The sequence below is a fragment of the Arachis ipaensis genome, chromosome B7, assembly GCF_059453495.1.
Source record: "Arachis ipaensis isolate K30076 ecotype BB chromosome B7, ASM5945349v1, whole genome shotgun sequence".
In the NCBI taxonomy this organism is placed as follows: domain Eukaryota; kingdom Viridiplantae; phylum Streptophyta; class Magnoliopsida; order Fabales; family Fabaceae; genus Arachis; species Arachis ipaensis.
The window spans coordinates 129,628,506-129,700,594 of record NC_142442.1 but is presented as its reverse complement, the minus strand read 5'-3'; the positions used below and the strand labels follow the sequence as shown (position 1 = coordinate 129,700,594).

Sequence of the window (72,089 nt, the reverse complement as noted above, 5' to 3'; positions counted from 1 at the left end):
ATATTTTTAATATATATATGTATAATTTTTTTTAAATATATTAATATATTAATATTTTAATAATTTTAATTATTGATTTTAATTATATATATTATATATTTTTATAATTAAAATTAATAATTAAAAATTACTAAAATACTAGCATATTAATACACTTGAAAATTTTCATATATGTATATATTAAAATGACACATGAAGTGAATAGAAAATAACATCAATTCTTATTCTTACAGTCTTGTGAAGTCAGAAGTGGGCAATTAGCCGACATAATAATTAATTAGTTACTTGAGTGGCTGCATAGATAACTCCATGGAGAGTAGCGACTACAGAAGCCGACATAATTAATAATATTTATTTAAAATTTAGATAATACGTATTTTAAAATAGTATATATTATTTAAATTTATATATTTACTAAAATAATTTTTTCAATTAATGATTTTAATACATGTCTTTAAAACCCATACTAATTATAATAAATTCATTTAGATATTAATTATGATAGTTAGATATTCCAGTTTTTTTTATGTGTTTCTGGCCGACAATTGATAGAACCATGACGTAGACAGCCAACATATACAACTTATAATTAATAATTAATTTAAGCTTTTCTTCCACCAAGATTATTGAAAATTATGTTGATGAGTGACCCAAAGCACAAAATAAATATTATTATTCATATTAGGGTAATAAACATAAAATTGATATGTTTTTAAAACCTCAATGATTTTTTTTATAATACTATTATATGGATTCACTTATTCTAGGGTATTATTTATTTGAATATTTATAAGTCCTTGTAGACTGATAAACGTAGTTAATAATATATGAAAGAAGTTTAATACTTACATAGTTACATTAGAGTAAGATTAAATTCATTAAAACAATAAATAATTTATTTTAATAAAAAAATTTAAAAATCTCTTTTTTATCATGAATAATGTTAAGAACACTGTAATTTAAAATTATTTTATTTAATTTAATATATATTAATAATTTTATACATGTAATATTGTTGTTATATATTTATATTATTAGTTATTATATTTAAAATTATTTATTTATTTTAATAATAATTAAAAAGTATAAAATAAAAAATTTTTAAATTATTTTAATTGTATTTTAAATATTTTTTTATTAGTTACTAGCAGAGTGGGACGGTTTGACTCGTTGCAAATCGCAATAGTAGTTAAGTGTAGCTAAATTGTAGAGTGACTCATTACATTATTTTTTTTCCCGCAAAAAAAAATTTGTGTTATCGGTAATTAATAATATATTTTTTTTAAAGATAAAGTATATATTTTGTTCTTAATGTTTATTTTTTTTAAGTGCTCTTAACATTTAATTTCATTCAATTTTGTTTCTGATATTTTCGATTTATATCAAAATTATTCCTGAAAATTTTTAATTTTACACCTAACATTTTATTTGGATTTAATGTTCATGAATAATTTTGATACAAATCGAAAATATTAAGGACAAAACTAAATACAACAGGGTATTTTAAAAAAAAATCGTAAGTGTTAGAGTAAAAAAAAGTGTATTTTATCCTTTTTGTTTTTATGAGTAATTTAAGAATATTAGCGAGGACAAATTATCACACGTTTGTATAATAAGTAATAAGAATAATGTTAGGAAAAACTAATTTAGATTGGTCTAATTGTTAACTCATCACTAACCTATTTAAGTAAGTGTTGAATGTTGGAATTTTGTATTGTGAATGTTCTTAAATCATAAATCTTTAATTTTAAACTTTAAATTATAAATCTTAAAACAAAACTTACTAACTAAAAATTAATTCTTTATACTTTCTCCGCTTATCTCCTGTGGCTGATGGAGAAGAAACCACAAGCATAATAATTTATTTGATCATTAGTTTTAATACACATATAATATTTTTATAAACTGGTTAATCTGGAAAATACATACAGTTGAAAAGTAATTTAATCGAAAAGCGGCGATTTAGAGAAATTAAGAAGGAGAAAAATCCAATGAAATGTGTGGATGAAGGAACTTTATTTATTGCGACGGTCCTAGTTAGCACATTATGGGGTTCAAATATTAACACACATCATTCATTTACTTCTTTACGACAAATATGACAAGCATATGCCTTCCATCCTATAATTTCTTCTTTTTTTTGATGCTACGGTCACGTTTAATTTATGGAGCACCATGGGCATACATCTATATTTAATGGGCTCCTAGCCGTCTACTATATCTATTAAGAAAAATCATCAATAATGTATATATAGGGTTTGGATGATAATTAATAAGACGTGGTAATGTTTTATAGTTTAATTAATTTTAACGTAAAATCAATATAGAAAAACACATATACAAATATCTAATCATAAGTCATCGTATAATCTATCATATTAAAAGCAATCACACAATTAAACAATGAAGCAAGCATATGCTTTTAGGTAAATTAAAGTTTTAATTATTCTGTTAGTTCTTGTAGTTTTGCAAAATTTTTAATTAAATTTTTATATATATTTTTTTTTAATTTGATTCATGCACTAAATTTTTTTTCAATTAGGTTCCTTTTCACAGTAATTAGTTTAATTGAATAGGGATTCAATTAAAAAAATTAGTACAGAAATTCAAATACAAAAAAAATAGGGACCCAATTAAAAAAAATTGGTGCAAAGACTCAATTAAAAGAAAAAAAAATATAAAAACCTAATTAAAAATTTTGCAAAACTAAAAGACCAACAGAATAATTAAACATAAATTAAATTATCAAAACGTATTTTTGAATGGATAGAGTTGTAGGTAGTAAAAATATGGGCAAGGGATATCCAAGTCTTAAAGAAACAACTCTACATAAATGGTCACTAGAAGAAGAGTCAAATGAAATTGAACCACAATTCATTCAACATAAAATTTTTTGAGAAGTGTTAGGGAGACAGTAACTTTTGTGATTTGTAGCTATCAAATAGTCATCAATGATGATTTTAATGATGTGAGATTGATTTGAGATTTCATCCAATGACTCTTTTTTTTTTTTTGCTGGTTACATACTGGCCAGAATTTAATAAAATTGCTACCACTTAGACTTTTTCAAAATTCTTTATTTAACTTTGACATTTCGTTATTCTTCTTATATATAGTTGTTTCCTTTCTTATCACGGGTAGTAGAACATTTGAATCAAATGAATATAGCTAATATACACGATTATGATTTAAAATGGAATATAATACATACCACTTTGACCCATAAATAAAGTTGATTCGATAGATTGAGATATTGAAAACAAATAAAGGACTAGCAAATCCATTCGTATCTATATCGATACCTCAAACGCACAAAAAGTGATGCTACAATTGGGATTATTATCACAATGTTAATAGACTTGTGTAGATAACATTTTAAAAATATTTAATAATTAAATCGAATATTTTTGTGATTACAAATATCTATGAACAATGCACATCATGCATGCAAAATAAAATCTAGAAATGGGATATTTTTTTGCTTTCCTTTGATAGAGCTGGAAGAAGGATGAACATGGGCATGCATGCTTAAATGGGGCTCACATTATTATGTAACACAATATCCAAAAGTACCACGGCTAACGGCTTAGGATGATTAACATTGGTGAAAAGTGAGTGTGAGAGAAGGGAAAGGGTTGGGTTGTGTTGTGTTGTGTTGGATTAGACAAGTTTCCACAAAACAAGCTGGTATGGTGGCTAAGGGTGGGGCACTTCTTCTATGTTTTATGGCTTTGTATTTATACAAAAATATTATTTATATATTAAAATTAATTACTAAAATTAGTTATTAATATATTTGTATATAAATACATGTGTAATTTAATTTATTTTTAATGTGTATTTATATTCTAACATATATTTTATACTAATAATTGACTTTAATAACTGATTTTAGTATACACGTAATATTACTCGTATGTATATTAGTACTTACTTTCCAACTCGTTTCTCTATGCAAATTTAGTTTAATTAGAATGGGTTCCCACCGCCCCACTAGCATCTTTTATGGTGCATGCATAATAATAGTAATCATATTATATAATAGCTACCCTAAAAATATAAATGTATAAAATAGTTTTGTTATATGTGATGGCATTTCCATTCAATTTCCTTATTTCACCCTTCTTAATTCATTTTGTTCCTCTCCTTTCATTATCGTTTTCCTTTTAACATATTAGCCTCTTCATTCACGTGTATATATTATCCAACCATAATAAAAGGAAAAAGGGTATGACTTTTTACTACAAATTAAAGTTGATGGGATTTGGATTTCAACATCTTATAGAATTGACTTGCATATATGAAGAAGAATAAAATAAAATAAAAGGAATGAGAATGAAGCCATGTTTCTCCATCTGTCATCTTGATTTGTAGTGACAACTATGAAAATGTGCCATGTTTTTATCTGATTGTATTTAATATAAAATGACGAGGAAATCTAAATAAGGAAGATGCGATAGATACTTCTTTTTAATATTACAAGAGCCATTATTAATTCTGAAAGGATTTTTTTCCCTATAAAAATAATTAAGTACATTCATAATAGTTAAATTAGTCGTTGAAAAATAAATATTTTTTAAACTTGTTTGTGAATTTTTTTTCAATTAAATTGGTCCATCAAAAATTACAAATTAATCATATTTGTCTTTCAGTCACTCCATTAACAATTTCTGTCAACAATTGATAATGTAAAAGGTTAATTGACAACATATAAGATACCTAACATATTTAATTGGACATTAACTAAATATGTTTATGAAAATGTATTAATTTAGTCTATTTTTCAATTACATAAATCTTATTCCTAATATGACAAGCGACTAAATTAAATTAATAGATTTTCATAAACATATTTGATTAGTGTCCAATTGGACATATTAGATGTCATGTATACTATCAGTTAACATTCCACATCATCAATTGTTAATGAAAATTGTTATTGAAATAATTGAATGACAAATATGATTAATTCGTAATCTTTGAAAGACTAATTTGATTAATAAAATCTTTCAAAGACGAATTTAAAGAACTTCTCATCTTTTAGAAATAAATTTGACTATTAATAATATTTTTTAAGAATGAGATTTTAATATTTTTAATAAGAATAAATTACCATTTGTACCCATGAAAGATACAGACGCTGACAAATATACTCATATAAAAAAGAAACGACGATTATTGTAATCACGAAAGATGACCTCCGTGTGCCAAAAGTACCCGGACGTTGGTTACACATTTGCTTCGTTAGTATCCAAACCTACGTGACAATAAAAACCTCTCAAACCTATCTACGTGTATTGTTACTTTGACATGTGAGTGTTTCAGAGCCAGGTAATACAAAAATTCAAACCCTAGCATCCCTTTCTTCTCCAATCATCCTTTTCTTCTCCAATTTGAACTGTGTCCTAGAAATTGATAACATTATATTTTGCTTTGGTCCTAAAATACAAACCATGATAAAGGACAACCCTTTAACCCCGACAGATGTCTCTACGTAAATTTAACTTTGCTACAAGTAATGCAAGTTGCAGCAATGCTTCGAGTTCAAAAAAGAAGAAGAAGAAAAAGAAGATTGATGAGAGATGCTTTTGTGGGATGGAGGTTGCATTGATAGAGTCCTGCATGATGACGAACACAAATAGATAGTTCATCCAATGTCCTCTCTGAAAGGTAATGGATATGGGTTTATTTTTTTGTGAAGGTTTTTCCCTTTTTTTTTTTAATTTTAATTGACACTGGAGTGAGTACATATGTTGATGTTTCAGGCAAGAGACTGCAAATATTTTGTGTGGGTGGATGATATCGAAGAAGATTGGAAGGGTCTGACAAAATTATTAGTTAAAAGAAATATGGAGCGTTCTCATGCGAGACATGAAGATGGGTTAACAATTACTGCGATTGGAGGGGAGAATTATGAGGTTTTATCGATGATGATAAGGAAGATGGAAAAAGTTAAGACTGAAGTTAAGAGGAGTAGATTGTTGCTTGCAACCATGGCCTTGGGGTGATGTTTTGTGTAGCTTGTAACTTGTATTTAATTATCAAAATATAGGAAGGGTGTATTTTGAGATCGTTGTTGTCTATGAAAATGGTTTCTTATTCTTCGAATGAATAGAGATTGAAAACTATACAGAAGATCATGTGATTATAAATGTTCGACATAAATAGCCATAAATGATTTGTCATTTGATAGGTTGAACTATAAATGATTTTTATATATGACAAAATAGTTCTTTTATCAATTATCTAAATAAGAATTTTCATACACTTCTTAACCATATCATTGTAATTCAACAACACTGATTCCACTGCTAAACAAGAATAGCAATCTCAATGGTAAAATCCAAATATAAACCATAAACGTTGTATTTTCATAAAGAAACATAAAACTAAAGATAAGACTTTAGCTCCTTTGTCTAGTAAATCAAAATACCAAAAGGTAATCATAAGAATATAGTATCTCTTGATTACATGAAAATACCAAAAAAAAGTAAACAAATTTCTAATGTAGCCAAAACAAGACATCAATCTGCAACATAGTTTTCATCAAGTAAACATTTACAGAACTGGGTTGAGTTACTGCTCCCACTTGATACAGCATTATTTGGCCTGCTAGATGCTGATAACCTAGCTACACCTGTTCTTCCAACAACCTGAAATCTGCCTCTACCTCTAACACTTGTTCCTCTACCTCTAGCGTTTGTTTCTCTGCCTGTAACAGTTGCTATTGTACTGGGTGTAGGCATAAACTACATGAAACAGGTGGTAGTCTCAACACTAGCACCTTGCATTGTTTGGGGTGTAACTGTTGGTCAAGTTTCAGAGTTGTTTGTAGAAGAAATTGTAGATGAAGGCCTGACAGAGGGCTGAGGTGTTACATTGGAAGGTGCACTTGGAGGAGATCTCTTAACATTTCTCCTTTTGTTGGGCTTTTTGGTTGTTGGAGGGTTCGGTGGAGGTTGTGGTTGTGGTTGAGGATTTGGGGGATTTGGTTGAGGTTCCTGGATGTAGAAACAACAAATTAAGCGTTAAAAAAATGACAATTAAACCATAACAACTGAAATACGCATCAAATGATTGGGCACTTACCAATTCAGCCTGTGGTGTTGCTGAACCACTTCCTTCACCAATGGCTGCTACTTCAGGATCTTCAACTTCAGGTCTTCTGCTCTGGTAAGCCAGGACAGCACAGACATGCCTACAAGGGAGACCAGGTAACTGCCATACTCTACAGCTGCATGTTTCTTTGCCCACAATTAGAACACTAAAATCATGTACACAATTAGAACACTAAAATTCAGCAGCATAAGTGGATAATTATGCAACCAAACCAAACTTGTTTACAATCATATAAAATTCAGTAGTTTAAGTCAGTAACTATGCAGTTCAACCATTCAGCAGCATAATTAACTAACTAAACGAATTCAAACCATAAGTAGAAAAAAAATCAGCCTGTTAAGTCACTATCTATGGGAATAAATCAATTATGCACATATTTAGATAATAAAATTCAGCAGCATAAGAGGATAATTAACTAAGCAAACCAAACCTGTACACAATCATATAATAAAATCCAGCATTTTAAGTCACTTACATGCAATTCAATCAATCCAGAACATTAAGTCAATAAAAATTGAAGTAAAACAATTTTGTACACATTAGTGTACTAAAATTCAGAACATTAAAGGCTATTCTTATGCATATTATATAACTCAAAAAACATCAATAAAACTCAAGTAGAAGTGATAAAAATCTTCTACATATATAACATGAAGTTAAACCCGTTTGCTTTGAAATCTCTAATATCCTCTTCCAGTATCTCTAAGAACCATTTTCAACTGTTTTTATTCTCAGATTCCACAATTGTATAGGCAATGTGGTATATGTGGTTATTAGCGTCCTGCCCTATGGTTGTAAGCAACTGACCCCATAATACCCTCTAAAAAAAATTCTATCTAACTCTATCAATGGTCTGCATCCTGAACTGAATCTCTTTTCGCAGGCGTGAAAACATACATAAATCCGAAGAAATAGAGGGTTTGAATTAGGTTGTGGATTCGTGTGGATTTTCATTGTAGACCCTGGGTTAGTTTTGAATATCTCGTTTGCATAGTCACGAAGTCTTGCATATTGAGCAATCTTAGAATCCTCAATCCTCTCCTTTGCTTTGACCATGGATTTGTAAAATTTTTTTCTCATTGATCAACACATCATACTCAGCTCTAAAGAATTGATCAGCGTCCCTCACTATCAAACTTGGTTGCAGCCTTATTCTCTCTTCCAATTCATTAAAAACTCATTTTTCATCAGCTGACTTACAATGATTGTCTCTGCTGTAGGTGTGTTCATTAACAAAAGTCTTCACATGATAACTCAGAGGAAATGACATTTTAGCACAGTATATTTGCCAGGAGCAATCCTCATCATAGCATATTGCCTTGCTTCTGGTTGTGTCACAACAAGAAAAGAATATGCTTCTTCCAAGGTTGATGTTAAACTTTCGGATTGCCTTTTTGAATTGATTAAGTGTTTCAAACTCCATCTCCAACTCTAATCGAACTTGCTTAACAGGAGCATCAGCATTGCTCTGAGGAAAAACTAGAGGCTGATTTGCATCTTCATCACTTGCTATGCTCTTCAGTTCTTCTGACTCATAGCAATGATATCCAGTATTTTCATTAGAGTAGTCCTCCTCATCAACAGGGATATAATAGGATGGAGGCTTCTCAGGATCAGGGTTGGGTATGAATGATTGTCTAGTGGGGAGATGCCTCTTTGTTGATCTTCTCTTGTTCACTTTAGGCCTTACCTCAACCTGTTCATTTGGATTGTATTGATTATTTTGGAGAGTACTATTTGTATCAGATAGTGAAATTAGGTCTGATTCAGGGTTTGATTGTGAGAGTGGGTTCCTATATAGTTGCGGAATGTATTGGGTTAATTGTTCAACTGCTTGGCCTTTGGTCTCACTGGATCCTGATGTAAAAACTTGTGTTAAAGATGATGAATTAGTATTATGCCTTGGCTACTGGTCATGCTCATTGGGGTGCTGTGAAGGTTGGGACTGATTGGATGGTGGCTCATCTGACTGCACAGGTGTTGAGGGAGGCTGAGATATCTGCTTTGATGATTGGGTTGGTTGAATTGGTTGTTGAGGTCTTTTTGGGCCACATTGCAACTGTCCTCATCCTGGGACTGAACTTTAATATTCTTACTTGCTCCATGGGCCTACTCCCTATTCTAGGCCTGCTCCCTATTCTGGGCCTGACCCCTGCTATGGGCCTCCATTAGAGCTTGTACATGACCCACTATTTTAGCATCATCATCATCCTCAACAACTACAAGTCTTCTTTTTGGAGTCTTATTTGGAGTTGGAATCTTCTTAGCACGGGTCTTTAACATTATCTTTGTAGGAGTGATGTTCTCTGTATATAACTCAATTCTGTTACCATTTTTTATAGTTGCCTCATATATTTTAACTATGTCCATATTAGCTCTTAACATTTTCACCCCATTATCAAGCTCTTTACCCAGTTCTAGCCAATGAAAATCAGTGACGGACGTATATCCAATGTTCTTCAGCAAATCACTAATAAAAAATTCATTCAGGGTATCCACATTAATCTTCTCAATCTCTGTTACTTCTCCACCAACATACAACACCTTTTCACATCGACCTCTCTCAAACCTTCCTCTATGATTAATAGAAAGAGTTATATGGATAGTGGTCATTCCTGCAAGAAAGACGATAAAAGATCATTCCATGTAACTACATCAATTCAAATGTAAGAAGATAAATGTTGAAGCTGCAGATGAAAAATTGAATTTTCAAGAAAGGTTAAGCAAAGATAAATTCCAAGATAAGCAAAGGTAAATTCAATTTGACAGGTTCACATGTATAAAAAAAAGATAACAAAAATAAAAAAGTAAACAAGAAAAATACATCTTCTTGCAATGGACAAGACCCACAATTCAATCCCTCTCTTATAGGAAATTTGTTCTGTTCTTAGACACCAACATTAACAATCAATCTTTGTGCAACGGCATGCATATATATAAGAGAAATCCACTTATTAATAATAATAATAATAACCTAAAGAGACAAACAGTGGTGTTTCAATCGCAAACGGATAATAGCATAAGAGATTTCTTTAAAATTGATAATGGCATACCTCTATTCTCTGTGAAGCAAAGACGGCGAAATGTTTTTCATGATGCTTTACTCTGTATAATCGTTTTGATTAGATGGGGAAATTATTTGTCACGGAATGGAGGTGCTTCAACCGTCTTCTCCGACTTTGGATGGTGGTGGCGGCGACAATTGAGCTCTGCTAGAGCACACAGTGGTGTGAAGAGCTTTTTTATCCAATTTCTATACCAAAAAAATGTTAAAGTACACATAGAACCTGTTCGGAGGGATTTTGTTGCTACGTAGATTCGGATACTAACGGACCAATTGTATAACGAACGTTTGGGTATTTTTAGCACACAGAGGTCATTTTTCGTGATTTCAATCGTCGTTTCTTTTTTATATAGGTACATTTGTCAGCGTCTATATATTTTATGAGTATAAATAGTAATTTATTCTTATAATGATATTAATGCAAGAAAAAAGATTAAAAAAAAAAAAACTGTTTACTATCTGTATAAGTGTTTCCTTATTGTTTTGCCATCAGAGTTCAGAACTCCTGTTTTTTGTTTTATTTTATTGATAAACAATTATTTCATAGCTTCATGCTCACTTTTACACTACGAAAATATCATCCAAACTTGAATATATACACATATACAGACCGATTTGATTTTACGTGTAATTAACAATTGTGCACTTTGTCCTTTTTTATTTTACTTTAATTATTTATTTATTTATTTGAACAGGGCTCACTTTGTCCCCTTCAACTAAAGTCAGAAGACAAGCATGCAGCAAACAGAAAATGAGGAGAAAATAAAATGAAAAGGAGTTGATGATAAGGATGAAGAAACAAAAAGACAAAACATGATGAAGAATTGAACGGGCCATGACATTTGAAATCAATGTATCTTTTTGTTTGTAGCGTTTTGTGTTATATGGGCTTTTGTAGGCCTAACTATTGAAAACTTTTAGCATGGCGTGTTGCTTTGTACTGTTGTGGACCAAGTACAATCTAAATCCAGTTGTAACATGGACCCTGAAAATGAACTAAACTATGAAAGGGATTCCTGAAAAATCCAACAAGTGTAGAAAAGGTAAAAGCGAAAAAGATAAAAAGGGTGATCCACAAAGGCAGCTTTGGATCGGGATATTGAACCCGACGTGAATCGAACACGCAACCTTCTGATCTGGAGTCAGACGCGCTACCATTGCGCCACGGATCCTCTGCTGCTCATGGTTTTTTTATTTATTTTTATATTGTATTTTTTAGAAAATCCCAATTGTTTTTGGTTAACTTTGATTCGCCAGCTCTTGTTTCATTGTTGACCCAGCTCTTGTTTTCTATATTATAAATACTTAACGATTGGGTCTTGTTTCCTTGGGCTCTGGCCCCATAGCATACCAAAAAACACCCCTTACGATTGGGTTTTTTTTTTTTATCAAATGAATTTCTTTGTAGCCGAAAGTTATAAAGAAAACATTAAAATAATTTACCAAAAAAAAAACATTAAAATAAAACAAAATACGAATACAAAATATATATATATATACAAAGAGAAAAACCATGTCATTTCTTCCCGATGAAGTACGTTAAACTGTTTACTTTGATCAATGCCAGTCCCCCAAAAGAAAGAAGTTTGATAAACGCTTTGAACAAGAAAAAAGATAAAAAAATATGTTAATATTTTTTAACCAGCAAAACTTAACAAAATTGATAGCTAGGCTAGATCCTTAATCATTGGATTGGGGATTTGAAGCCCTGGCGGTATGTACAGAAAGGATTTCACAGCCAAACAAAATTTGTTACTCCTTTTTTTTTTTTTTTTTTTTTTTTAAAGAATTTGAATCAAATGAACTTTGAATAATTTAGAAAAACAATAATTCAAAATGAACTTATTTAATTTTATATTATAATTTTATATGTATAATATTCATAATTATATACTTATTGTATTTAATATTATATATTTATTCCAACAGTAATTAATGAACGTAAACAAATTAAAGCTAGAAAAAACAAGTTATGATGGTCTATGGTTCCTAAAATAGTTTAGGAAAATTTTTGTTATAATAAGATTTTGTTGTTGTTTTAAAGAAGCTTAGTTGGATGATTTGGCATAAACTTTAGAATAGCATGATAGCATGTCAATACATGAAGGAGAAAATTAAATAAGAAAATGATAAATAAAATAAAATAAAAAAGAAAAATTTACAAGAAAGTATTGTATGTTATGTTGACACCTAGTTTATCGATTAGGAAAGTTTTCACATGTTCCATTGCACTTTATTAAAACACTGCTATACTAGGGGTGTTCAAAACCGATCCAGACCGAACTAAACCGACCAACCGACCCGAAAAAATAAAAAACCGAATAAACCGAAAATAAAAAAAACCGAAAAAACATGTTCTGTTGTTTTTGTTGCGGTTCGGTTCGGTTTTCGGTTCTGATATTGAAAACCCCAACCGAACCGAAAAGATAAAAAACCCTAAAAAAAACCAAGCCCATCCCCCACCCCACCCCCAAATGCACGTAACCTAGCCTACCCCAGCAATCCCCAAGCCCTACCCCCAAACAAAGAACGTAACCTAGCCGCTCTGTCCCTAGGTCTCAGCACAGCCTCGCTCTCTGCACCTCTCAGCACCGGCGAGGGTCTGTTCCTCCCACCACCTCGCCGCGCCGCCGACCTTCCTCGCAGTGTCGCCCTTCCACTCCACCCTTACCCCCTTACCCCCACACCCCACCCCCAAACGAACGTGACCTAACCTAACCCCCTTACCCCCACACCCTACCCCCAAACGAAATCTAGCCAGTAGCCACTCTCTTCTCACACTCTCGCTTTCTGCACTCTCGAGGCCTGCGGCGAACCCACCTAGCGCCGGCGAGACCGTTCCACCCACCACCTTGCAGCGCTACCGAACTCTCCCCCTTAACGCCTCCGAACTTTCCTCCCACTGCTCCCAGGACCTCCTCGCGGACAGAGCACAACGAAGCCCCAACCCCAGCCAACAGTGAGCAGCCCAGCACCACCCTCGCACCCAGCAGTAGCACAGCACCACCCACTCACCCAGCACAGCACCACGCCACCATCCAGCAGTGTTTCTGGCCACCCACAACTTAGCACCTCCCACCCAGCCACCGATTCAAGTCAGATATGGAGCCGGAGCCACCAAGTCAGGTATATAATTTGACTAATTTCTGTTTTGAATTACTGAAAGTGCTTCTGTTTGTATTGTTGGTAGCTTGGTATTGTTGGAAAAATAATATAAACTAATTTTGGTTATTATTAGTTTTTTTGGAAGAATAATATAAAATAAAAAGAAATTTTTGAAGTGATTTAGTATGAAATCATATTTGAAATCAGATAAACTGGTTTTGGATCTTGATAGGAAGATATTGAAATTAGATTTGAAGCAGATTTGAAGAATTAAATTTGCAGCAGATTTGAAATCAGTGTATTGTTGCTGAGTGCTGGTTGAATTACTTTTGATGAATTACTTTATTGTTGGTATTATTGCTGGTTGCTGGTTTTGTTGCTGGTTTTGTTGCTTATTGTTGCTGCCTTGCTGGTTTTTAATTTATTTGTTATTGTGTTTTTGCTGGCTTTTAATTTATTTGTTGTTGTTGACAAGTATGGAGCTTTCAGGATCTTTATCTCCTTTAGTATGAAATCAGATTTGAAATCAGATAAACTGGTTTTGGATCTTGATAGGAAGATATTGAAATTAGATTTGAAGCAGATTTGAAGAATTAAATTTGGAGCAGATTTGAAATCAGTGTATTGTTGCTGATTGCTGGTTGAATTACTTTTGATGAATTACTTTGTTGTTGGTATTATTGCTGGTTGCTGGTTTTGTTGCTGATTGTTGCTGGTTTTTAATTTATTTGTTGTTGTGTTTTTGTTGATTTTTAATTTATTTGTTGTTGTTGACAAGTATGGAGCTTTCAGGATCTTTATCTCCTTTTGTTGCCAATATGACAGCTTTGACTAATATGTAAGTGCTTAACTCTGAATCTCAGTTCATTGACTCTGATATTTACAAGTTCTAATTGGAAAACCATTGCTTTTTTGTAGCTGGCTTGGGAATAACAGTTTGTCAGGGCACATTCCTGACTTAGGTTCACTAACACTGTTAGAAATATTGTAAGTAATTCATTTTGTATGCAATTCCATGATCTAAATGTTTGAAATCAAAGAACTTTGATGTATTCATGCCATGAAGCTCACTATTTGGATATTATTATTGTATATAAAGGCACTTGGAAGACAATCAATTCGACGGAGAGATTCCTTCATCCCTAGGGAACATAAGCACTTTGCATAAAGTGTAAACTCTGCCTCTTTATACAAGAGAATTAAACTGGTTTTTTGTGCTGTTTCTTGAATCCTGAGTAGATATTTAAGTCAGCCCTGTACATCTACGTTGTTTACATGAGTGTGGCCCAAAAATAGTACAATTTATTTGAATTTCTTTTGCCGATAAATTTAATTAGATCAAGACTTTGTTACCTAATGTGTATTTGTGTTTGTCGATTTCAATTTTATGACTTTGTGACATAGCTTGGCAGTATTTTTTTTGAATTGATTGAAAAACCGAACAAATCAAACTAAACCAAACCGATTTTAATTAGTTTGGTTTGGTTCGGATGGTCTTGAGAAAAAAACCGAACCAAACCGAACCGCAGTTTAATTAAACGATTGGATCGGATGGTTTTTCTCTCAAAAACCGAACCAAACCGCACTGCGAACACCTCTATGCTATACCTTGTCTATTAAGTATTAAGCGTTTGATTTTTTAATAAAATAAACATAAGGTTCAGATTGACAAGGTAGTTTCTCATATGGAAGTCTTTTTATGTAGAACACTGTGGAGACTAGACGTGTCGCTCTCTTCACACAGCAATCCAGGTTTTAATATCAGCCTTGTCCTCTTGTGGTTTGATGGTTAGCGTGGAAGCTAGCCAGCTGTTATTATGGGAGCCGATCAATGGACAAGCCATGGCGGAGGTAGGTGTGGTTCTGGGTTCATTTGAATGTGTTTGGCACATGTGAATTTCTTATGACAAAAATTTTTAAAATGATTGTGACGATACGTTAAAAAATAAATACTGATTACTATGATACGTTAACAAATAAATACGTATTGATTTAATATATATATTGTTTAATGATAAATTAACATGTGGACTATATCATCCGCAGAAATAATTTATTGTGGTAAAAATATGTTCGGGACCTGAGCGATCTCGGGTGCTCGACGGGTCGGGGGGCAACGAGAGGATGAGCGGGTGAGGCCTTGGACTAACTTGGAGCGGGTGTAGAGGTGCGGGTTGAAAAGCTGGCGGCGCCGGAGGCGATGTGGACCGGGGGGGCCACCTGCAAGGACACTCTGATGATCAAGTTAGCGTCCGTACGAGGTGATAGCCAAATTAGGTAAGATGTTATGTACCTCGGGAGAAGAGCTGACATCTTTCCTTATATACTGTGCTGGATGGGCCTATAGGTGACCTATCCCACTGGCCAGGGAGCTTCCATGAGCTGTCCTGGTCCACGTGGGGGGGGCGAGCAGGTCGTTCCGGTTTTTCGGGTCGGGACTTCAGGTGCTGGCCCGAGGGTACCGACCCGACCGGTCGTTGGGCGCGCTCTGGGTCGGGTGTTGGGAACTGACTCGTCGGGTTTTCCCTGTTGTGAGGGACAGGTCCAGCTTGGGTCGGAGGTGGCGCTCTGACCCGTCGACCGGTTAGGCTGGACTCGTGGCGGTCCGTAACAGTGCCCCCAACGTGCCAGCCTTGAGGTTTGAAGCTCGTGGCTGGGCGCGTTTGTCCTACTCGCCGAGTCGAGACATGTTCCTCTTCTCGGGAGCTCGTTGATGGCATTCGTGTTCCTCATGCGTGTCTGGTTCGTTTCTTCGCTGGTGCTGTCTCTTTGGCTTCCACGCTGGGCATTAAATGCCCATCATCTCATGATTTGAAATTCGCGTGAAATGGTGATTGTGCCCCTGCCTTTGGCGCTCCTCCTCGACGGTTACGCTTTTCGCCCTCTTTTTATTTTTATAACTTCCTTATTACTCCATTCTTCTTTTCTTCTTCTTCTATTGTCTCATACTGCTGTTGCTTCCATTCTCTTTTCTGCTTTCGCTGCTGCTTCGATCTTCTCCCTATTTTTTGTCGCTGTTTCAACCTTCGGACTATTTCTTCGACTTTCCCTAGTACGTTGTGTTTATGGTTTCCCTTGCTTGCTTTCCCTTTGTGCATTTCTCCTTATGCATGCCTGGGTTCTTGCTTGTTTTAGTTCTGTTTTCTTTTAGAAGGGGCGCCACTGGGTATTTTCTTAGTTTTTGCCTAGGTTCTGGGTTAGTATAAGGGTGCATAGAGGGTGGTTCAGGGAGTTTGTAGCTTGCTTTTCTAATTTTTTGGGTTCCTGACCTCCCGTGCTGACTGAGTGGTGCCCTCACTGTAGGTATGGCCGAGCGTTCTGTGATTCCAAACATGGCTCAGCGGCCACTAGCCGACTTCGTCGATCACTACACCTGGGTTACTTCCGACGTGAAGGATACCCCATCCGGGGTTACACGAGAGAGCCTCCAAGAACTTCGCTAGGCTGGACTCTTGTGTGGAGGGGGTCCCGAGGAGGCGTTCTATCAGGTCTACGTTCCTGCTGACCGGAAAAGCGTATGCCATAAAAACTTGGCGTCTCCTCGTGTGGTCGACTAGTTATGAGTTTACAGACCCATGTTTACTACTCTGGGAGTTCGTCTACAGTTTTCCCCTTTGTGATGGGTTTGTTAAATCGGTGCGATGTTGCTCCGTCGCAGCTGCACCCGAATAGCTGGGCCGCTATTCGCTGCTTTGAGATGGTCTGTGAGTATCTGGAGATCCCGACCTCCGTGAATGTCTTCCTCTATCTCTTCCTCCTTACCAACCCTTCTCGGGAGGGGAAGACGAAAAAGGGGTATATATCCTTCAGAGCTCAGTAAGGTCGTAAGATCTTCGGCCTCTTCGAGGACTCCTTTCATGGTTACAAGTCGACTTTCTTTAAAGTCAGACCGGTTGAGGGCCATCAACCTTTTTGGCTGACTGCCAAAGGAGAGAGATGAATCCCGACCTATTGGAGCTTTGGTGCGGGGTCTGATTACTTAATCAAAATATCCTATGATTGGTTGAGCTCGGAAGAGCGTAATATTGCCGACATCTTGTTGGCCATTTTTGGCGAGAAAAATCTTAATCCTCATATGGTTATGGGGGATTGGGAGACCGGTCGGTTGTATGTTGGTGAGTTTCTTTGTTTTCTTGTATTTTGCTTAATGTTTCAGTTTTTCGCTTGCTCACATTTTGTTTTTGTTGTGTAGTTTCCATGGCTGGTGGGAAGACTACTATGGCTGATCTGATGAACCTCATTCAAGGAAATGATGAGGTACGGACCGCCACGAGTCTAGCCCAACCGGTCGACGGGTCGGAGCTCCACCTCCGACCCAAGCCGGACCCGTCCCTCACAACATGGAAAACCCGACGGGTCGGTTCCTAACACCCGACCCAAAGCGCGCCCGACTCGCCAACTGGGCGGCCCAAGTCACCATGCCCAACGACCGGTCGGGTCGGTACCCTCGGGGCAGCACCCGAAGCCCTGACCCGGAAAATCAGAACGACCTGCTCCCCCCCACGTGGACCAGGACAGCTCATGGAAGCTCCCTGGCCAGTGGGCTAGGTCACCTATGGGCCCATCCAGCACAGTATATAAGGGAAGAGGTCAGCTCTTCCCCCGAAGTACGTAACATTTTACCTAATTTGGCTATCACCTCGTACGGACGCTGACTTGATCGTCGGAGTGTCCTTGCAGGTGGCCACCCCCCCCGGTCCACATCACCTCCGGCGCCGCCAGCTTTTCAACCCGCATCTCTACACCCGCTCCAAGTTAGTCTAAGGCCTCACCCGCTCATCCTCTCGTTGCCCCCCAACCTGTCGAGCACCCGATATCACTCAGGTCCCGAACAAAATATATTATATATTCTTTAATATTAATATATCCTTTAAATTAATTATAAAAATACTCAAATATTCTCTTAAATAAATTTATAAAAAACATTAAAATTTTTATCTTAAGTTAATATCCTAATTTCTGGTTTCATGAGCCCACGTGTCACAACCTCCGCTCATGTTAGCTACGTGAATTCTCTTTTTCAATGCCCGTGTTTTATCGGTTTGATTTTAAATTAATCCATCCAACCAATTCATCATTTTGACTGTTGACAATTCCATTATTTTTGCTGCTGACATTTATTGGCGACGTCACTCTATTTCTTAGTTTTTGTCCATGTTTTTGCTCTCATGGTAGCCATTAGTAAGCGTCGAAGAAATTATACAATTTATTTGTAAGCAAACTAATAAGCACAGTTAAAATAATATACTAACGTATAATGTATATCCATTAATTAATCCATTAATCTATTAACGTAAATGTATATGTGTATCTGTTGTGTATTTGCATAATATATATTATATATATACACTATTACATGTCTATTACATATTATATTATTATCTATTACATATCTTTATATGTTTATAACTTTATATCTTTATTTATCATCTATTATCTTTTAATGTATTAATTTGTCTACCCGTACTGTATATATATATGTCTTTATGTTTTTTTTTATTGTTTATTAATCTATTATTTTCTATTGTCTATTAATATATTACTTTTTTATTTATCTATTCTTTATTATTTATTCATTTGTTTATGCATTTAAGGAGAGTCACACTCACGGTGTAGGAACATCACACCAACTAAAGAAATCATTCTTTCGTTTACAAAGCATTTCCCAACGTTCTTTCATCTACATTGGCCGTTAACCTTTATTGATTTTTCCTCCCTCGTGGCTAGCATAGAACCTTACCACCGATTTGGAATGTCCCGAGCAACCGTCGAAGAGGTTGATCATGACTTCCGCGGTGGACATAGCTGGGATGAAGTCAACTTGAACATCTCAGCCCTGCCAACGGACCTGATTTTGCAGATATTTCTTTGTTCCAATGGAAAAACCATAGGAAGAGGGAGGTGTATGTCGCGTGATTGGTACAATAGATTGAACCGGGCGGATAATATGGTGACTCATTTCAAATCGGAGGGGGGAAGGCGGCGGTTCTTCATCTGGACAACCCCCTGAAAGAGGCTGACTGTGGGTGACTTTGTATGTTCGTCTTTGAAACTCGTGTTGCCGTTCCGGTTGCTTCTCCTCTTGCCTGGACGTGGTTTTCCATGGTGGGTATAGACACCGGCAAGGTATGTGCAACATACTCAATAGATGGTCGTTCGAGTTTATTGATCACTTGGGACCCATTCGGTTCCTGGAGGTCTGTTATTCCTGATCCAGGGTCTGACGGTTACCACTTCAACCACCACGATGAATGGTCTGCTTGTACCTTTCTCAGCATGGTGGGTTGTGATGATTATAAGATTCTCAGCCTCACGAAGCGTCACCTGGCAACTGCTGGATACGACATGCAGATGTATCTTTTGAGTGCGGGTCAGTGGAGTCCCACTGCGGGGACCCCGCCAATGATTGATAGACTGAGCAGTGGGTATGTCGTGGCCAACAGCTGTGTTTTTTGGGTCAATAGTGAAGGTAGATTTAGTGAGAAACTAGTCTCTGTGGTTCGGTACGCAACGATGGAGTAGGCGTGGGATGAGATAGAAATAGGCGCAGGCGCATGTGTGGATCATCCTACGTTGATTGGCCACCATGATTATGTGGATTTTGTTACCTATGAGCGGTCCCCTTTAAGGTTCGGAGTACATGTGATGACCATCAACCTTGGACAAGTTGGCAGAATGGCATGGGGTCGGTATCTCTTTATTGGCGATCCTAACCTGACCGATACACCATGTGTTAAGTTTGGTCGCGACCTTCTCAGGATCAGCCATGTTATCCGTGATTTCGACGGGCTTGAGTCGTCGCTTGATGCGGTCGCATCGGAGGCCCAGTTACACTCTGTTGGTTTGACTGACTGAGTTGTCAAGTTCGTTGGACGCGTGAGATGGCCTGGAGTTGTTTCGATCAAGGGGTGCATGGGGTTTTATCTAGAAGTCTGAGGATTGCTGAATAACGTGTTGTTGTTTCTGGTTGTGTTTTGCGCTTTACTTTGTTAAGATTTCTGTACGCACTATCTAAACAACTTAGTGATTTTCCATTTGTAATATTTAATTGTGGCCCCCGATTTGATTGCATCCTGTCCCCGGGGGCCGATGAGTTCGCTATGATTCTGATCTCCAACTCCATGTCTTTTGATCTATGAATGTTTAATGTTTTATTTATATTTTATAAATGCCATTGTATATTACATCGTTATTAGTTAATGTATTGTGTAGTGTATATTAGTGAGGCCGGATCTGGATTTCGTGGTAATGCAAAATGGCTGGTTTGGCCAGGCATCTTGTGTTGCGGTTACCGTTTTCCTCTCTTCGCAACTTATCATATTTTAGTCGCAGCCGGGCAATGTTGCTTTGGGCTATCCTTTTGTTTTGGCCATTTCAATACAAAGAATTAATTGAATCATCATTTTATTTTCAAACATTGCCGGCCTTTTCTCCTGACATGGGCCCAATCTGTTCTCTTTGTAACTGTAGATTGGGTGAGCATTGGCCCACTGTTATGTTGTGACCCTATCCTCCTGCATCCACCCTGCATTCCCCTTCAAACCCTTGAAGCAGCCGTCACTCACTCCACTCAGACAGGCACAACAAGGTGTGTCTATGATCGTTTCGCCGATCCTTCTTTTAGCCGTTCTTGTGGATTTTTCTCCTCACCATCGCCGACACATTTTCTTTTTCATATTACCTCAGTAATTCCTTATTCATCTATGCTTTTGTTTTTTACTTTTTGGTTGTTTATCACAATGATTTCACAAATAAAACCTCCCCACATGGTTATCATGCTATGATCACTTTGTGTTGTGCCATAATATGCGTCCGCCAACCTCATGCATGTAAAATTGGTTTGCATCAACTTTTCCAGGATGATCCCATTCGTTGAATCTGAGTAATTTCTTTGACCTCAGGTGTCCACACCCTTGACTTTTGCGCTACTGTGGTCTGCTGCAGCTCTGGCTTTTGTGCGGCAAGGTACATTTCAGGAATTTTGAGGATATACGGTTTGATGGCAGTGTTTTGGTTGACTTTGGACTCCTCCCTGCGCAGGTAATTTGTCATTTGTTCTTTTTGGTTATAATAGTAATAGTAATAGCTAGTAATAATACCTTCAAATAATAGTCATCCTCAATCTTGCCATATATTTGTTGTTAATACTATTTATATCCAGAATACATTCTATTGTATTCTCGATCTATTCCCTGCTAATCTGATTTTGAGTGACTAACTTTCGCTATTAAGGATTACTGATGATCTTTACATTGGTAAACAAGCTTTTAAATTTTATCAAGCCATGCCTTTTAATATGCTGCTATCCCCCCCCAATCTAACCTTGGCTATCTAACTTTTGCTATTCAAGTGTAGTGATTATCTTTACTCTGATAAACAACCGATTAGATGCAATCAAGAAACGCCTTTAATAGTGCGCCCCTAATTTTTGTTTGCCAAATTAATTCTTGTGGTATCTAGTGCCATGCCTATCTGTTAGACCAGCATTTATATTGCACATACATATACGCTTTTGAAATCTTCCGCCGTGTTGTGCCAGTTTCCTTTTTGCCTGGTACTCATGTATCCCTCCATCTACCGTGTATCCCCCGGACTTGCCGATTCAGATTTTCTTACCCTCTATTTCATGATTGTTGGTGGATCAATGCAATTAATTTTTTTACCTGTTTTCCATTCTTTCTCATTCGTCCTGTTCAACCCATTTGAGTCTCTGCTGACAAGACATTTTCCTACCTGGAGTAATTGAACTTCAAATTCTATCCTTGCTTCAACATTTACTGTCAATTTCATTTAATGGTACTCTATCTTGTTTCAGTCATACTTAACTCTGGAGTAATTAAACTAAGTCATTATCACCGCTATTATTAGACTTCACCCTACTTGTTTGCTGACTGATCTCATCCAATGAGTTGCATTTATTGAATACCTGTCTATTATTCATTTTCATCGGTCTTTCTTCGAGAGGCGAGAACTTTTTATTATTCAATTTTTTTTCACTTTCGTTCAGGACCGCGTATAAGGTGCATCGTATAGTCTCCGTAATTAATTCTGAACCACCTAGATGAATTCTATTTTGCTTTTCTTATAAATTTGACCTCTCTTTTTTGGGTTATATCATTTTCATTATACTATATATTATATATATTACATTCTCGTCATTACCATGGTTATTAATCGTTGTATTACATGATAAATATTCGAACTGGGTTATCTACTAAGCCGTCTGATCATCACATAAGCTGATATTCTGTGTATTCTGCTTTACGGGGCCCAAATTTTATTAATGACCATCGCTTGGTTTCTTGGATCCTTGAACAGCATCTGCTTAATTTTTTTGCTTGGTCACTAGGTCAAATTCTAAATAACTTTGCATTGTCATTTTAGTCGGTTAATAGGTCATACTATCAATTACTTCAGTTTTTAATTTAAGTTACACAATACACAATTGATAATAATACAAATAATCAGAGTGTTCACATTTCTATTAGTCGCGTCACTTGGGAAGTATTTTTGTTATTACATGTTCAATATTTATTCATGTCAATCCTTTAGACTATCTAATTCAGTGTCTTCTTTGGTATTCGGGCCAGGGTGGCCCAGATAATATACCTGACCATGGCTTCGGTTCCTGTATGCTATAACAATAACAATAACTATGACACCATCTGCTCAATTGGTTTCTTCAGTGGTTAGATAATATAATTGTCATTATTATTGTATTATTCAATTATTGTTTTAAAATCTTTAATTTTATCTCTCACTTTTTGACAATTACAAAACATTAGTTATTTTTATTAATATTATAACATTGATATCTTTACAGGTACCGCTTACTTTTTATTGTAAATATGTCAATTTAGGCTATCTAAACCAATATCTTCTTTGGTATCCGGGACAGGGTGGCCCAAATAATATACCTCACTATGGCCTCGGTTCCCTGTATGCTATAACAATAAAAATAACAATAACTATGAGCCCATTTTCTCAATTGTTTTCTTTAGTAGTTAGATAATATAATTGTTATTATTATTGTATTCTTCATTTATTGTTTTTTATTTTTTATTTTATCTCTCACTCTTTGATGAATTACAACAACAATTATTATCATTATTAATAATATAACATTAATATCTTTATAGGCACTGCTTACTCTTTATTATAAATAAATATAAATCTAAATCTGTGAATAGGTCATTCATAACCACACCCATACCCATAAGCATCACACACACAGACACACACACACACACACATATAAAATCTCGATCTACCCTACATCAGTAACTCAACGCACCACATTCCACACCTTCCCCCACCATTCCCCACCATTTCGCTGTTTCCCCGGACTTTGGTTTTTTATTAGCCATGCGGTCGCTATCTGTAATATTTCAAAAGTTTATTTACGGCCTGGTGGACCATGGGTGAGTGATCAAGATGTATCTTGCTTTTTATTTATGTTCAGACACACATACCTATATGTTCTTTTTGTAGCGTTTTCTGTTGACACACGAACCCAATATGGGAGGTTCTTTTTGTGAAGTATATGCCTTTGGCCATCTACTGACTCAAGCGAAAATGGTGATCCCAACCCTGATTTTTATAGACTTCTCTTCCTTACATTGGATCCCGTGGTCGTACGTCTTCTTCTGCCTCAAAACCATCACTTATTCATATATTCTAATTCTAATATGAAAATAGTCATCTGAAGCCTCATCTTTTATGGCATGCACACCTCCATCCTTTTTTCCTTTTGGCTTAATGGCCGCATGTCATATTTTTCCCAGTTCTTTTAATTCATGTCATACATTTATATTCAAATTTATCTATGTATATAGCACGTTATATACAGGATATATATTGTGTCCATATACATAACTGAAAAGTTTTGGATAATAGAAATATATTTATTTATATATTTATATATTTAAATATGGAGATACTGCCAGAAACCGAAAAGGTCTTCATGCACGTACGTATACTTAGCTATTTTGATTTTCTTATTATGCCAAGGTTTGTGTTTGACATCTACAAATACGTGTATATATATATATATATATATATAAAGTTTTTTTAAGTTTGTCTCTGCTCTCTCTATATGTTTTTCAGAGACGAGTTCCAGTCTCCGGTCCATTTTATCGCGCTTTTCATTATGAACTCGGTGATTTCATGATGTTTAAGGACAACCATGGGAATGAGTTTCACGTCATGTTAGACAAGGTTGGTAACAATGCTTTTTTTTCGAGGGATTTCGTTCCATGGTTGCCGCGTACAACATAAGGCATGGGGCTTGGTTGCGCGCCTACTATGAAGGTGATGGCACTCTATGCATCTCTATAAGGAACCTTGACGGATTCCGCATTGTGTATCCAAGACCACATTCTCGAAGCAACTTCACTGCTCCTACACTCAGTAGTGTTAATCCTCACCGTACAGGCGTTCTTTCTCGTGATGTCTTCCACACCGGCGACGTTATACCTCCATTTTCCATAGAATACACTCCTCCCACCTCTCCTGTTCGTAGCAACGCCTTCGGCAGTCCACAAAACTCAACCAACAGCCTGGGTTGTCCTGTCTATTTTGCCTCGACTACTTCACAAGCGAGTCTGGTGGGCCAGGTTGACCTCGATTTGCAGAGGCGATCTCTTAGTCTGCCCGTTGCATGAGGTAACGACCAAAGTTTTTAATATTAACGAATGGTGTTGTGGTTTTCTCTCTCCCACAAATGTTTTTTTTTTACTAATGGGTGCAATGGGTAGCTAAGCATTAGAAGTTTCTGATGATGTTTTTAGCTGCAGATACTGTCAGCTTCTCTGAGTGGATTCGTCGTTAGATTTGTTTTCGATATTGTCTTGCTACCAAGGATCCTCCTACTCATGCCTAATCCAAGTTTCATGTTTAAATTCAACTCTTCGCTGTTTCTTCATTTGTGCTTTGTCATGTCGTGGATCGTGTTTTGTTTCTTTTCTTTTGTTAATTTATCCCTAGACTTGTGGTCCAGTGCATTTTAAAGCTTTGTAGTTTGAGTCAGGCTTATGGATAACTATGCTGTGTGTTTTATAATTTCTTATTATATTATATATATATATATATATATATATATATATATATATATATATATATATCTTATGTATCTAATATATATTATATTATTTATAATTATCATACAGTGTACTATATAAATTAGTATCGTATTAGTTTCATGCGCCCCAACTTTGCCTCGACCATCTCGATGATGATAATCATAAATTTATATGCGTGGATAAGAATATTAATATACATCATTGTAGAAATATATTTAATCATGCGAATAATGTGCGCTCCTGATTTCATCATATATTCAGCTTACGTCGCTTGAGGATACATTGATTGATATTCATTGATAATTGATATTGATATTGATAATTGATAAATGATAATTTATAATTTATAACTTAGATTACAACGAGGCTAATAAATAAAAAAAATCAACATACCTACATTCTATACTATTCTATTATTATTATATTATAATATCATAATATATATCATATTCTTTATTCTTTATAATTATTATATACTTTTTTATAATATACTATTCTAATATATACTATTCTTTATTTTCTATATACTACATATACGTATACATATATATATATATATATATATATATATATATATATATACTTTATTCCTAAATAACTATCACTACAAGATTAATATTGATTTGATGGAGTATTTTAGTGGAGGTTTTTAAAAACCTCCAAAATACATTTTATTTATGGCACTTTAAAAAACCTCCACTCATAATTAATTAAAATTCAAAATAAAAAAAAACGTCGTTTTCTCTTTTTTCTCAAAATGAAAGGTGCAGAGTCAGCTGAGAGAGAATGAAACCCTAAGTTTTCCACGCCATTTTTGCCGCCGTTCTCGCTGCAGTTTTCGGTGCCGGTGCCGTTACCACTGCCGTGCCCGTTGCAACAGAGAGCTTCTGGATCGAGCCACCCCTTCTATCAACGCGTTTTCGGATCTATTCTCTCTGTCTGTCGTTGCTGCCACTTTGCCATCGCAGTTTCTACCGCCGTTGCTGCCACAGGTTCTGCCGTCGATGCCACCGTAGTTGCCGTGGTACAATGCATTTCCAGATCTATTCACTCCCAAGCTTCTTCTTCAACGCCGCTTTCTCTCACTCCAATTTCTCCTTTGAATTGACGTCGGTACTTCTTTTTCTTCTTCTTCTCTTTTAATTTGCTGATATTTCTTCTTTGTTAACAATAAATTTCTTCTCTGTCTTGTCTCCTCAGTTCTGTTGCAACTTTCTTACTGTATCCCCTCTTGTTCTGTATTTTTTTTTATTGTTTTTCATTTGTGTTGATAAGGAGTCTTGGAAACAAGGCAAGGAAGACATGATAATTGTTCATTGAAGCTGTTTTGTTTCATGACAATAGTTAATGGATTTTTTTGTGTTAGGAGTGATTATTAGTGTTGTTGACTTCTATAGATTAATAATGGTGATGTTGACATGTGTGTTGTCTTTTAAATTATGCAAATTCAGTGTTGTTACTAGTTGAGGCTAGATTATTCTTTACAATCACTTTTAAATTAATGGTGAATTGACAAGGTGTTGAAAAACAGGGATTTATTTAACACATTCAAATGGTATCACTTGAAAAAAGGCTAGTTCCTCATGGCTTATTTGTAGAACTTTAAAGGAAGAAGTGAATATTACAGGTTAAATCAATGTAGGGCTCCATCTAGTTTCTCTCAATTTTCAATTGGGTTATTCTGATTTAAAAATTAATAATTGAGTCTTTACACTATTATGTGTTTAATAATATATTTGAGGTGTTGTATTTTAGGACCACTTGGATTTCAAAATGAGGAATATAATGGGAGCTTGCCTACTTTGGTCTATAGGCCATACTCATGAACAAAGGTGTGGATTATCTGCATTTATTTGCTGAATATATAGTTTGGCATTCATTTTGTTTATTTTATCAAATCCTTTTAAATTTTTCTTTCAGTAATTTTGTACATCTTCGTTAATGCCTTTAGACAGCGAGTAAAAGAGGTATGCATCATAGCCAATTTGGAAACTTTAACAAGTTTCTGCATAGTTTTATTCATCTATATTTTCCATTATCTCTGTGATTTAGGAAAAATCAGCTTTGGGTTGGTCATGAGATTGGTTTCCCTTAGATTCTTATTGAGTTGCATCTTTTTTCCAAGTGAGCAGAGAAAGACGGTGTATCTTTATTTCATAGAAGAATCTACAGTTAGCATAAAGTCATCTAAATAGTCTTAATTGGTATTTCTTGCTACCTGTTGCAATGTTCAGTTATGACATTCTATATGTTTTTACTTTCCCAATAAGTATATAATCTGGCATTCAATTGAAGCCAATTAACTATTGCCTAGTAACATGGATTTGCATTTGTTAACAAATCATCTATGAGATAATTTTAATTGCACTAATTTACTCTACAGTTAACAAATCCTATACCTCCTTAAATTTGGATATGCTTTTTGTAACTTGTGCTTTCTTTTCTGTCAAGTTGTTGATTTAAGATTCTTCTAGGTGAAATCTGCTATTCGGCAAAGCAGAAGAAGTATGCCGATCAATGGATATGAGGCAAGGGTTGTCATGGCTCTTTTGCAATGTGTTGAGACGTTGCAGGGTGATCTAAAAGTGGCCATAAAAGAAGACAAGGACTGGTATAGTCGTTTCATGCCTCTTACAGAAGTGGTAAATGGTGAAAGAAGTTATTGGATCTATAAATTATGAATATTATTATGTCTCTGATAGCTTATTCTTACCTAAACATGTTTGCAGATCATGAAATTTGTCGTTAATCGATCTTTAGTTAAAATGATAGAACAAATTGAGGTAAATAAGAACTCACTTTATGTAAATTATATTTGTGTGAACTCACTTTTTTGAGACTATGTTTTCTTATCCATTAGCAGCAATGAAACACTACAATAATGGGCTAAAAAAGGTAAATTAACTTCTTAGTCCTAGTCTATTAATTTCTTTTGATTATAGTACTTTTATTAAACAATAAAAAGAAAAATTCTTCTCTATGATGTTTTTCAGGAAGAGCAATACAATGGAATTGACGTTTATTCTCTCTTTAGTGATAGTAAGATACATTGATTTATATATTTATAAGAGTTTATATTGACTTGTTTTTATTTTGAAATTGAAGTGCTGAAGGTGAAGGAGGAAAGGAGGAGTATTGGGAGTAAGAGTCATTGTTTCCCTTTTTATAATATCTTTATCTCCTACATACAGATTATGATTCCTAATTGAAAATTGTTTGGCTTACACCGTTACTTCTATTTGTTTTTCTATGTCTTCTGTAGTGGTTATCACTCCAGTCCTCCAGAAATTGTTTGGGCAGGCAGAGACCCAAAGGTCGTAGAAGAAGTAGCCGCCAAGAGAAAGAAAAAATGTTGAATGGATCTTAGAATAATTGAACAACTAATGTCCAGTTTGTGATCATTATAACTAATCAAGTTATAAATAACCTCAGCCATCGAAAGATTTCATTCAAACTCAGGTTGACCACAATCATAACTTAGGCCCTGGCTTATCATGCTTCTTCCATATCTCCATTTTTGTTCTTTCTTTATTTTATTCCTTAACTTGCTTGATAAATTATTTGAATTTTATATTACTTTTAAGTATAGATGATGACTAACGGAACTTCCTAATTTCAAGCCTAACTTGTGATTTTAAACTTCTCTGACTAATTCTCCTGTTTTGTTAACCAATGATTATTTCTTATAATTCCCTTTGCTTTGTTGCAGGGAACAGCATTGTTGGTACTCGCCGGACTTGTCGTTGGTTGCCACCACTAGTTCTTCAAAGCTTGGAAGAGAGAGTTTCATAGATCTTAACCTCCCTGCCCTAGCCGAAGAAGATGATGCGAGCCAATTCGAGGATTCCGCGGTTTCGGATGCAGAGTTTGTGAATCCGGTGAAGGTTTTTTCTAGATGAAAGTTTTTTTTTTCACGATGACTATAATGATTATCTTGGTTGTTATTGATCCAAAAAGGTACTAAAAAGTTTTGATTTAGTAATTTTCTTTCTTTTTTCTATGTTCTCTTCTCAAGAATAATTTTTAGATTTGTTCAGTTACAGCTAATTGGAATAATATGGTTTACTCTATAGTTATTATTTACTTAATAATTTCAATATCAATTATCATTCTTCTCTGATTCTAACTCTAATTCAGTTCTTCTAACCTCTTTTCATACTTGTTCTGTTAGTCATATTTAACTAAAATTTTCTTCTTGTCTTTTGAATATAATTTAATAGTAGAATGAAATTCTGGGATATTCATGCTGAACAAAGACTTATTTTAGAGATTTTTATTTAATAAATGATTAAATAAATATATAAAATGAGTACATATGACATATATTAAAGTTTTTTTGTTTTAATTTATAATTTTAGATTTTGATATTAAAAAATAAATTTTTAATTTGAGAATATGTAAATGAAATGAGATTAATAAATTATTTGAAATTAAAAATAAATAAATGATTATAGGATTTGTGGAGGTTTGAAAATCTCACAAAATAGTTAATTTATGTTAAATTAAAAAATTAATTTGTGGAGTTTTAAAACTGCCACAAAAGTGATTTAAAATTGCCACAAAAGTCCAATATAAAACTCCCACAAAATACACACAAAACTCCCCCCCAACTGAATAGATTGTGGAGGTTTCTAAAAACTCCCACAAAAGACCTCGTGGCACCACAAATTTTGGGGGTTTTAGAAACTCGCACAAACCATTTGGTGGGGGTTACAAACCTCCACAAATAAGAAAAAAAATGCCACAAATAAACAAAAACCTTGTAGTGTATTACTATTACTTTACTATATTACTATTAGTATATTAGTATATATATATATATATATAATTAACACTATGCACTATACATCATTCTGATCTGTTCAACACTTAAATTAATTTTATTACCTACACACCTTACCAGATGCTTCCATTTAATTATTGCATTTACTACTCTGACTTAGCCGTTCTTTTCTCCTATTCCCTTTAACCCAAAAAAGAGAACTGTCAAATTCCTTCCCCGTTCAAAATTGCTTCTTCATCTGTTAGCCATTCTATCTCATTTGCTCGCATGCATCATTGTTTTAACAAAAGGTGAGTTGGCTAACCATTTCTTTTGCATGTTAAAGCTCTTTTTGTGGTTATCTCCGGCCAAGCAAGCTCATTTTGTTTTGTCCCCGGTTCTATCCATCCATTTTTCCACGAGATTGGTGGTTCTTTCAGTATAGTTTCTTACCCAGCCTCCCACAAACATCGTTTCAATCTTGCTGGGTTACTCGTGCTTACCTGCTTGATATTGGGTATGTTGGTAACCTCTATCTTTGCTTTGGCACAGTTCATTCGTTCATTTTTTTTGTGTTTGTGATTGCCACTATTTTGCTAGCTAATGGAGTCACTGCTATTTCCACTGCTGCCCGTTTATGTTTCATGCCCGTTTATGTTTTAGGGAACATGTTTAGCTTTTTCCTCTTAATAGTTGCACGTAGATGCATTTTTTTTGTGTAGACTTCTGCTTGGTGCGTCTCTTTCTTCCGTCACATAAGCGTATGATGCAGAGATTATGATATGTGATTGATGGACAAATTATTGTAGTAACCACGAATTTTACTTTCAGGCCACGGTTGCTCTTTCCCCAATTTTTTATGGTGAATTTCGCTCTGAACTGCCAGATGAGGTTAGATTTGTCGATTTCTCAGGCCGTCGGTTCACCATGCTACTCCACAAGACTCCTTCTCTTTGCCTAATAGTGGGAGGGTTTCCTCAATTAATTAATGCCTTTACCATCAAGGGAAGATGCTAGTTCTTTATGGCCTATGTCGGTAATGCCGAGTTCGTTATATTCCATGTGCTAGATGCGAATGCGCGTTTCCCAGATGGCGGAGTATCCTCGGACCACCCTTTAGCTGTAGCTGAACTATTAGGAAATATTTATAGCAATTTTGCCGCTTATTTTTGTGCCCACTTTGCCTGATGATGAGGATTTGTTGTTACCAGATTCAATCCACTCTAATTTGCCTCCAGCAATATATCCCACCAAGGGTGATACATACACCATCCAGTTCGCATCAACCATACAAAATTTGCCCATGTTGTCATTGCTTCTCGAAATGTATTTGACTTTTGTTACCGCTTTTGTTGCCGAACCTCTTGACTATCGCGCCTTTGCTTCAATGCTTGGTCATTATTCATTTGCCTACCCCGGAGCACTTCACAGCTTGCTACCAAATAGTGAGACTGTTGTTGTCGACAAAAAGATTACAAAATACCAAGCTGACGAGTATATTCTGGTAAGGATTTATTCAGTCGTTCCATGTTTTCGTGTTTGGTTTATGTCAGTTTTCGTCCTCCATGTCTACATCTACGTAGTCACCACATCTTACTCTTAGACCATTTTCTCTCATTTGTTTTGTAGACCCTCCCGATCAGTTTTGTTCAAAGGGCTTTTGGGACTAAACCTGATCAAGTCGACGTTGGCGATGATGCTGGTTTGTGTTACAAGGCTGATGTTCGCTCCAAGCCCAGTCGGCCCCGAGAGTGCTATTTTGCTAGGGGCTGAAGGCTTTTTAGTCAGCAGCACATGCTTCGAACGGGAAGCGCCATTAGGCTAATGGTTTATTCCCTCAAGAACTGCCGTGTGCATTGTCATGTCCTATGTATTTGATGTTTTGTTCCCTAAAGTCGAAAAGTGTGCTCCCACCATCAAATATCGAACTTGGTGTTTAAGCAATGTGTCATATTAATTTTCATATGTGCTGCTGGTTAACTCATTAATTTAGAGCACTTTAAATTTAGTGACCGAATACAGCTTAGATTAATTTTATTCATATCCAGTCAAAAGTACTTTCGTTCTTTAACATACTCTTCGACAATGCTATCTATAGAATCGGATGTGATTTTGCTGCGTTAATTGTGGGAAAAAACTGATTTTTTGTTACTCATTTATAAAATAGGCATCATATTATATCTGTATATAGCCTTTAAGGTCGCACTATTACACTTTTTGTTTTATCGGAGATGCCTCCCCATTATGGTTTCGGAAAAATTAGATCTATAACACTCTTCACAACTTTTGATTCCTTTGAATCATATTTATTCATCTTGCATAAAAGTAAAATTATTTTCATCAAATAACCCATTAACCAAATTTTTATTCCTTTTATATTAAAGATTGCCTTAAAAAACCATTTAACTAATTTTTTTAACTCATTAGATTGTATTTTTTTACAACATTCAATAGTTATTATATTGTCATCTTAAAAACCCTTCAATAATTTATAAATTATTAACTTATAACTTGAAAAATTCTGTCTTTTATATGGTTATTTTTGTGGTTTGTATATATTATTTTTATATGAAATGAAAAACCCTTCACCATTATTTTTTTCCATAACAGCGTCTATACATTAATTCCTCTATACATTAACAGGGGACAAATCCTTTTATTTCAGTGTTACAATAACGTTTTTTGATATCATCGAATGAGTTGTATAATGGTTGAAAAAAATTCCACACAACTTGGCTAAATCTGCATTTATCAAATATTTCTTTCTTATAATTTCATTCACAGATTGTTATTGTCATTAGTATTTAATTCTCGTGTTGCCACATGTGTCAGGAATTTTTGACTGACTCACTAAGTATTCAACCCGTGCTCCCTTTCACCCAGAACAGTGAAGTTCTTTTTCGTTGTGACCATTACTCTCTCTAGATCAATTCATTTCATCTTTCGGTTATGACCTCAGCCTTATAATCGAGAATATCTTGGAGCCTTTTGTTGGATTTTGTTAAACAATACACCTTATGTGAAAAACATTAGCCTACCGTCTAAGGACATTCACACAAATCGCCATTCCCGACCATCCCAACTCAATGTAAAGTCTTTCTGTTCAGTGTGCGTTCATCGCTTTGAGTCAGTAGGTGTGTCGCTAATTCCTACATTCAATGTATACATCGGTGGGTTTTGATCGCCATCTCCCAATTTTGCAAGGTTTGCCCTAACTTCAACTGCTTCACCAACTTTCCGACTCCTTGCTCAGTGCAAGGAAAAAATTAAACACGAGTTTTGGTTATTCCTTGGCGTTACCCCTTTCCCACGAGGTCTTCAGACCCAAACTTATTTATTATTTATTTAAAATTTAATTTATTTAATTATTTATTTAATTATTAAATTATTAGTTATTTAATTAGTTATTAGTTATTTAATTAGTTATTAGTTATAGTCGTGCACATGCATGTAAATATATTTGTTTTGGCCTTCAAGCCGCTTCAAACATGGATATCGAGATGGAGAGTCTATTAGGATATATGCGTATATGCGTATTAATAACACCCATATTATAATAACAACCATATAAAATTAATATAATAATATAATGTTTCATATATACTAAATAATATTTGTAATATACAAATATCTAATATATAATATATAATATATAATTTTATATCAATATAAATATACAATATATTACAATATATAACATATGATAAATAATAAATAATAAAATACAATATAATTGCTCGGTCAAATTAAATGGCTAATGTTCAAATTGTGTCTCAAGTCAGGGTTTCAGGTTTTACATTCATGGGTTTATTTAAATGTTGTCTCAGCACCGTCAGAAGGTCTGGACCGCAGTTCGATTTCCGGTATGGTGAATGGCCTTTCGTTAATGCTGGGACCCGGTGCCCTATAAATTCTTCTCTTCCTTTCTACATGCTTCCACACTTACTTTCTCTGCATCTTTTATACTGGTCCGTTTTAAGCCGTCGTTTACTCATGTCACTGATGTTTATTGTGATTGCTATTGCTATTGCTATTGCTATAGGTACATGTGTTAAAGCTTTGCCTTGACTTCCTTAGATTTAATCGTAACCAGGCATGAAATAATTTTAACATTAATTCTTCCGATTTTGACCTATTTCTTTGTCTCTTTTGCTCTTATTACCACAATCATCGTTTTGTATTCGTTTTTCTCCCAATATTTTAATAGATAAGATCCTTGTGAGGCAAATAATTAGCCATTATTTCATAGTTGTTGTTACCAAAAAAGGAAGTTCATGCATGGCGTCCTTCTTATGATATGCATAATTGGTGTTATATTTATTTTTGCTTTCTTTGATCCTCCCTGGATGTGGATTGTGGTTTTTGGTGTGTAATTGTGTCTTCTCATGTAGATTTTCTTTAATTGATCTCTAGAATTCTCTGCAGTTAATCAGGTACCCAGCTTATATTTTCATATAAAGTTTGTCTGAGACCCAAATCCACTCCCCCAGATGGATCAGACTTTTGATTCTGTTAAGGAACTTTCTCTTATTTCCGAAAAGAACTGGTGCATTAAAGTAAGGATTTTGAGGATGTGGAAGGTTCCGTCATATGAAAAGAGTTACTCTTAACCTTCAATGGAGTTGGTTGTACTTGACAAAGAGGTACGTTTCTGTCTTTTGTTACATCATGTATGTTATTCCTTTTGGATGTTTGTCACCTCCGTGATATTAGCCATCTCTTTATTTTTTGTTCCATCGTTGTCAGGGATCGCGAATCCATTGTTTCATCCGGTCCATTCATTACCGTCTTTTTGAACCGATCCTTGAGGAGGGGAAGGTGTTTGTTGTGGCCAACTTCACGATGGACTCAAACACACAGAAATACAGGCCCGCCAAGCATAGTATGCGGATCATATTTAAGAGGGACACATTGGTCTCGAGTGCTGATGACATCGATATTCCAATTGAGTCATTTGATTTCGTGGCAACCAAGGAAATATTATCTTCGGTTAGGGTTGACTTATTTCTTATTGGTATGCTCTTTGATGTTCTCATTGTGCCACCCACATCTAGGTCATTTCCCTAGAATATCATTTTTTTTGCCTCTTTCAACTGTTTGTTAATGCCCGCTTATCTTGAGGTTATCTGGAGCAGATTTTGTTGGTCTTCTGTCTGCAAAGAGTGACTTGATTCCTTTCGAAAAAAACCCAAAAGTCACACTACATGAAAATCGAGTTTGATGATCTGAGGTAAGTCTTCCCTTTTTATTGTGTATAGAAATATAGAAATCTGGATACCTCATTCATGCTGCAATTCATACTTACCTCTGATTGTGTTGTTTAATGATTATAACTGTTCTATGTAAACCGCGATAAAAAATATGTGTGGACCCAAAAGTGGCAGTGAGAAGCTTTCATGCACATTGTGGAAAAATTATGCATCTGAATTGGTCACTCTTCTTGATGCCAACAAGGCCACCGAATTTATAATCGTACTCCAATTTGCCAAGATGAAGTTCTACAATGGTATATTTAAAATTGCCCAATTAGCAACGAACCTGCTTATATGTAATCAAGTATTTGTCTAATCAAATTAAATTTTGTTTCAGGTGTGATGACTATCACCAACACAAACTACACCACAAGGCTCATGATTAATGCTGACCTTGAAGTGGTTAAGAAATTCCGCCAAAAGTCTGGTTCTTTAACAAAGGCTTTAGTTTTTGTTCACTAATCTTTAACAAGAAACTTAACGCATTGATATATTGGTTGTGATATGGTGATGTTATTAACTTTTTGATGCAAGGCTGATTGGACTTGGTACCAAGCATAGCACCAGCGTTGATGTTATAGGCCGGGTAGTGAGGCATTCTCCTTCTGAAAATTTTCTCAGCCATATACCCTACGCACCCATACATCAGATAAAGCAAACTGTTGAGGTGTGTTCATTGGGTGCTTTGAAATTTATGGTCGTTTCCCAACACCCATTTAAATATAGTCTTTGTGGAAACCATCATGAAACAGTTTAATACGTGAGTTCCATGTTTTCATGCGATACACTGCTCTTTGCAGGAATTCTTTAAAATTATTCTCCATCATGCATTTTGTTTATGTCATTCTGGTTATTTTTTTCCTATGTGATACACTGCTCTTTGCAGGAATTCGTTAAAATTATTTGCCTTCGTGCATTTTGTTTATTTCATTGTGGTTAATTTTTTCATCCAGAAATCAACCTACGTGACATGTGGAACGGTGATCGACATTGACAGAGATCATGCATGGTGGTACAAGGCTTGCAGGCAATGCACTCAGGGACTGGAGGCACTTACTGAGCAGTTTTATTGTGCAAAATGCGATGTTTACTCAACAATTTTTGTTGCAAGGTTGGTTTCCGTTCCTGTGTGGTTGCTTTGATCCTGTGTAGTCTCCTTATATTCAAGAACTTTAGTTAGTTTTTATTTTTTTTAATTTGATGCTTTCCCTAGATTTGGAATCGGTTAAATCAAACAGCCATGTTACACCTGTGTGTTTATTGTTAAATCTGGTCAGAGCATTTGTTGCATCATCAACATGCCCCCCTCTTTTTTTTTGTTTCTGATGCATTTTTTATTTGTGCATGAAGGTTTTGCATTCAGGTTTGTGTTGTTGATGACTCAGATACAGCAATCTTTGTTCTCTTTGAGAATTCTGCCTCAAAGTTCTTAGGACTAACTGCCGCTGACATCCGCACCAGCATGCTTGCTAAGATCTTTTGGTCTGACATTTCGTGAATTCTTTCGCTACCGACTTACTCACTTCTTGTCTTCAACAAACAAGGTTATGGAAGAGACCATTTCCCAGAGGAGCTGAATGCACTGGCTAGGAAGACACTCCTTTTCAAGCTTACTGTTAGGCATGATAGCCTAAATAAATTTAAGGCGTGCGTGATCATCGTTTCTAGGATATGTTCTGATCCAGAAATTATAGCTTCACTTGCTTTAGAAAAGAACATTAAATTGGTATGAGTCTTTAATTACTCCACAAAGGCCTTTCAATTAGCATTGCGTATTCAACTGCTACTGCTTTTTGTGTTCCTTGACACTTTACAATCTCACTGTTATCTGTTCCAGGATGCATTGCAGAAGTTGACCACTGGAACGGGTGTTCGTAGTGGTGAATTGATTCGGAATGGGAGCATAGTCGGAGTTGCTGGTTCCACCACCCCTCCGAGCACCAAAGCCGCATCTGTTTCTAAGCTTGGCGCTGACCACGTGGTTACACAGACTCCTGTAAAACGACTGTGCATTAGATCCGACAATGACCTCTCCTCCCGTGCCTCACTCTCTTCCTCCAAGATTCTTCTTCCTGCGTTTGAGAAGTGCATCCCAGGGAATGCCACCGATCCTGTTGCAGAGGATATGTGAGCCGGTCATCCCTCATTCTCAGAGCTTCAAATAAAAATAAAGCCAACCGAACTGCTTGGCGTTAAATAAACCGCTTTGACTCTTTCGTTTTATCAACTTGATTTCGACTTACTTAAGATTCCTAATGTTACATTCATAGTTGGAATTTATTTTTACATGTTCACATTAGCAATGTGTCATGCCACGTTAACATGCTACTGCATCGTCTCATTGTCGTCGTTTTTATTTAGTTTGCTCAATCATAGTGTTGGATCTCATGGCGGCCCTTGGTTGGGCTTCTCGCCTGGTCTGGATTGAGATGCCCCATATTGATGCTAACGTTAGTTTATACACTATTCTATTTATCCTTCCATGTGGTTTTGTGATCCCCGTCAGATGTTATGTCACTACTTCACTTGGTTACCAAAATCTTACTGATTTCGTTAACATGTAGGAGTTTCCTTTTTTTTTCTCTGTTTATGTGTACTCCTATCATTGCAACCTGAATGTTGTATGTCATTAAACATGGAATTTCACGGGTTGGATTTGCTTATTCACTTTGCTTTCTTATGCCATGGGGGGAGGGGGTTTAAACTGGGGTATTATTGGAGATGAAGCTCTTTTGTTTCAAGAATAGTTCTGCGGTAACCGCGTTGAGTTACCTGATTAGTGGCGCTCTGTGTTAGGCATGGGACCTGTGTATGAAACAGTGTGCTCATTCCCATACCCTCTTCGTTAATTATTTTCTAATAACTGTTGATAGTGATTGGTTTTCTGGAGTTTCGTCAACACAACATGAATGACAAGCCATTTTAGTTGCGCCCCGCACTTTCCCACCTAGATGTATCTGTTCTGTGCATAATGATATATTTATCACTAACCGATTCCTTGCAATGCGTTCCCCGGGGCTTAATGCAAATTGGTTAGATGCATAGGTTTCTTCTTCCATCCTTCAAAACATCATTAACATTATTCATACCCAATCAATAACGAACCAGCATAACAGGTGATAGAGTTGTGCCCGACAAGTACATTTTCCTTTCATTGATGCTGTATAAAAAATATATCTCCTTGAACAGACTTCCATCTGCCAATAATTTCACATTAATTGAATAATTGAATTATTCTATTTAGATTAGCCTCTTGTCATTCAAACACAGGCGTCGCAATATGATTTGCGCGATCCTCCTTAACTTGTGAAGACACACCATATTTATAAGTACTTACATTTTTCCAAAAGTGGCAGCAGATTTTTCTTTGAATAGAAAGCCTATTTTTTCCTATATTGTGTGTGTAGATTGTACACTTCCATGTTAGAGCATTGTCAAGATTTTCTACATACTTCCATGGGTCAAATAGACCAAGCGGTTTTAAATTCCACTCATTCGAAGATAAACAACTCTTATTTATAAGCAAGGCTATCTTATACCTTATCAATAGTGGGTTTTATTCTGCTGTTGTTTATTTATGCCCTGCCTTCTTCTATGGTTTCGATTTCAAGTCAGATTGTTACCAATTTATGGTCGTGCTAATAAATTGTAATTAAGCACAAAAGACCAGAGAAAAATTTCATTTACCTACACGCATGGAAGATCTTTGCATGCATCAGCACGCCAAATTATTGTCCAACAGTTGATTGTCATATTGTATGAGGTAGAGAAAATTAGTTTGGATACAAATAAATGTCTTATATCGAACAATCATTCTTAAACTGTTAAAATTTGATTCTTAAACTATTAAAATTTGATTATTTTAACCAAAGAGATTTTCTCTTATGTTGAGATATGGCTAAAATTTTCTTATCACATCTTTTATATGAACAATGCATATTTCACACTATTCCTTTTGACCTTGCATAATAAGTTGCAAGGCCCGTTTTGGAGATTAAGTTAAAACACATTGCATTACTTCTATTCTCTTAAAAAAACCTCTCTAATTCTTTCCTGCGGCACCTTTGTTTGTATGCCAGAACTCACTTAACATTTCTTTTGTCATTATTTGCTCCCTCTAGATATAGCAATTATGTGCTGAGTAGTCAAACCGAACTGGTGTTTACCTGGACTCCTGTTTCCATGTTCCACTACTCCTTTTTTATGTTACAAATAATAAGTGTAACTATGATTCTGCAATTACAATTTTCCCCTATCAGCTAACTTCCTTCTCTCTTTCTTTTGGTTATGTTAAGGTGATCGGTTGACTATGTCTTGAGTTCATTGTTTTTTAAATTGTTTTTTGAATTTAAATCAGTTGCGGGATGCTAAATTGATCTGTTTCCTCTGTGAACTGATCTCTTTTCCTTAATGGTCAAAGACTAAGCAAGCGCCTGAGCACATGTGTTTTTCATAGTCTAACTTTGACATCATTCCTGATGTAGATCTTTCGGTCATCTCCTTTCTTCCATTACTCGTTGACCTTTATCATTGCATGTTGCCTTTATTGTCTAGCCGAGCGGTGTCCATTTTTGCAATTGTCTGAAATCAGTTTGAGTGCCTGTAACAAAATTATTCCACACACCTACCCCTTTGGCAACCAGTTCGGTTGCCTGGATTCCATGGAACACCAAGCTAAGCTCGCACGACAACGGCGGATAAATTTGCTGGGTCATAAGAGGCGCCAGGTCAATGTGTTGCTGAGTCCATTTGGCCCCGAGAATGGTTTGTTAGTCGTTGTCCACTACATAGTTCGCTTCATGCTCAGCGTCATTTTTCCATTAGACTTTTTCATTTTTCGGCGTGATCCATTCTTTCCTCTGTTAGGGAACATGTCATTATTTGCTGGAAATTGTGTGACCCTTATCTTGTTGCTCTACTGGTGTGTTTATGCATGATTTATAAACTTTCATCTACGATTTTCTACTATTGCAGTTGATCCTAACAGACACATGTCTGAGTCCTTCCAAACCGCTATTGGTGTGCTCCAAAAATCACCCGCCTCTGTTGTCACAGTCCAAGGTTAGCTTTACTTTGTCAATCTATGGTCGATCTCTTTTCTAATTTATTCTTTGGCTAAATGGCTCTCCGCGGAACGTAGCAATATTCCCCCCATGTGCAATACTCACCGCTGATATTGCTTAGTTGTCGTGATCACATGTGCTGCTCCTTTTTGTTTTTGACATTCTATTCCTTTTTTAAATACTGCCCCATACCACGGTGTTGGCTTGTCCATCCGCGGATAACACCCCTTTTTTCCATTGCAGGTTCCTCATCGTGCAACGTACCTAGGTCCGGTGACAGACAAAAGCGTTCTATAACACGTACCATGTAAGTAATGCCTGAATTTTCCATCTCTCTAGGATATGTTCTGGAGCCAGGAATTATGCTGCAATTAAACAATTAAACAATTCTCCCGTATAAGCTGGTGCGATTTTTTTCATCATTAGTATGGGACCTTTTGCCGAGCCTCACCCGTAGCCATGGTTGAACATGGGTCTTTGACCGGATTGTTCCGCCCACTAACTCACAATCGTTTTAATGTTTCAAATTTAGCTCCGAGATTTGATAACTAGTTCTCATCAAATATGCAGTCGGGTTGGCTATTCCCTTGTCTTGGTCTGCAAATTTTTATCTGCCTGAGGCTAGCGACATCCAAGTTGAAGCTTTTGTTGCATCTTCTACTGAACCAGGTGTTATTCTCAATGACTATGATTATGAGTTTATCCATATTTTGACCTATTATTGTACTCCTGCAAAACTTGATTTTGCTTTATTTCATATGTTCACTAGATGTTTGGTCTATTAGGTAACCCACGCAAAGATGTGTTTTTTGTGGGGCAAACATGTGGATGCACGAGCAATTTGTGAAAGGTGGAGCCAATAACACTATATTATTTGCTATTTGTTGTATGAGTGAAAATGTCACTCTCCCTTTGTTGCCGGTCCTGCTACCATTGTTGAAGGTGTTATTGGATGGAGATGATGAATGATCTTTGCATTATCAGAAACATATCAGGGCCTTTAATGTTTTCGTTCACATCTATGGCTGGAAATATTCAGTACACATTAAACAAGGGTTCCGCTCCCCCCATGTTTGTTATTAGTGGCCACAATTACCATTCAATTGGAAGTTTGATGCCACAGCAGCCTAGCAAGTCCAAGTTTGCTCAGCTCTATTTCTATGATACGAAAAACGAAGTCCAGAATAGGATTGACACAATTGGGTGAGTTGGTTGTACTGATTGTCTGCTGATATTTTAATATGTGTATTATATGATTCCGGTGTGACCTTCATTTATCTTGATGTATTTTATTTTTGGGTTGATGTAGCCTGTCTAATCAACACAAATCTATAGATCAGACAATTGTGGCCGACCTCAGCAGCATGCTTGATTCCCACAATTCTCTTGCTAAGTCTTTTCGATATGCTAGGCAAAGGTTCGCTGAAGATTCAACCACTCCGCCACAGCTTCGTCTTATCAAGAAGAGGAACACTGATGGTAGAAGATATAATCTACCATCAGCGTCTGAAGTTGCTGCTCTTATTGTAGGTGATTTTGATACAGATAACCTTGAGAGGGACGTTGTACTTCAGACACATTCAAATCAGTTGAAACGCATTGATGTTGATCATCCCCAGTACCTTGCACTATAGTACCCCTTGCTTTTTCCGTACGGAGAAGATGGTTTTCGGAGTGATATCTTAATATCCGATAAAAGATCTAAGCAACAGCTACATAAGCGAGAAACAATTAGCATGAGGGAGTTTCTGTCTTTTCAAATCCAAATGAGAACGCACGAGTCGCAAGTTCTTCTCAAATCAAGACGTTTGTTCCAACAATTTTTGGTTGATAGTTACACTATGGTAGAAGCTGAAAGACTACAATATCACAGGTTCCACCATAACAAGTTTCGCTCCCATCAGCTGCAAGGCCTACATGAGTGCCTAATTCATGGTGAGACACTGGCTTCAAGAACTGGCAAATGAGTTATCTTGCCATCTTCATTTGTCGGCGGTCCCTAATACATGTACAACAATTGCAAAGATGCATTTTCTATTTGCAGGTATGCCGGTTATCCTAGCTATTTCATTACTATCACATGTAACCCAGATTGGAACGAGATTAAAGATTGTGTTGCGGACTATTCATTAAAGCCAAGTGACAGGCCTGATATCATATCAAGGGTTTTCAAGATCAAGTTAGATGTCGTGCTAAAGGACTTAAAGGATGGGTCCATATTCGGAAAGCCCAAAGGAAGTAAGGTTTTTCATTCAGTGTCTTCAAGTTCACGCCAATACATTTGTCCTTTTTCCATCAATGGTTATTTGTCCCCTCACATATTCTTTTCTTTTTCCAATTTTCTTTGTTTTAGTTGTGTACACAGTTGAATTCCAGAAGCATGGTCTTCCCCACTGTCACATTTTATTATTTCTTCAACCAGCCGAGAAGCCAAGATCATCCGATGATATTGACCATCATATATCGGCTGAGATACCCGACGAACACACTCAATCTAAGCTGTACAGGTTAGTCCAAAAATTCATGGTTCATACCCTGTGGAGTTTTGAACACGAGTAGCCCGTGTATGATTAATGGGAAGTGTACCAAGTTTTATCCAATGCCATTCTGTGAGAAAACAGCCATAGACAGTGCATGTTTTCCCAAGTATATATGGTCGGATAATGTTGACCTCGACAATCGGTTTATTGTCCCGTATAATGCAACATTGCTTCTTAAGTATGGGTGCCACATAAATGTCGAGTATACTTGCTAGACATCTGCTATTAAGTATTTGTTCAAGTACGTCCACAAAGGTAATGACCGTGTCACAGCTTCATTTTTCCGATCGCATGATTCAGCTGATTCTGTTGTCACTGTGGATGAAATCCAAAACTACTATGATTGCCGATATATATCTGCTTGTGACGCATCCTGGCGGCTATTCGGGTTTGAGATTCAATTCAAAGAGCCAAACGTCATCCGCCTTCCATTCCACTTTCCAAATGAACAGAATATTTTGTACAAAGATCATCAACTTATTGAAAATGTTATTGAGGCTGCGGTTTCAAAGGATAGTATGTTTATTGGGTGGTTTAAGGCTAACAAGGATTTTGATCTGGCCCGTACACTGACTTACGCGGAGATGCCGTCATTTTTTGTTTGGGACAAGCAGGGGCATATGTGGAGGCCACGGAAACAAGGGAATGTGATTGGTTGTCTCACACATATTCCTCACTCGTATAGAGAGGAGTACTACCTTCGTTTGTTATTGAATTATCAAAAAGGGTGCCAGACATTTGCTGATGTTCATTCTGTTGGTGGCATTGTGTACGATACATTCAAAGAAGCCTGTTATGCGCTAGGGTTATTGCAGGACGATAAGGAATTTATCGATGCACTTAATGAAGCCAGTTCGTGGGCGTCACCGAATTATATCAGGAGGTTGTTTGCAATGCTTTTGATGTCAAACAACATGGTGCGCCCTGACATGGTATAGGAGCAATGTTGGCAACATTGTGTAGACAACTCGATGCTCTCTGGAAGACATAACTTGGGTAAACTTTCTAGATTTTTTTTCCTATCATGTTACTGTATTGCCAAAAATTCAGACCAATCCATTTAAAAACTCCCCTTTTTTTCACCTCTTGCATTGTGTTATGCATTTATTTTTTCCCTTTATCATTGTGTCGAATTTGTTTGTGATGTAGCTATCTTCCATTTTGATTTCAGGTTTCCAGCGTTCCATTCATGAGATTCAGTCCACCATACTTGCCAAAATTGAAAAACTTGTGCAGCCAAACGGTAAGAGCCTAAAAGAATTTACTAACATGCCATTTCCTGATTTTGTTGATTTGACTGAACCTTCCGACACAGTCTTTTTTGACGAGCTCAATTTTGACAGGACAGAGTTGGCAAGTATTTCCGTCGATTTGGTTTCCCGGTTGAATCGAGACTAGCGCGCTGCGTTCGACACAATAGCGAATGCAGTTAGTCGTGGCACAGGTGGTTTTTACTTTGTTTGTGGATATGGTGAAACTGGTAAGACTTTTCTATGGAATGCACTGTCTGCTTTAATAAGGTCGAAGGGTGATATTGTTCTCAACGTGGCATCCAGTGGCATTGCAGCGCTATTGTTGCCTAATGGGTGAATTTCTCATTCACGCTTTAAGGTTCCACTCAGTGTTAACCAGGACTCTATTTGTAATATAAGGCAAGGCACACCCCTCGCACGTCTTATTTCATCTGCAAAATTAATTATATGGGATGAGGCACCTATGTTAAATAAATTTTGCTTCGAAGACAAGTGCCTTAAGGATGTTCTTCGTTTTGATGATGGATATAATCCTGATGCTCTATTTGGTGGAAAAATTGTTGTTCTAGAAGATGATTTCTGTCAGATATTGCCTGTGATTCCTCGAGGTTCCCGGGAAGAGATTGTTCATTCGTGTATTAATGCTTCAAACCTGTGGCAATCTTGCCAAGTGTTGCAGTTAACTGAAAACATGAGGCTGAGCCGTGGTTCGTGAGATATGCACGGTGTACAATTAGAGGAATTTGCTGAATGGCTGCTTCAAATTGGCGACGGGTTACTCGGAGACAGCACCGATGGCGAATCAGTGATTAGAATACACGACAACTTGCTGTTGGATATTGAGTCTCCATGTCTGCATGATCTGGTGTTGTTCGTTTATCGTGACATTTTACTCCATTCTTCTAGCGTGGATTATTTTAAGGGTAGGAGTATATTAGCACCAACACTTGATGTTGTAACTGAAGTAAACAATCATGTGGTGCCTTTGATCCCTGGCAGCGAGAGAGTTTACTTGAGCTCTGATACATTAATTAATGAAGATGGTCATCTGGAATCTGAATTATACACAATGAGCACGGAGTCATTGAATGCATTGAATTGTTCAGGAATTCCCCAACACCGGTTAGTTCTTAAAATTGGTGTTCCTGTGATGCTTCTTCGCAACATTGACCAATCCAATGGACTATACAACGGTACGCAAATGCAGGTTAGACGTCTTGGCGACCACATCATTGAGTGCATCATATTAGCAGGTCGTAATACTGGTGAGGTTGTCTTTATTCCCAAGATGAACATGTCTCCTAATAATGAGACATTACCCATCAGGTTTACTCGACGACAGTTTCCGGTTGAGCTTTGCTTTGCGATGACCATAAACAAGTCTCAAAGACAAACGCTGTCAACTGTTGGCATGTATCTTCCAAGACCTGTTTTTACTCATGGTCAGCTTTATGTTGCGCTCTCTCGGGTCAGCATACATTCTGGACTGAAGATATTATCTGTTGGTTCTAACGGCACAGCTTCAGATCATACTATTAATGTTGTCTATAGAAAAATTTTTCCTAACTTGCTACCTAACATTTTGCCTTGAACGGTTTGTTTGTCATGTGGTTCTTTCGTCATCTTCTCGGTAAGCATTTCTTTTATGTCCCCGTGCTTGGCACGGGTCTTAAAACTAGTAATATTCTAAAAAAGGTATTTTATTATTAATATTAAAAAAATAAAAAAATATTTTGTCTTAATATTGTTTAATTGTATTTCGAAAGACTTGTATTCTACTTTAAAAAAGATTAAAATATTCGTAAAGTTCATTTTAAATAATTAAAATAATTTTTAGCATTTATTTTAAAAATATTAAAATATTCTTTAAGCAACATTTTTAAAACTACTAAAATACTACTTAAAAAGAGTAACTACTCTTTTAGAGTCAAACGTTGTATAATTATAATTTTATATATATATATATATATATATATATATATGTGTGTAGTTTTGATATTTTTTTATAAAAAACTAAGGTTGAGCAAAATAAACTTGTTAAAAGATTTAAATAACAAAACAATATTTTAAAGTTAATGTTCAAAATACTATCATTTTAGAACTAATTCATATTATTTTATCGTATAAGAAATTAGAAACTAGAAATTTTAGGTTAATTTTAAAAATGAAAAAAAAAATTTTAGTTCATTTTAACACTATAAAAAAATTGCTAGATATTGTCGAATTTAGCGGTGAATAAATCTGACAGTCAGTAATTGTTTATAGGCAAATTTTTTCGTCCGCCACTAATTACTAACGAATTTAGCGGTGGATATAAACTTGTAATCGGTAAAATTCTGGAGCTTGTTATGGTTGGATTTATCTTCTAATAAATTCGACAGTAATATATCATTTATTAATAATTAAATTAATAACTGTCAACGAATTTAACTGACGGTAAATTTTAATTTTAATTTAAAAAAATTAAATTTTAATATATAATTTTAAATATTTAAATTTAATAATGTTTAAACTAATAAAATTCAAAATTTTAAAATTTACCATAATAATTTCTTTATAACTTTTAATTCAAAGTTTATAAACAACTTCCAATATCAAAGTTTATGACTAAAATTTATTAAAATTTTAGTTTCACTCAACTCTCATACCCAATCTTCTCAAAATACTATATTCTCACCTTTCATCCCAAATTTAAATACTTCGTATGCACTTTTTATCCCAAATTATTCAGTTAATGATACATAATCAAATTGTATACCATTAATTTAGTTAAACTTTATTTAAGTTTAATTCTTTGGATACTTAAGTAAATAACCAGTGGTGGCAGCTGCAATTGATATTGGGGTTAGAGGAGTGTAGGGTTAGAGTTTAATTAGCAAATGTCAACAATATTAAAAAAATGCAAAAAAAAAAAAAAAGAAAGAAGACATACCTGATTGAAAGAGAAAGACTAGCGTCGTAGTTAATGAAGGCAAGCAGCGGCGGTGGCAAACGACAGGGGTAGCATTTCGCAGGGAGGAAACAAACTCCTCCATGGCAGAAACAAGCTCCTGAATTCAGGGTCAATTCTACCGGTGGATTTATCGTAGAACGCATAGTCTGCGACCAAAACGGCGCGTTTCATTTAATTACCATACCGTCGGATTTTTTCTCCCCTAAATCTGATGTAAAATGTGTGTCCACCAAACTTTTTTTCGCGCCATTTGTTACGTCAGATTTATGGTCGAAAATATAAATCCGATAGTAATATTTCGTGGATAATAAATTTAATGTTGCAACTGCCAATATATCTAACGGTAATGTTCGATACTAAATCTAATGATAATCAACATTTTTTTAGTGTAAATGATTAAAGTAACCTATTTAAAACTCTAACAAAAATAATTTTTTATGATTAATTTTAAAAGACTATAATACGTGAGTTTTAGGTATGATTATTTGTATTAGAAAATAAAATCCGAATATAACTTGAAAAATACTAAAATTTGTGTAGAATTTATTTTAAGAGATTAAAATATTTTTTTTTAACATTAATTGAAAAAGACAAAAATATTTTTAAACTCCAAATTTAAGGTACAAAACGTAGAGTATAATCATGAATTTTTAGAAAGATTAAATTATCTTTATAAATTTAATTAAAATTGTTTTATTGTATTAAAAAGTAAAAATTAAAAACTCTTGAAATCTTAAAAAAAATTACCTTTTATAACATAAATTGTTTAATTTTATTAGAAAATATAAATTTTAATGTTTTTAAAAAAAAGCCTAAAATAATAAAATACTGCTACGAATGTTAATTATGTTACAATAAAATAATCCCAAAAAACTCCAACTAACCCACATGCCAAAGCCGAACATTCCACCGTATGGGAATGGGATTAATGCCAGTCTAACGGTAACGGGTCCCTGCCCATGAGCTGCAAGCCATAGAACATGCGAAAATGGAACAATAAAGTAAATGGAACACGTGAAAATCTTCCAATAACTTTCTCATCCATTTGATAATTGGGTCTGCCACAACTTCTTCAACTGCTTGGGCCGTCTCCAAATAACAAATTTCTATTAGGCCAGCCTAAAGAGTAAAATAATATCTCATATTCTAATTACCAAAAACAAACATCTCAATTTCTCATGGAAGATGACTTTTTTTTTTTATTTATGGATATGTGCTACAATATAATAATATGCATTGCACCTTTTTTCTATATATAATTCTATTGAAGTGGTCCCACTAATTTAAATTAGTTGGGCTTCAAATGGGTTAAAGCTGTATGCCAAAGCTGGAAATACCTTTAAAAAACGTTACTGAGGATTGCATGCTTACTTTCATGTAATGTGCACTGTTAGAAAAATCTGTACCCGAATCACAAAATCATCACCTTAGTGCGATTTTGCGCTGACTCGTACCAAATATATATTCTCTTGTAAAAATTGATTATTTAATGAAACGCGATCTGTTTCCACTGAAAGCTAGCTTTATGGATCATGAGCCGACACCACTAATCCATTTTGTGCTGTGAAATTATATATACATTTTTATTATTGAATATGCCTCTAAGACTTAGTGTGGTTACAAAATGCCTACTAAATCTTCACCTTCAAAATGGAATAATAATCATAAATAAAATATTATTAGCATTCTCTCCCCTTTTTTTCCTTTTCACTTCAATTAATATCAAGTTGGTTAAGTACTAAACAAATTCATCCCATTTCTACGTATCCCAAAAACTTCTCAACTTGGATAAAAAGACTCTTTCTCAAGAGAAATAGAAACTTATTTAATTAATCAAATTCTTAATAAGTCACCAAAAAAATCAAATTCTTAATAATAAAATTTAAAAAAGAAAAGGCCCAACAAGAACAATGGAACTTACTGCGCGGAATCAGGAGGCAAAAGAAGCGTGGTAAACGGCTTTGATGGTGGAACAATAGAACTATAACTAGGAAGGGCATGCTTAAAGGTGATCATGAGTTTGACTTTTGAATAGAGTTGCTGATGAGTGCTCAGAATTATTTTGGTTGTATATATGAAAGGAAAACTCAACCTTCAAGGTATGCTTGGTTATGTAATCAAGTCTCAGTCTCAGTAAATTAAGTCATGTCAAAAAAAAGAGATCGATAAGTGGGTTCCACCGGAATTGGACTAGCCTGATAATTAACGAATCTTATTTTTCTTGTAGAGATGGTAATTACTAATTAAGCGGAAAGTTCTTATGCAACTTTTGGGAGGAAATTAATTAAACTTTGATGCAGATCTTAGAGGAGCTTATTATTAATATTAATATAAGTGCACCAAAAATTACATATTTATGGAAGGAAAGAATAGTTGTGTGGGGAAACTGGAAAGAGATGGAGAATAAGGAATCAGGAAAAAATCGTTTTCATAAGCTCTCTCACTCTTGAGAATATGAATATCACTGTCGTCTGTCCAAGTTAGAGCAGACGCCACCGTTCAAATCAAAAGACCTCACTGCTCCTTCCCCAATAATAACATTTTCTTCTTCACATCACACTTTTACAATCATTTAATTAATTAAGAATTTACTTAAAACAATGTTTCCAAAAGAGAAAAAGAAAAGTGTTAATTGCTTCATGTGCTTCACTGCGCGCTGGGGGTATGTAAGTAAATCTTGAGGAAGAAGCAAGAACCAGCTGTTGATTCATCGGACGGTGGGGAAAGATTTTGTGTGATTCAATCGGACAGTGGTGGAGTGAGAGTGCAGATAGATATTGCAGATTATAAACGTCACCGACACGTTTCGCTATCAGATCAGTAACAATTTTGCTTTCAACATTCCCCAAAACACCCACTTCTGACTACTCTATCTGAGTAAAAGCCACGTGTCCTCCTGCTTCCTCCTTTCCGGAGCTCAACTCGCTCTTTGTACTTCGAGCAGCCCCGCCGCACCGCCGTCGATACCCCCGTCTCTCTCTTCTGCTCCCTCTGAAATTATTCTTTTCGTTTCTAGAGCCTCCCAAACTAATGCTTTTTAGTTTTCACTGGAATAATCTACTAAAATAATATTCAAAAAATTATATGGTTAAAAGAATAATTTGAAAGGTATAAACAATAAGTAAAAAGTAGGGCAAATCATCCGCATAAACTAAGTTGGGAAAAAATTTACGTGATTTAATTAAACTAATAATTGTTACATGATTTAATTAAGAACACATTTTTATGTAATTCGAATTAGCCTAATTCGAATTAGTCTAATTCAAATTACATCTTTAATGTAATTCGAATCACACTGATTCGAATTACACACTTACACACCCACTAATTTAAATCAACCTGATTCGAACTATACACTAATTCGAATCAGGGTGATTCGAATTACACACGCTGCACATAATAATTCGAATGGTCAGATTCGAATCACTCATGATTTAATTCTGCCATTCTTTTATTAAAAAATTAATAATTTAAAAGTTAAAAAAATATATATTATATTTCATGGATTAAAAAAAAAGCTAACAAGTCACCAACAAAAAAAAAAGCTAACAAAATATTTAATTACGAAACTTTTTTAAAATATTAATGAGCTATCAATTCGAATTTCATACAATACTCTTTTGCCCATTTTTAATAGCTCATTAATATCTTTTAATAAATTTATTTAAATTATACCACAAAAAATATTTTATTCTATATAAAATAATTAAAAAAATAGCTTAAAAGATGTTGAGAGTACTATAAAAATTTGTAATGTCCTACTGACTTAGGACATTAAAGAAATACTCTATATAGTCAATAATAATTTAAAAATTAAAGAAAATATATTTTTATCACGTATTTACTTAAATTACCAGAATATTACAAAGACTAAAGTATCGTTTTTGTCCCCAACATTTGGGTATGTGTCCCTAACGTTTAAATCGTCCTATTTGTATCCTTAACGTTTATAAAAGTGATTCAATGTTATCCTACTATCAATTATACTAACAAATCAAATTATATTTTTCAATTATTCTCACTTGAATGTATTCATTCTCAATTAGGTCTCACTTGGATGTGTTCGATTTTAATATTATACGCATTATTTGTGTTTAGATTCAATTATGTCCTTAGAAAAGTGAATTATGTAAATGTTGTAGGAATTAGTTTCAACATTTGATGAGCTATTTTTCGAAGTAGATCATCGATTCTATCCCAGATATTTGTATTCTAACTTCAAGAAGAGATTTTTAAAACTCAAACTAAAGCGTTCATGATGTGTAATTGACGGCAGGATAACATTAAATCACTTTTACAAACGTTAAGGATATAAATAGGACGATTTAAACGTTAGGGACACAAATAGGATTTACCCCAAACGTTGGGGACAAAAACGATACTTTATTCTATTACAAATTTTTATAATACTTCTAACATTTTTTAAGCTATTTTTTTTAAATTGTTTTGCATAGAATAAAGGACATTTTAAGCCATTTTAAGCCATTTTCTATGAAATTCGAATTGATAACTCATTAATATTTTAAAGAAGTCTCGTAATTAAATATTTTGTTAGCTTTTTTTTAATGTATGAAATAAAATATATATTTTTTAACTTTTAAATTATTGGTTTTTTTAATATTTTTTTAATAAATTATTAATTTTTTAATAAAAGAATGGGCAGAATTAAATCATGAGTAATTCGAATCAATTACTATGTGCAGCGTGTGTAATTCGAATAACCCTGATTCGAATTGTGTGTAATTCGAATCATGTTGATCCAAATTAGTAGGTGTGTGCGTGTGTTTGTAATTCAAATAAGTGTGATTCGAATTACATAGAAATGTTTCTTGATTAAACCCTGTAACGATTTCTTCTTTGGCTGATTCACGTAAATTTTTCAGCACCATAGTTTATATGGGTGATTTGTCCTAAAAAATATGATAAAAATTAATAAACTTATTTTTTTTACAAGTGGCAATCAAATTTTTATATTTAGTAAATAATTGGTGCGTTTGATCTTTTTTTTTTTTAAAATATATAAGTGTTTAAGTATATGCAAAAAAAAAAAATTGAAGCAAAAGATTCACTCTCACTATATATATGAACAAATACCTTATTATTAATGAACATATATGTGACCAATTAGATTCAGTAAACTCTTTATATAATATGAAAAACAAAACTATTATAGCACATAAAAAATTAATTATTAAATTAGTGTATATATATAATTTGTTTTATAAAAGAAAATATTTTTATTTATAAAAATAGTTAAACGGTATTTATAGAAAACATAAAAAATACAAATTTAAAATCTAGAAAAAAAAATTCTATATATTAAACTATAAATTAATAAAAAAATATAATATTCGACTGTAAATAATTTTAATGGGTGAAAATAGAAACAAGTGAAAATCTCCTTCATTCCTAAATCTACGGAGATATATTATAAGCAATATAATAAAATACCTCTTTTTTTTAATAAATTTAAGCATTTTTTTAATTAAAAAAAAATTTATAAAAAAAAAATCTCTTGAAGTGTCTTTCTCCTAAATCTGGAGAAATTAATTTATTTTAACATAAAAAAAACTATCATAATGAAAACTAAAAATATCATAAAAAGAGAAATAAATATTATTAATAAATTATTAAAATTTAAATTCAATAATAAAACTAGGTGAGATAAAAAAGAAAAATAATAAAATTAGATGAAATAGGAAAGAAAAATGAATAGGGAGGGAGAGGATGGAAGAGGGAAGAGGGAAGAGGAGGAGAAAAAAACAAAACATGAAAAAAAATAGATGAAAGAGAAGAGACAAAAAAATTAGAGACAAGTAAAAAAAAATTAAAAAATAATGTGAAAGAGAAAAATAAATAACGAGAGAAGGTCATCGCCAACCATCATCTTGTGATTAGTGTGGCAGTGACGACTCTCAAAACGATGACTTCTAATTTTTTGCGAGAGAAAGAGAAAAAAGAAAAAAAGTTATTGTAATGTCTTTAATATATATTATAAATATATATTTTATATTTTAATATTAATTATATAAAATTGTATAAAATATAAATAAGCTTAATCTAAAATGTTCAGATAAAAAGTGAGGAAGACTTTACAATAATAAATATATTATATGTTTGAAAGAGAAGTGAGACTGATTTTTGTTCATATGAAAATAATTATGGTATAACGCGACAAAATAGACGTGTATCAAATATTTGCGCTGCTATGATGTCAGTGAAAATTGTAACCTACGTTTTGTTTTTTTACTTTTTTTTTAAAAATTTTTTTGTTTATGAAACAAGTCAAACGCAACTTGCGATTTATGAGTGTCAGCTTTTTTAATTTTTTTTTTGTTTTGATAAAAATCCAAACGCAACAACAGGTTGTGTTTGAAGTGGGCATAAATTTTTTTTGAAAGCTGTAAAATGCAGCTTGCGTTTTGTTTAGAAAAGAATATTTTAATTGAGAGTCTTGCCTATAAATACGAAACTCAATTCATCCGAACTTGTACCTCACTTTTACTTCTATTCCTCTTGATTCATATATTTCATAATTGTGAGTTTTTTTGGCAATTAATTGTGTCAAAAAAGTCGGGTTAGGTGAAGTTGAGGCGATGGAAGGTATTGCAAATTTGCGAGTATATTATAACTGTGAGATTATACCAAATACACAAGAAGGAGTGACTTTTGTTTGTGAATGTCCGTTTTCGTTTGTTATTCCATGCACCATGAGTTTTGTAGAGTTGCAAAATGGTCTTTGTGATAACATGCAAGTTCACATTTCGAAAAAGGTGAGCAACATTTTATACAAGAATCCTGTACAAGTATTTGGTGGGTTGATATAGTTTCAAATAATGTCCATCACTGACGATGCAAGTATGTAACAGATATTCTATATTTATCAACAAACCCAATTTCACGTGCTGACGATAGAGGTGTATGTTGAGTTCGAACAGCATACGGGGTTGAACGCGGTTGGCGAGGAGATCAATGTTAATGAGCTCGGAGATATAGATTGGGTAGAAGATAACAACGATAGTGAAGAGGAGTTCGAAGCCAACTACGAAGTCGATGACGAAAACGATGATGGAGACCTAACAGGCAATCAGGCGGTGCAAAATGAAGCAGATGCGATTGTAAACCAGCAGCCTTTTAGTGTTCCGTCTTTTATGCGGACTTTGGATCATGCCCAGAATTTCCTGAGTATGTGAATATGGGTATGTTATAGTTATTAATTAAAGTTACCACTATACCATTTCTTTTATTTTCCTTGACCGACTAACGATGGTTCGCATGTCGTAGGTGAAGGCAATGTTACGATGAAAGATGGTGAGTTTAGTGTCAGAATGAAATTTGGTTCTAGAGAGTCGGTGATATCTGCAATCAAAAGCTACACTATCTCTAGAGGAGTTGATTACACTGTGTATGAGTCTGAGTCGTAGTCATTCTATGCAAAATGCAAGGGTTATGGTGCAGGATACAATTAGCTTATCTGAGTTAGTTTGATTCGAAAGAAAAGTTATTGGGAGATCAGGAGATACAACGGCAAACACACGTGTACCATGGGACGATTTCACAAGATCATGTCTTAATTTCACTCTTCACCCAATGAAACTATCCTTCTTCTATTCTTCTTCCTCCCTCATTGAAATCCTAAATCCTTGCAATCCAAAACGTGAAAGGCTCTTGCAATGTCACTCTAACAAACCCTCAATGAAGTGAAACCCTTGGTTCTTCTCTCCCAACTTGCGTTTTGCATTATAAAGACCCGCTTCAGCATTCTTCTCCAACACGTGTCGGTCATGCAGCGATGCACCCTGCCAATTGCAACCTGCGCTTTGCCTCTGCCGCCTGTCAATCGCAACCTGCATTTGGGTAGTTTTAAGGTGGTCAATCGGCTAGTCCTATCAGCATGCAGGGGACATGAAACACGTTTCGATATGTAATTGTCCCACCATGCCAAACGTAGCTTGCGTTTTGCAGCTGCATGTTTATTATTATTTTTTTTTTTCACTCAAAACGTAACTTACGTTTTACATGTCACTGACCATGGCAGATCCACATATGTGGATAACACACCATGCACCAATATAGCTAAATATTACCATTTTTTATTCCATTAGTAAATTAATTTCTTGACAAGTGACTTGTAATAATTAAATATAAATAAACACAATTTTTTGTCAAGACAACTCCATTTAATTTTATTTATCGTCTCCTTAATGTGGTAAAAGTAGATTTCATTCCAAATCTTTAAGAAGGGTATTGAAGATTTTTTATTTAAATAAATTTAAAAAATATTTTATTTACTAAAATAAATAATTTTAAAAATTATTATAAAAATACGTAGAATTACTTATCTCGTTTACCCTGTAAACGAGATAAGACAGTGCGCATGACACGTATATATATCGTTTACAGTGTAAAGGAGATACATGTTAAATTATAACGTTTACAATGTAAATGAGATAAAGTAAGACAAATTTTCAATCGATATAAAAGGATGTACAACGTTTGGTATTCTCTACATACATTTCATAATTTTTTCTCCTCCACTTTTCTTCCAAAAAATATGCAAAAATATTCAATGGTATCGGATATGTAGTTGTCTGTGTGTATCCTAATTGTGGTATGAGGAACAGTGACAATAGGGTGATATTTGAGTGTGATAATTCGTTACTATTCCGCACTCGGTGCATAAATTCATTGTTTGAGTTGAAGAGTTTGATATTGAGCAACCTTGGTGGTCTAGGGAGAAAAGAGATTGGAAGGATGGGGTATAAGTTGCTAGCACCGTTGGGTAATGGAGTTTTTTTATTTCGCCTGTTTTGACTCTAGGATGACGAGCATGTGCGACTCATGTTTGACATCTATGGGAGGGGCCCTGGCACCAAGCAGTCGCTCCATCAACTCCCATGTCTCGATGTCGTACCATCTGTAGAAATCACGAAAGCACCCCCTACTGACTCCCCGTGCGTGCGTAACACGAGGTGGTACGCAATGTCCTGTAGGGTGATATATAGTGGCTCACCCCATGGCAGGTGGAATGTGTGGGTCTCCGGACGCCAGCGCTCCAAGAATGCCGTGATAGGGAGTTGTCAAAGACGAAGTCTCTGAGAGGCACCATGTCGCCGAAGCTAGCCTCCCTCAAATACGGAACGATGGCGTCTGGTGGTGGAAACGTGTGACTCACTCGTCGAAGCAGAAGTAAGCGAGGCCATTAACAAAAAATACATGATCACAATTAGAAAAAATTTGTATACATGCATCGACATAACAAACTGAGTTAACTATTATATACATTTATTTAACAGAAATTTACACGTACGTACTAACTGAATTTATGTCAATAAAATTTTTCACGTTAATATTCACTTAATTAATTAATAAACATTTTCTCAGTACGTTAGTTAAAATAAAAACATTCACTAAAGTAATTAATAATCTAATTATCAAACTTTTACTTAATAATTTAATTTAGATAAATACAAAATTATATAGTTGTTCACTCAACTTAAAAAATAATTTTTACTTGAATTGTTAATAACTAAATTAATAAATTAAGAAACATGTAACCAATAAATTAAGATCAATGGTTGAAAAACATCTACCTAAGTATTTAATATCCAAATATAATTATGTAGTTAAAAATTTAATTATAAAAAAATGAGAACTACATTTCTAGAATTATACCCTATCAGTGACCTGTTGCTAACAATACAAATTATATTATAGTTCTTGGCAACTATCTTAACTATGACTATACATATATGGGATAATATAAATGTGAAGATAACAAAACTAACCGCGAAGTCGGCTGCCCCAGCGTAGTGCCATGTCGCATTCAGTCTATTATGTTCAAATCACGTGCATCTGTGCACGCTATCTTCGTCTTACTGAGTAATATAGTCAGAAAGAAATAGAAGAGAGGAGAAAGTGGTAGAAAGGTTGGAAATGGAGCCCAGAACCTCGCTGTAAACGACATATATATATAGGCATTATCCAGTCTTATCTCGTTTACAGAGTAAACGAGATAAGTTTATATGTATCTCGTTTACACTGTAAATGAGATATACACGTGTCACGCATACTATCTTATTTTGTTTACAGTATAAACGAGATACGTGCTAAGTAATCCTACGTATTTTCGTAATAATTTTTAAAATTATTTATTTTAATAAATAAAATATTTTTTAATTTATTTAAATAAAAAATCCTATTATTCCTTCGTCCATCATCTTTTTCTCTAAAATAAAGTCTGAAATAGTTAATGTTTTTCTTATTTCTTATTTATTTACCTAATTATTATTAAATACTTAAAATTTCAATTTCACTATTTTAAATATTAATTAAACTAACATAAATAAATTCAATTATTGTAATAAATCAACAGTTACAAATAATATTTTGGAAATTAAATAAATTATATAATCTTTTTATTTTTAAGAATAAAACATACAAATTAATACAATACATATTAATTTGACCAACTTTTGCATAATACAAGTTATGAATACACTTGCAAGGAATATTTTATAATATTTAGTTTTTTTAACTAATTTAACAAATAAAAATTGAGATTATTTTTGTTTTGTTTGAAATAAAAATAAAAAAATCAACTGCCAACACAAAATAAAAATTCTAAAAAAATTAAGGTCAAAACAATTAAAGTATACTCATCTCATTAAATTTTTAGTAGACTCTTTCATTCGCCCACAATAATCTAAAAAGAGCAAGAGAAAGAATAAAAAAAAGTGTAAATATACCAAAATCTTAACAAAGAAAAAACATCAATATCTATAAAAATATCTCTAATAGAAAATATTAATAAAAATTGCATTAAAAAAATGTGAGTGGAGTGGAAAAAGAAAAAAAGAAGAAAAGATGGAACATAGTAAAACGATTGATCTTAACAAAAAAAAACATCAATATTTATATATAAAAGTATTTTTTATGGAAGATATTAATAAAAATGTGCATTAAGAAAAAAATGTGAGTAGAATAGAAAAAGAAAAAAAAACGAGAAGATAGAACATAGCAAAAAGAATATGGAAATAAAAAAAATTACAAATTTAAGTGGCTATAAAATAATAAGAGTAATAAACTTGAAGACATATAAGAGAAATAAAGATAAATACAAAATAAAAATAAAAATAAAAAGGATATTAAAAAAATGAAAAAAAAATAAATATACCAATATTTAATGCTAACACGTCTATATGCAATGAACAAAAATAATAAATTTTTTATGAGATTGCATGGGAAAAGTGTTACCATGGTACAAAGAGTTTAGGAAAGAAACGAGGAATTATTTAGAAAAGTATTATTTTGTTATTCATATTTCTCATTTGTGATTACAAAGTTCTTATTAATATATAGATTAAGAGTACGCTAAAAGTACACTCGTTATGGAATAATATCCTAATAAATTACATTGATTTTTTCCTAATCCTCTTTGATATTTTCCTGATTTTGTTCCCTAATTATGATATTCTAATACTTCCCCTCAAGGTGAGTAGTGGGATCACCAATACTCAGCTTGGTTAGAACTTTAGCAAGGGCTTGTCTTGAAACTGCTTTAGTAAGAATATTAGCCAACTGGTCTTCTGATCTCACAAATGGAAGCTCAATAATTTCATTCTCAATTTTTTCTTTGATAAAATGTCGATCCACCTCAACATGTTTTGTTCTATCATGTTGTACAGGATTCTCTGAAATGCTGATTGCGGCTTTGTTATCACATTTCAACTGGCTTGGCGATTGTGGTGGAAACCCAATCTCAGTCATCAATTGTCTTATCCACAATACTTCAGTTATGCCTTTAACGATCCCTCGAAATTCTGCCTCAGCACTTGAAAGAGCTATAACTTTCTGCTTCTTGCTTTTCCAAGTTACCAGGTTGCCTCCAACAAGTATAAAGTAACCAGCTGTTGATCTTCTATCATTTGGGTTGCCCGCCCAATCTGCGTCAGTGTATGCCTCAACCTTCAAATGGTCATTCCTTTTGAAAATGATTCCACTTCCTGGAGCTCCCTTCAAATATCGAACTATCCGCATAGCAGCTTCCATATGATCTTCTTGTGGCTTATGCATAAACTGACTTACTATTCCCACAACATAAGCTATGTCAGGCCGAGTATGTGATAAGTAAATTAGTTTTCCAACCAGTCGCTGGTACCTTTCCTTATCTGCTAGGGTGGCACCTTCTACCATCTTCAACTTGTGATTAACTTGCATGGGCGTATCTATTGGTTTGCAATCCACCATTCCTGTTTCTGCCAGAAGGTCCAAAATGTACTTTCTTTGGGAGATAAAGATTTCTTTATTGGATCGTAGAACCTCTATTCCTAAGAAATATTTTAGTCCTCCCAAATCCTTCATTTCGAAGTCTGTAAATAGGTTCCTTCTCAATTTTGCAATTTCTTCAGCATCACTTCCCGTTATGATTATACCATCCACATAGATTATTAGGCAAGTGATTAAATCTCCCCGTTTTTTCAAAAAAAGGGTATGATCAGAGTTGCTTTGCTTGTACCCATACCTTTTCATGGCAACTGTAAATCTTCCAAACTAAGCACGTGGAGATTGTTTAAGCCCATAAAGAGCCTTCTTTAATCGACAAACTTCATGTTTTCCAAATCCCGTTGAGAAACCTGGAGGAGCTTCCATGTATACTTCTTCTTTCAACTCTCCATGTAAGAAAGCATTCTTGACGTCAAATTGATGGAGTGGCCAGTCTTCATTTGCTGCTATTGAAAACAACACCCTGATAGTATTAATCTTTGCAACCGGTGAAAAAGTATCAGTGTAGTCGATACCATAGGTCTGTGTATAACCTTTGGCCACCAACCTTGCCTTGTACCGTTCAATAGTGCCATCTGCCTTGTGTTTAATGGTGAAAACCCATTTGCACCCGACTGGCTTTTTTCCTGTCGGTAGGATACACTTTTCCCAAGTTCCATTCTTCTCTAGAGCTTCCATTTCTGTATTCATGGCTTTTCGCCATTCAGCTTTCACATTGGCTTCTCGGACAGTTCTTGGAATGTCTTCTGTTAAGAGTCTGGCGGAAAAAGCCTTTGCAACATCTGCCATTCTTTCTCTAGCCACTCTTATTGGGTATCTTGAGTTACGGGGAACATGTTCTGGTGAGTACCGATCAGGAGGAATTCCTCTGTTTCTTCTTGGAGGAAGACTAAAGGTATTGGGCTCTGGTTCTTCATGTTCCAGTGCTATACTGTTATTGTTAGTGGCCTCATTAAAAACAGGGAGTAAATTATCAGATTGACAATTACTTACCTCTTGTCTGACATTCTCAAAAGGACTCTCACTGGTTGTATGTACCGAGTTGTTTGCTACGTTGAGTGAAATATGCTCGGTGGCTCCATCTACTTGCTCTGTTTGAACAGTTTCTGGGTAACAAAGGTTATTTAGCCAACTTGGTGGTTCTTTATTGTTCTCCCCCTGAATGCCATGTTGGCGGCTAAAATAAAATTCGGATTCTAAAAAATCACAATCCATGGTCACATGAATACGACGAGTGATTGGATTGTAGCACTTATACCCCTTTTGGTGTGTAGCATACCCAACGAAAACACATTTTTCTGCATAAGGATCAAGTTTGGTTCTATTGGCTTTGGGAATATGGACAAAGACGGAACATCCAAATACTCGAGGTGGTAAGGTTAGAATAGGCGGGATTGCAGTTTGAGTAGCCGAGACTTGTAAGGGTGTTGTGTGGTGGAGAACTTGGGTAGGTAGGCGATTTAGTAAGTAGGCAGAGGTCGCTATAGCTTCAGGCCAAAAAATTTTTGGAACTTGTGCATCAAAAAGCATGGCTCAGGTCATCTCAAGTAACTTACGATTTCGCCGCTCAGCCACACCATTTTGTTGGGGTGTATTTGGGCAGGAAGTTTGATGAATAAGACCATTTTTCATAAAAAAATTGCGCATTGACTGGTTTATAAATTTCCTACCATTATCTGAGCGAAGTACTTGAATTTTCTTGTTGAATTGAGTTTGAATCATTTGGTAGAAAGCAAAAAACTTATCAGGTACTTCAGATTTGTGTTTTAAAAAATATACCCAAGTCATGCGAGAGAAATCATCCACAAATAACACAAAATATTGAAAATTATTATGGGAAATAGGAGCTGGATCCCACACATCTGAGTGTATTAGAGAAAAAATAGAATTGACTCTAGTGTTGGTTGGAGGAAAAGAAACTCTGTGATTTTTTGCACGAATACAAGTTTCACATTTAAAGGGTTCAGTACTACTTGTAAAAAGACTAGGAAATAGTAACTTGAGGTACCCAAATGAAGGATGTCCGAGACGCCTGTGCCATAACCAAAGTTGCCTAGTAACTGTTCCGTGAGCAAGCATGGCATGACCCTGGTGTGCTACTTCATCAACGTAGTAAAGGCCTTCTCGCTCAGTACCACGCCCAATGATCTCCTTCGTAAGAATGTCCTGTAAAAGACAAAAGGTAGAGTACATGAGTACCACACAATTTAGTTCCTTTGTTACTTGGCTAACAGACAATAATTTTGATGATAGTTCAGGGACATAGAGGCAATTTTTTAATTTCAATTTTTCTAAAAAAGTAATGGAGCCTCCTCCTTTAACATCAATTAATTCTCCACTAGCTGTTTCAATATGAACTTTTGAGGGTATAGTCATGCTATTAAAATCATGGAGGTCATGAGTCATAGTATCGGTAGCCCCACAATCGAAGATCCAATCATTTATCTTTTTAATTGGATTTTGATTTTGGGTATCCCCTTTATATTGAGTCGCGGTCTGGGCTGAGCAGGCATGGAGTTCAGTAGTCCTTGCCCTTACCGCCGTTGCTGCCTTGCCATAATGACTTGCTTCCTCTCTTCTGGCCTCGCCACCGCTGCTGGTAACCTCTGGGATGCTCACGGCTCCCTTATTCTGATTTCTTGATGACTTTGGATTATTTTTCCACCAATCTGGGTAACCCACAATATTAAAGCAGTTTTCTTTAGTGTGTTTCTTCTTTCTTCTTCCACCAATTGCTTTTTTCATCAGAGTTGTCCATAATGGATAATCATATTCTTTTAGTTTGAAACCAATTGACAAATTGTCGGAATTGGTTTGTGATGATCGCATTCCAAAACTATTGCGTAGCATATTTACAATTTGTAAAGAAATTGTTGATTTTGAGTCCCTAGAACCTAACTCTGCTCTGATACCATGTTACCATGGTACAAAGAGTTTAGGAAAGAAACGAGGAATTATTTAGAAAAGTATTATTTTGTTATTCATATTTCTCATTTGTGATTACAAAGTTCTTACCAATATATAGATTAAGAGTACGCTAAAAGCACACTCGTTATGGAATAATATCCTAATAAATTACATTGATTTTTTCCTAATCCTCTTTGATATTTTCCTGATTTTGTTCCCTAATTATGATATTCTAATAAAAAGAAATTTTCAAAGTGGTTTACTTCATTTTTATTATATAATAGACTTAGATAAAAAATTATCAATATTTTTTTATATTTTATTTGTTTTATGTAACTTCTAAAATGAGTCAATGTTATTATAAACTAACATTTATGGGAGTAACCGTAGCAAAATATATAAAAACAAGACAGTATAAATGTATAATACATTTGTAAGGTGTGGAATAAAAATAAAGTAAGTTTATATAATTAATAAAATTTATCATTTTTTGTTAACACATGACCAACACTCTAAACCCCGAGCACTGACATCTAACATTTCTTGTTGAAATATATTCTTTTACAGTTGATTTTTTATATGAACTTTGATATATTACTTTTCATGGAGCACATGGTATTTGATTTATTAAAAAAAACGTTAAAAGAAAAATAATAATTCAAAGTCTTAGTTCATTTTTCAAAATACTTTCCTAAGCTTTAAAAGACTAAAAATTTAAATTTATAATTTTTCTTAAAAAAAAATAAATATAAAAAGTTCAAAATTTTTATATTTAAAAATTAGAAAACAATTAATAAATATGATGCAGAATCATTTTTCATAAATAAATCACTCAAATATTTACTAACAACTAATAACTATATCAAACTCAAAGGAAATATCAGGAAAATTAAACAAAAGGAACACCGGCCATATTTGCTTTGTTAATTGGTGTTTTTTCTTTTTCTTTTCATTTGTTCCTTAATTTTTCTTTCCCCAAAAAGAGTAACTGGCTAGTTATAGTTAATGGTGGGAAAAGAATAGAGAATCAGCATTCAGTCGTTTGGAGCTTCGTCTCTAGCTGATCGTAATAGAATCAAACCGACTAAAGACATCAACGAAGAATATTGTTAACTTCTCTAATAATAATAATAATTATATCTGATACTTTATTAGCGGATTTTTTTTCTATTATAAATAATAAAAAAATATTTCTCAAAAAAAATTCAAATTTTTTATTTTGAAATACGTTTTTTTTTTCGGTATTTAAGAAAAGTTCGCTTCATCCCAACAAACCCTATTATATTAATAAGGTTTACCGCAATTCCTGCGCGAACTGTATGGATTATTTAGAGTTCGCTGTATCTCCGGTGAACTTCAGGTTACCCCCTCTATAAATACTCACAAGCTCAATACGAGTTGCTCATTCTTCTCTTTGATATTCCTCATTTTTTGATTAACTCTTCACAATGTCTGGAATTCTATTATTATCCATTCATTATGATGGTGAAATAGTGTACGATGAAGAAGATTTTATCGGATTTAGGTCTACTCAACTAGTGATTGCATACATGACAGCCAAAATCAACAGTTTAACAGCATTAAAGAATTTAATATTGCACTCCATTGAAAAATAACACACGAAAAGAGTGAAAAAAATTTACTACCGATATCCAGCCGAAGTAGATAACATTTTATTTTACAAAAGGTATATTGTAGAGGTTGTGATTCTTCTTTTTTTTTTTTGTAATATAGTCGAGGTATTAAGAATATTTTATATTTTTTGGTACAGGTATTGGGCAACGTGATGACAAGGACATACGGTTTATAAGGGTGTGACACAACCGTTGGACAAATATTTATATGTTGGAATTATTTGTTTACCTAGTTGAGTTAGGTGGACAAGGATCATCTACGGATGCTGTTGATGATAGCCTTTTAAGTGGAGCAGTTAGAAGAAACATTAGACGGATGATGGTTGACCTAATATGCCACCTAAAGGTAGTCAGAAAGGGTCAAACATTAAACATTCTAATGATGGCATGATGCAATCTGATGTTCGAAGTCATGAGAGTTCTGCGATTAGGGAGCCGATGACGGATCCCTATCAAGTCAATTTTGAAAATGGTAAAGATGTTGAGGCTGAACTGACGGAAATTCCTTATGAGGATGAGGAGGAGGAAGAGATGAACTTCTATGGTGATACACAAACTGCACTGACACCGCCTGTGATTTCTCGTCTATATGACTGGTCGGATCACTTTTCCACTTTGAATCTCGACACAATAACTTCAGATTGTTTCTTTAGTCATCGAGGGCCGGAAGAGGATCTCGTAAGTGAGTTTGAAATTGGACAACAGTTTGAAAACAAGGAGGGAGTGATATTGGCAATTAAGACGTACAACATCAGGAGGGGTGAAGAGTATAAAATACTAGAGAGAGACCAATTAAAGTATGATGCACAGTGTATCCAGTTCGGATTCGGTTGTGGATGGAACATACGCATATCTTATTGCCACAAGCAAGAAAATAGAAGGTGAGAAAATACAATGCACCTCACAGTTGCATGCAAACATCGATGGGTCAAGACCATCAAAGATTGAATTCAAAGGTGATTGCTCAGTACATATTCATGATGGTGAAAGAAGATCCAACCATCAGCATAAGGGTTATTCAAGGAGGTATGGAGAATCACTTCGGTTATAAGACGTCCTACCGTAAGCTTTGGCTTGCAAAGCAAAGAGTCATTGGTAGGATATATAGAGATTGGGAGGAGTCATACAACGAGCTTTCTCGTCGGTTGTTTGTTATGAAGATGTACTTACCTAGGAAGATTCGTTACATCGTCTTTAGTTGTGTATGCTTAACGTAGTCAGACCTTATGAGTAATAACATATATGGTTATTTAGGTACTTGGGTTCAACTTGTAACACAATCATGGCCTGCTTCACCTGATACTGTCATGTTTCATCGGGTGTTCTTGACATTTTCTCAGTGTATTGAGATTTTTAAGTACTGTAAGCCACTTATTTCATTGATGGCACCCACTTGTACGGTAAATACGGAGGCACGTTGTTGATGGCTATTGCTCAGGATGACAATTTAAACAGATTGCCTATTGCATTTGCAGTTGTCGAGGGTGAGATGAAGGAGGCTTGGTCGTTTTTTCTTTCGTATCTGAAACAACATGTTACACTTCAACCAGGCCTCTTAGTGATTTCAGATAGGCACAAATCAGTTGATGCTGCGTTGAATGCCAATGGAAATTTATGGAAACCGCCACATGCCTTCCAGGCGTTTTGTACAAGACATATAGCTGCTAACTTCAAGACTTACTTCAAGAACAAGGACTTGAAGAAGATTCTTATTAATGCGGCATATTCCAAGTCACAACAGAAGTTTTCTCATTATTTTGGTCGCCTGAGGAGTGAGAATGTTGCCATCACAAACTGACTTGAAGAAATGCCTCGTTCTCAGTGGGCGTAATATGCAGATGAAGGCCATTGGTTTGGGCACATGACAACAAACATCTTAGAATGTATCAATGTTGTGATGAAGGATTCTCATAATCTGCTAATCATTGCTCTTGTTAAGTCAACCTATTTTTGTTTGGGTGAACATTTTGCGAGGAAGGATTCTGAGGCCCAGGCACAGCTTCAAGTGTGCGTTGAATTTTCACAGATGCCGGTGAAGGCTATAGAGTTCAACTCGAAGTACATTAATACTATGAATGTTTATTAGTTTGATCCGTCGAGGACAACGTTCACCGTTGAGGAGTTAGCAGCAGTGCCCGGGTCCAACCAGCAGAATTATCAAATACTACTTGGTGATGGCAAGTGTGACTGTGTGTATTTTCAAGCTCTTCGTATTCCATGCCTTCATGTTCTCGCAGCATGCTCTCATTCACGATAAGATTGGAAGCATTTTGTTCATTTTGTGTATCGCATGGAGGCTGTATTTCAGGTTTATAGATCAGAGTTCAGGCCCATAGGTCACGAGGATGACTGGCCTTCATACGATGCTTCTATGTGCGCCCATCGAAAGTATCACGTCAAATATGCACGTGATGGGCGCAGGTTTATGGCATGATGCACCGGCAACATGTGGTCTCTGCGAGCATTCCACAACTCATGCCAGCTCCCCAGGAACTTAGGATACCACTCACCCCGACTAAACCTCCCATCATGGGCATGCATCTCATCAATGTTCAGCAACCTGATTGGTATGTGCTGGAGGCCACCGAACTGACGCATGACGCGGTCAACCTGATGCCACTCGACTATGGCAAAGCACAATAGAGGACATACAACGGCAACAAAGACTTCAGCCTCGGTGATCCCCGGTGGAACGATAGGCTGGATCTCAAGGTCAGCGTACGACATCTAGTTAACCTGTTCACAGACACAAACAATTATGATATAGAAGTTTGAAATTTAATTAACACACAAATATGATAATTATATAATTCATATCAACTACGATTATCACTTCCATTAAGGGCCCCTAGTCCATTGAGGAGACGCCTGTAAGTACGAAGCCTATTCTCACCTCTGCCATTATTTGGCCGCAACTATCCACCTATGATTTCACGATAGTTAAGACACCACAAAACTATTTAAGTAACTTACGAAAAAGATGTTACAATAAATTTATACCTCTCAACAAGGGAAAAACGGTGCGCGACATATATTCCTCTGGCCTCAACAGTAGCATACGGTGATATGCCTGTGAAAGTAGTAAACTGCCGCATGCACCTAGATTCTATTGTTGGTATTCCGTGGCCCGACACCTAGATTCTATTGCTGGTATTCAGTTGCATGATATAACCCCTAGTATAACGCAGTAGGAATTCTTCAATCAGGTGCTCCTCCAGCTCCCCGCAAACAGTGTTCTGAAACCAGCTCAACTTGACAGTCCACTTCATCTGTGACTGTCTGTCATCAGGACCTAAAACAGCTCCCTATAACTTCTAACACAACTCCTCAATGGACCGTCCTTGATAGAACTCTCCACCCACCGATGCATCTACTGACTGGATCTCCATCAATGACGAGTCCCAGCTAGTACGCCACGTCATGCAGGGTGATGGTCATCTCCCTACATGGCAAGTGAAACGTATGGAACTCGGGTCGCCATCTCTCTATCAGAGCTGAGACCAACGACTAGTCATGCTCCCACTCCACCATATAAGCAACATGTTCGAATCCTGCCCGTCTGGGATGTGACCTAATATGTTCGGACAGCATCCTAACAAATTTTTCCTGTTACGCAGGATTCTATACACCTACCAAATAAAATAAATCAGTAAAACAAAAAGGAATCAACAAGTAACAACACAAATTCAAAATTTAAATATATAAACAACATGAGTTTCAATGTGTACCACTCGATCAAGTCTGCCTGCAATGTGCTAAATTTGATCCAGTTTATACAAGATATCCTCGTAACCCAACAACTCTAGCTCCATAAGACTACACACTTTAACACAATAAAGTAGAATAGTTTCATTTAAATTAACTGAATTAACTAAATTAGCTAAATTATTTCAAATTAACTAAATTATTTCACATTAACTAAAATTTTCTAACCTACATTTAAAGTAAATCTAAAAAGTAACTCTAATTAGTTTAAACGAAACAATAATCAAAATAAATTTCTCACTTCCCTGACATACACATACTAATTAACATAACTAATAATGTAAAATAACAACACATACGTCATAATGTAAAATAAGTGTATCATCGACTTCTCAAACTAATCAACATAACTAATAACTTAATCTAACTATATGTTTATACGTATTCAAATAATAAACAACAACAAATCAAATAGAAAACATAAACATAACACTAGAATTACCTGAAACTGACGAACTCAACAAATCAATAACTTCGATGATGTCTAAAGAGAGAACCTAGAAAAGGTAAGGGAGGATCAGAGTGAAAATTTTCACGTGAAATACGAAAAACACAACAATTATAAATTACTTAGATAAAGAAAAAAAACAACAAAATTACCCGAATCAACTAAAAAGACCAAAAATTTTGACAATGTTCAAAGAACTAACCTTCATAACAGAAGGGAGGATGAAAGTGAAATGAAATTGTAAAAAAAAAAAGTGATATCTCTCGCCTTTTATATTTGGGCAAATTTAACGTGAAGTTCGGCAGAGGTACGACAAACTCTATATAATTCATAAAATTTGCCGGGAGTGCGGTAAACTTCCCTCAAATACAGAAAAAAAAAACGTATTTTAAAATTAAAAGTTAATTTTTTTTAAAAAAATATATATTTTTTAATTTATAGTAGAAAAAAAATCCCTTTATTAACACTAGCCTTACATGTTTCATTTTACGCAAATTTTCCCATACGGAATTATCATAAAGAATATCGATAATTTGGATACCAAAACTTGAAATATTATTTAAGGATACTAAATACAATTCAAGAATAAAAATTAGGAATTTGTTACTTGGTAGAGAGTAGAAATTAAGAATTAACAATTAAGATATTTGAATTGGAGTACATACATAATTACATACTAGATTTTTAAATTTGAATGAAAAATCATTCTCAAAAATTATACAAGTGTGATTTTAATATACCAAATAATATAGAATATTTCATATACAATTTTTCATCATTTAACTTTTTCTTTGAATGACGACCATTCAAATAATAGACTTATGTTAAAGTAATCATTTTATTAGTGTAATAATAATAATTTTTTGTAAAATATAATGCATGGAGAAATATGATATAGTGCGTATGATGAAAAGGATGTGTGAAAAGACTATGCTACCCCTTTATGTTGAATATACAGCAACAGCTAGTTGGCCAACACATAATGGAACCACCACCACTATAATCCCACAACCCTCTCTAAGCTTTTCCTTCCACACTTGCTTTTACAAACCAGTCTCTCTCTAGAAAGAAGAGAAAAAAAAAGAAACGAAAAGTTGGGTGTTTTCACTTTCTCTCAGAGAACTCCATAGCTTTTCCCTTTTTTCCACTCTTAAAAATCCATGGACACAGCTCAGTGGGCACAGGTACACACACACATACCAGCAAACACCTTTTTTCTGTTCCTTGTTTTTTTTTTTTTTTTTTTTTCCTTTTCGTTTTAATTTAATTCCCTTACATGAAATTTAGTTACTTCTGATGAGGTGGTTGTGATTTAGTTTTTCAAAACCATAAAATTTATAGTATAAGTCTTTTTGGTGATTAACTGATTATTATTAATTTTTTAGTTTTGTGTTGCAATTAAATAATAAAGTTTTCACTTTTTCTGAGAGAGATGATCAGCTCAGAGCTCCTTCCACTAAATTCAGTCTTGAAGATAATAAATAATCAAAGTTATGAATTTATGTTTATGTATTGTGTGATTCTTTTGTGTGTGTTGGACAGGGAATAGGAGTGGTAAAAGCAATGGAAGGTTCGTCAACAAAAGCGTGTTCTTCATCATCTTCGGTGTTAGAGAGAAGAACAAGGCCAGTGAAGGATCAAGCACTTAACTGTCCACGGTGCAACTCAACCAACACAAAATTCTGTTACTACAACAACTACAGCCTCTCTCAGCCACGCTACTTCTGCAAAACTTGCAGAAGGTATTGGACTGAAGGTGGTTCCTTGAGAAACGTTCCCGTTGGCGGCGGTTCCAGAAAGAACAAGAGATCCTCCTCCACTCCTCCATCATCATCTTTAACTAATAAGAACCCAAAGATCATCCATCAAGGACAAGATCTTAACTTAGCATATCCACCACCACCACCCCCTCCTCATCCTCATCATGACGATTCTGCTACGGAGTTTCTGAGAAGTGGGATCAATACTACTACTAATACTTCAAGGGGATTGAATTCTTTTATGCCGATGTCGCTTTCGGATTCTACAATGTATAGTACGGCAGGGTTTGGTGCTCCAATGCAAGAGTTCATCAAATCTGGTGGACTTAACTTTAGTCTTGAAGAAGGGTTTGAGAGTGGTGGTGGTGCAAGGGTTTTGTTTCCTTCTTCGGAGGAAAAGAATACCAATAGAACTGATTCAACTACTGCTGGCTTTTGGAATGGCATGCTAGGTGGAGCATCATGGTAGTCAAATTGCTTTGCTTTCTTATTCCTATATATGTATTCAATGGGGAATCATTTTCTTTTTACTTTTCATTTTAATTTTAATTTCCTGAGTGGATGTGTTTGTCACTTTATTTTGAAAAAAAAAAGGGTATGCAACTATGCATGCTTTACTAATTAATTCTATTTATTACTAATCCATACCTCATATTTCGGTTCTTGTTTCAATCAAGTATTGTGTAACCAAGAATTTCGCTCGCGGTTTGCTTCTGCAACAGCATTCAAAAGGAGGTTAAAACTCAGGTGAAGTCGATTTAACGTGAAATTGATACCTGAAAATCGTTAAATGAAAAAATCAGTTAAATTATTTAATGGCTCTCAAGTATCAACTTCACCTGAAGTCGACAATGGCTCTCAAGTATCAACTTCACCTGAAGTCGACAACGTGAAGTCCACTACACCTGAATTTTTACCTTCAAAGGATTACCGTCAATCCATTCTTCATTATTATTGTCAGCTGGTACAAGCGAGAGAGAGAGAGAACAGATTTTTTCCGTCGGTCACGAATATATAACCTAAGATTCATTTTTAATTAAGGTTAAGAGGAGCGTTAGTACTTAGTACACCACCTAATAATCAGTGTTAATCTTATCATATATATGTAAATTCGGTTGTGAATTTGGGATAATCCACATTTTTTTTTGTTTTAATTAATAAATTACTTTATATAAAATATTATATATTGTGTAATGTTTGGGACATAAAAGTGAGTTGGAATGATGGCTGTCAAATCCTTTACAGCAAAAGTGGTCTCCCTATCTTTCTTCTTCTTCTTCTTCTTCTTTGGTTTGGCAACCGATCAGAAGTGTCAGATCTTAACACAGTACTGTCTTGCTCTTTCAGATTCTTCCATTAAAGAAGAAGATCTCAGTGTTAACGAAGCAACCCAAATAGGATCTAAAGTGACAGTAATGTGCGATTTGTTTCGTACCACCCATCAACCCTAAATATTCTTCTAAACACTCTAATATACTTATTACCACCCATTTTAATTAGGATAATGTTAGGTTGATAAAAAAAAAAACAGTCAAAACTTGTCTTATTTAGTATTAATTAATTATCACAATAATTAATAAATACTAAATAAGATAAGTTATGGCTGTTTTTGACTGATTTTTTTTGTTACCAAATATTTTCGTTTAATTAATAATAGTACTAATAATAATCTATATAAATTCTAATTAAAAATTGATTTGATCTCTACATATTTATTTTCACTTCCATAATAAATCTCAAATTCGAGTATTTTAAACGAAAAAAAAAGAAAAAAAAAAGGTCAAAAACCAACACTACATATCTAAGCAAATATTTAACACAAAAAATATCTAAAATTTTTAAAAATAAAAACATTTAAAATTCAATTAAAAAATTCAAAAAATCAAATCCAATAAAAGATCATCTTAAGTAAAAGAGTTTTATACTAAATTTATTTGGCAACTTTCTATAATGTTTTCTAAAATTAACTATTATAATAATATTAATTTCTTAACATTACTATTGAATTATAGGTGGTTTTCATTTAGAAGAGTGTTACAGAATCAATAAATTTTGTGATTTATAGTTATTAATTATTTATTATTAATATTTTTAATAAT

The 72,089-nt window shown here is 34.7% G+C and overlaps 3 protein-coding genes, 1 non-coding gene and 3 pseudogenes across 4 annotated transcripts; 6 read left to right on the top strand and 1 right to left on the bottom strand.

The window, feature by feature from the left end:
- Positions 1-11,283: 11,283 nt before the first annotated feature.
- TRNAW-CCA (transfer RNA tryptophan (anticodon CCA)) lies at positions 11,284-11,355 on the bottom strand. Its single transcript has one exon. It is a non-coding gene; the product is annotated as a tRNA-Trp (tRNA).
- A 7,685-nt stretch (positions 11,356-19,040) lies between these two features.
- On the top strand, positions 19,041-20,224 carry LOC148554110 (uncharacterized; annotated as a pseudogene).
- Positions 20,225-31,057: 10,833 nt separating this feature from the next.
- On the top strand, positions 31,058-31,903 carry LOC148554109 (uncharacterized; annotated as a pseudogene).
- Positions 31,904-34,746: 2,843 nt separating this feature from the next.
- On the top strand, positions 34,747-35,197 carry LOC107607677 (uncharacterized). Its single transcript, XM_016309603.1, has 2 exons — positions 34,747-34,773; positions 34,877-35,197. Exons 1-2 carry the CDS (start codon positions 34,747-34,749, stop codon positions 35,195-35,197), a joined length of 348 nt encoding a protein of 115 aa, XP_016165089.1.
- Positions 35,198-40,043: 4,846 nt separating this feature from the next.
- LOC148554108 (uncharacterized) lies at positions 40,044-44,575 on the top strand. Its single transcript, XM_088494993.1, has 10 exons — positions 40,044-40,275; positions 40,357-40,443; positions 41,016-41,221; positions 41,485-41,648; positions 41,755-42,063; positions 42,490-42,688; positions 42,799-42,952; positions 43,241-43,917; positions 44,135-44,338; positions 44,384-44,575. The coding sequence occupies exons 1-10, from the start codon at positions 40,044-40,046 to the stop codon at positions 44,573-44,575; spliced, it is 2,424 nt and encodes an 807-aa protein (XP_088351119.1).
- A 354-nt stretch (positions 44,576-44,929) lies between these two features.
- LOC107607675 (uncharacterized) lies at positions 44,930-45,829 on the top strand (annotated as a pseudogene).
- Positions 45,830-69,169: 23,340 nt separating this feature from the next.
- Positions 69,170-70,631, top strand: LOC107605873 (dof zinc finger protein DOF3.7). Its single transcript, XM_016307805.3, has 2 exons — positions 69,170-69,414; positions 69,773-70,631. Exons 1-2 carry the CDS (start codon positions 69,391-69,393, stop codon positions 70,457-70,459), a joined length of 711 nt encoding a protein of 236 aa, XP_016163291.1. The 5' UTR covers positions 69,170-69,390; the 3' UTR covers positions 70,460-70,631.
- Positions 70,632-72,089: the final 1,458 nt, after the last annotated feature.

Coding starts and splice junctions, on each gene's coding strand:
- LOC107607677 (XM_016309603.1), top strand. CDS start 34,747: ATGGAGTTGGTTGTACTTGACAAAGAG. Junction 34,774..34,876: donor TGGTTGTACTTGACAAAGAG/GTACGTTTCTGT, acceptor CATCGTTGTCAG/GGATCGCGAATCCATTGTTT.
- LOC148554108 (XM_088494993.1), top strand. CDS start 40,044: ATGGAACACCAAGCTAAGCTCGCACGACAACGGCGGATAAATTTGCTG. Junction 41,649..41,754: donor AATAGGATTGACACAATTGG/GTGAGTTGGTTG, acceptor GGGTTGATGTAG/CCTGTCTAATCAACACAAAT. Junction 42,953..43,240: donor ACTCAATCTAAGCTGTACAG/GTTAGTCCAAAA, acceptor ACGTCCACAAAG/GTAATGACCGTGTCACAGCT.
- LOC107605873 (XM_016307805.3), top strand. CDS start 69,391: ATGGACACAGCTCAGTGGGCACAG. Junction 69,415..69,772: donor ACACAGCTCAGTGGGCACAG/GTACACACACAC, acceptor TGTGTTGGACAG/GGAATAGGAGTGGTAAAAGC.